Consider the following 72,089-nt stretch of genomic DNA (forward strand, 5'->3'; position numbering starts at 1 on the left):
TGCATACTTTGCACTTAATGGCCTTGATTTAAGGAATTGGAATGATTCCAATCACAGCTAAACTGAACTAGCACATAATGAAACATTGTGCAATGGCTGGTGATGATCTTACATTCTTCTGCTCAACTCACATCAACATTAGAGACCCATCACATTCTGACCTGATAACATTGAAACTTTAAAAGGGAAATTTTAAATTTTATTGCTTGTAAATTGCTTTGGAGACATGGAGTTATGCAGCAATAATCTTTTCCTGGGTGTTTGAAGTGAAAGAAAACTTGGTTTAACGAGAATCAATCATGTGCCCATAGCATATCTCTACAATTATCCTTCCAGATGCAGGATTATGGGACCACTGTAGGACTGTCAGAGAAATACCACCATTACAGGTTACGGTATACTGGGAAAGAGCAGAAAGCTTCAATTAAAAGAATGGTTTAGAAATAAGCAGGCAAGCTTGATATTTTAAATAAATATCCAAGACATCTCTTGAATTTAGGATGGCACTTCTTTCTTTGAGCCAACTCATTGTTTCCAATCTCACTGCCGAACCTTGAATTTACACACTTAGAAGCATAATCTTTTGGTTTCCCCTCTTTTAGATGCCATTTCACTATTTAAAGGAGGCTTCTTGTGATGTCCTGGCCTGCATTTATCCCTTAAAATAGCATCACTAAAATAGGTCATCTGATATTTTATGTAATTGCTGTCTGTGTTGTCTGAATTGGCCAATCCAATTCTCTAGATTGCAATTGTTGTTAAGCCCTGGAAAACAGATGTGAGCTCAGTTTAGGTGGCAAGTTAGTGCATCAATTTCTGTGCACATTGGCAAATGCTAGTGCAAACCAAATTCAGTTTAGGACTGCGTATTCATAGAGCTGGTCGATTACCAAGGGATAGCTAGTGAGCAATTTGGGTTACCTACAGCCCTATAATGTAACAGGGTAGGAAGAGCCTGAATGATTAATGACCGGCATTTGTGTAGAACCAGGAGAAATAAGAGCTCCTTAAAGCTCTTCAGAGAAAGAGGACCTAGTTTTGGGGCTGTTTAGATTGGCCTTTTATTCAGTGGATTTCAGAACTCCTCATTTGGATTAAAAATCAATCCAACAACCGCTTCATTATGGCAGTGAATAAACATTGAGTGCGGATTAAGAATCTGTCTTGATCTGGTAAATTTTCCTTATATGCTACTGTTGAAGGGAAACAACATTGAATTTTGATATGTTTATTTTTTAAAAAAGTCTTGATAGCCACAAGACATTGTCAATTTATGAAAGGTACTTTGGTTAAAGCAATTATGAGAGGTTAAAGAGATTCATTGTGAATATCTACGTCCTCCAATTGATAGAAACCAGATGATATTAATTCCAGACCGCCAAAAGAACAATTGAAGAGGTTGGGAAGAAGTTTGTTCTTCAAGCAATGAGATGTTTAGAGGCAAAATTCTCAAAAAGGACTTGTGGATGCTGAATAACTTTTTAAAAAATGTAGTTGATAAATATTTGAGTTTTAGGAAGTAAAGTAAATATTTGAGGAACTGAGCAAAATGGACAGCTCCTTCTGAGATCAAACGTGTGATTTTTTTTGTCAAACCTTCCATATGCTGTAAACTTCAATAATTCTATGATTTTGGTACCTCTATGAGCCACTGGAAGGATTGCGTAGAATGCCTTGATATTGAATGTCTCCAGGATCAATTGTGAAATAACCTAGTTAGTAATGCAAATTAAATCAAAATACTGCTGATGTTGAAAATCTGAAACAAACAGAAAATTCTAGAGAAACCCAGCAGGTTATACAGTACCTATGGAGAGAGAAATGGAATTAACAAGCCTGAAATGACATTTCTTCAGACCTGATAAGGTTTGGAAAATGGCATTGTTATACTTTTGATGGAGGAACAAGAGAAACAGCTGGTGTCAAGGCCAGTGCAAATGGTAAAGGAATTGACAATTGAGGTGAAAGAGAAATAGTGATGCAAAATATGTGTAAATTAAGGTGTGGAAGCACATAGGATTTCTTGGCTGAGGTAGACAAGCCCATGGTCAGAGGGTGGGATGTTGGTACTGGCACAGAGTGTGCAAAAAAAATGGAGGATAGATGCCTCTGAAATATTGGACTCAAAATCTTCATTCCATTTGTCCGCCCACAGATGTGGCTGGAGTTTTGAACTGCTGAGTTTCTTCAGATTTTCAACTTGTTAGTCATTCAATTAAGTTCATTGACAGCAGATATTCCATTACCAGCTCCCTAAGTCTTGGTAAGTATACCTGACTATGTGTCTTTGTGGCTACCATGCAATAAACTATCTTGTTATCACCGAATGACAGTTACTTTTATGATGTTGGATCCTCTATCACTAATCACTAGGTATGCTAAGTTAAAGCAAAGATTTGGTCATAGTGAACTACTTCAAACACTCCTTTATCCAATATATCATACAGGCTGAAGTGGTAAATGCCACAAGGCACCAGCCATGGACAGAGATAATGGGAACTGCAGATGCTGGAGAATCCAAGATAACAAAGTGTGAAGCTGGATGAACACAGCAGGCCAAGCAGCATCTCAGGAGCAGAAAAGCTGACATTTCAGGCCTAGGCCTTCTCTGATGAAGGGCCTAGGCCCGAAACATCTGCTTTTGTGCTCTTGAGATGCTGCTTGGCCTGCTGTGTTCATCCAGCTTCACACTTTGTTACCAGCCATGGCCATCTGGGAAAACACCACATGATACAGATATATCGTTCATTATGGCTCAGTGGTTAGCACTGCTGCCTCACAGCACCAGGGACCCAGGTTCAATTCCACCGTTGGGCAACTGTCTGTGTGAAGTTTGCATATTTTCCCAATATCAATGTGGGTTTTCTCCAGGTGCTCTGGTTTCCTCCCACAGTCCAAAGATGTGCAGGTTAGGTGGATTGGCCATGCTAAATTGCCCGTGGTGCTTAAGGATGTATAGATTAGGTGGGTTATAGGTGGATGGGTCTGGGTGGGATGCTCTGTGGACGTGTTGGGCCAAAAGGGTCTGTTTCCACGCTGTTGGGATTTTATTATACTAAGCACAAATTAAACTCACTGAGGCACTAGGGAAAGACACTGCCAGAACAATGCTCTTTTTCAAAAGTCCAAGCTTTAAAAGAAGGAGTGTGCAGTCTTTATCCTGGTAAAATGCATTATATTGAGTTAACAAGGTGTAGAGCTGGATGAACACAACAAGCCATGCAGCATCTTAGGAGCACAAAAGCTGCCGTTTCGGGCCCAGGCCCTTCCTTGGCCTGCTGTGTCCATCCAGCCTCACACTTTGTTATGTAGGATTCTCCAGCATCTGCAGTTCGCATTATCTCTTATACTGAGTTAAGTCAGGGTTTCTATTAAAGCAGTCAGTTGACGAAAGGGTTAACAGAGCAAATCTGTTCACTTGCAGTTGTAAATAAGAATCTAATTTTTGTTATAATTGCTGAAAATGACTAATTACAGATTCATGCTGTGATTATTTAATAACATTTCTGACAGTATTTAGTCTGAATTAGCAATTAGATTAGTTGCACATGAATTTCCTTATATAGAAAAACCTCTGGTGAATTAAGTCACATAGCAGGATAAGTTGTTAGCATAAACAGTTCGTATTCCTGGATTGGTATAAACAACCTGTTTGGGTGTTTGCGTTTGCTTCATTTGGAGCTTCACTGCAGCGGGCTGGGTGTACCGATAGAAAACACAGCATGTTCAGTCAGGTAAGTAAAGGCAGATGTTAGACTATTTATAGCGGTGTTCACAACACAGGCTGGTCATTCATTGCTCTTTAATTCATCCACAGACTCTCATGTACTCTGGACATAAACATGTATACATTCGGCTTGTTTTACAGTCAGGTCTACGTTGAAAGTTGACCTCTGAGCTGGCAGGCTCACTTGGATTCACCTTGTTGCAGCACAACTCTTGAGTGAGAAAACTGACAATTTTGCATTTGTTGTTCACCCTTTGGGGCCTCTTGTTAAACCAGGCAAATGTGTTAGATTAATAACAGAAAATGTTGGATAGAACTTCCCTTTACTCAAAGTGACAAGAACCATTTTCTTTAAAAGAAAATGTCTTCACACCTTATCTTTTCTTTAAATAGACAAAGCTCACCTAGCTGAGATAATAGGAGCTGCAGACGCTGGAGAATCCGAGGTGACAAGGTGTGGAGCTGGATGAACACAGCAGGCCAAGCAGCATCAGAGGAGGAGGAAGGCTGACGTTTCGGGCCTAGACCCTTCATCAGAAAGCTCACCTAGCTGCTCTTTTTGCCTTACCCTCACTACCCTTCTTCTCACCAGTAATGCATTGGGGGAGCTTTTAACCGGTGGGTAGTTGGCCATTTTGTAAATCACACCAGATTATTATTGTAAAAATAAAATATTGTGAATGCTAGAAATCTGAAATAAAATAGGAAGTGCTGAAGAAACTCAATATGTCTGGTACCATCCGTGAGTTAACATTTCAAGTCCAATATAACTTTCTCAGAAAGAAGAGGTACATTAGATTTGAAACATTAACCAATGGAATTGTATGATATTCTCCCTTGTTTTCTCTAAGTTCCTTCATTAGCCACAGATGGTACATCTTTCTCACTAGAATATATCTTTGCTGAATGTTATAAAGTATCTCCAGTCTGGAACTTGACTGTGTCTACTGACTTATTCTTGATGCTAATTTCCTAATTCACTTTAAACAACCCTATCTTTACACTCTCATAATTACTAATCTATAAATTTAAAACATACTCCCTCAAAATAGTTGCAAAATTCATCATATTATGGTTACTGATGCCTGGGGACACCTTAACGATGATGTTATTAATTCATCCTGTATCATTGGACATTGCTGGGTATAGAATAGCAAGCTCTCCAGTTCACTGTAGTACTTGCTGCTTTAAGACATCGATTTTTGGGTCAACAATGAAGTAATTTTCTAGTTGTCAATCTAATTTATAAAGCCAAAATCATCTATCATTATCACCATACCTTCCTCATAAGATACCACTATTTCTTCTTGTATATCTCATCCTTTAACATCGTTACTAATGGAGCCCTATAAATTGCACTCACGTTTGATTTCTTGTTTTTACTAAATTTTTGGGGTTTGATTAAAATTTGCTAAATAGGATTGTTGATTCAAAATTACTCCTGGTCTATCCCATTCAATAAGTCTGTGTGAGGCATAAGGACAGAAGTAGGCCATTCAGCAGCCAAGCCTACTCCACCATTCAATGAGATCATGGCTGGTCCCCAATTCCACTTTGCTGCCTTTTCCCCATACCCTTGAATCCCTCACTGACTAAAAATGTGTCAATCCCAAAGTACTTGAATATACTTAATGACACAAACTCAGCAATCCCCTGCAGTAAAGAATTCATTACCCTGTGAGAGAAGAAATTCCTCCCCATTTTTTTCCTCTCTGGCTGATACCTTGCTCTGAGAATATACCTTCTTGGCCAACTGGGGAAACAATGTCTCCGCATCTACCAAATCAGAGGAATCTTATGTTTTCCAATTAGATTACCTGCCATTCTTCTAAACTCAACTGAGAACAGGCCCAAACAATTCAACCTCTCCTCATAAAGCACTTCTTTTTTATTCAGGGTCAACTGAGTTGACCATCTCTGAATTGCCTAAGTACATTGTTGTTTATGTAAAGGGAACAAAACTGTTCACAGTAGTTTTGTTTCATTTGTTTATGGAATGTACACATCACAGGCTGAACCACTATTTATTGCCTACCCTTAATTACCAGAGGGTAACCACATTGCTGTGAGTCAAGAGTCACAAGGAGGCCACTTCAAATAAGGATAGCAGATTTCCTTCCCTAAAGGGCTCAGTGAACCAGATTGGTCTCTAGGAAAATTGACAGTGATTACATGGTCATCATTTAGCTAGAATTTTTAACAATCCAGATTTTCTCTTAATTTAAGTGTGAGATTTGATCTCACTTGTATTATCCTGTAATTCTGGATTACTATCCTGGGATGCTACCACTACTTATTGCTACCACCTCCTCTCAAATATTTAAAAGCTCCTGAAACTCTCCTTGGATCTTAACTTTCAATTTAGTCTTATTAATAACATATTTTTCAAATTCCACAATACCAACCCATAAAAATCCTCAGTGTACATCATGAAGTCATAAGGAAGTTTCTCTTTTCAAAAAAGCATTGTGAGATCTGCTTTTAATTGAATGCAGCCCATCTTTAGCAAAACACATCTCACTGAAATGTACCATTCCCTTGAGGCTTCATTCATACCATAAACACGTTTGTTCGGTTTTGAGAATTTCCATTCTCACTTAGGCAATATCAGAACACCCTTTCTCAGTATCCTTACAGATAGAAAACTTATTAATTACATACAAGTGTACAGGTGGCTAAGATCAACTTTCGGGGATTCTTTTCCCATTGTTGGAGATTCAACTCAAACATCCATATTTTCAAATCCTGAGAAGCTTTCCTTGCATTAGCCTTTAATCTTTAGCCTTTATCCTTTTCCATCATAAACTGTTTTGATGAAGCAATTATAATGCCCTTGGATGAGGGCCATAACTGCAGGTAAAAAAATAACACATTCCTAAACACATTCCAAAAACCACTAACCTTTGACCTTGGTTTACACTTGATGTATTGTGACATACAGCAGAGTGTTGAGCTACGTCATGTTGGGCAAATGTGTTTGCTAAATGTCTGAGCAATAACGTTAATTATGTGGAGAAAAGTATCCAGAATGCTTTTATCATTGTTATAACTATTAGTTCTGTTATAGGTGGTGCAGTATAGTTGCAGTTGCCATAGCTACAGCATTGATTGAACAGAGTGCAACGTAGATGCAGATTTGGTGTAAAATGAAAGTGATGCTGTCAAATTAGCAAAATTGCTGCTTTAACAACCAACTGGAAGAGGATTTTCCATATTTACAAGCAAATGGAGAAGAAACATTCTCCTGTATTACGTTAAATATGCCAGTCAATCATTTTCCATTCTGAGTGGAAGGTGGACATCTGTAGAGGAACACAAATGTATGACAGAGCATACAGCTCCTCATATTGTGTGAGCTCATTTAAATTCCATTGCCAATACATTTATAAATAATATCTAACACAAACTTAGCTGTGTGGACAATCGGTCTAAAAAAATTGATATTTCTGAACAGTATTACCATTTTGTTTATAAATTGTGTCTGAATGCATGTTAATAATGTGAGTCACATCCATGGTAACAATAAGTACACTTGATTTGTGTTTGTCATCAGTATGAGAAATGTTTAAAACATAGACTCTGATGACGAAATCCAGCCTTGCTAAGGTAGCAGGAAATCCAAAATAGAAGAAGACTCTTGTACGAAGAATATGTGTTGGGAATCATTTACAGAGCAAAGTGATAGAAGCAGGAAGTGCTCAGAATGCAGTTAAATGCAATAATCTAAGAGTTATTGCCAGGAGATTGATTTTTTTTTCATTTATATCCTGGATTTTCTGGCGCTCTTAACAGTGAACTCACTGCTACTATTGCTACCATCTGAGTTATACATTATTCATCTTAAGGCTTTCTGAGACGGTTCATAGTCCTGTCACTCTGCCTGTGATGCCTTGTGTTCTGAAGTAAATTTATGGGAATGAAACATGTGGCAAACTGAATTTCCAGTATAACAAGAATTCAACAATGAACAAATGTGATAGTTTTGATGTGTCAAAGGAAGAATCAGGGTCTTACATCTCTTGAGTTCAATCTCTACTGGTTGACAATATTATCATTAGATCTTGTATAGTGTCACTGATGAATCAACATAACTGACCTTAACTTTTTAACTTATTCAGATGATTCTGTTAAGTTCCACTTGTTTTAATGGCTGTTGCTTGTTAAAAGATGAGCTAAGAATTGATTTTAATTGGTGTTGGGAAGACAGTAAGTATTGCCCATTTCAAGTTATTCTAGGGGAAGTAAGAGCTGAGCCCACTGTGTGTCATCGATGTTACATGTGAGCATGTTACATGGTAGGGATGACAGGTTTATTCTCCTGAGGAACATTAACAAACTAGTTGTGTTTATGTATAAGTCCAGCAATTTTTATGGTCATCTCATTCAGATGCCAGTGCACAGAAAACAGGACTTCAACAAATTCACTTTCACACATTCCAAGAACAAAGAGAGAATCCCTGTGATGTTAAATGCAAAGTTCAGAAAACAGTACATCCTAAGTTTATTGAAATTGAATTCAAACAGTTCTAACTGGCTTCTTGTACTTTTTGCATTCACACTACACTCGTGTTAACTCAATCCTTATTTTAAGCTGCTTACGTGTGAGTTTTTGATGCTGTTTACATTTCTGTTGAAAATAGCCACCAAGGGAGAGGTTTCCTCCTTTGATTGTCAAATCTGCTGTTTGTTTTTCCCTAGTCCACCTGTGTCATGGAGGTGCTAACTCATACAAAGATCCAGGAACCCTGACTGCATGACTATTCTATAGGTGTGGCCCTAGACAATGAATACTGACAGGGATGAAGAAGAGCTCTGAAGAAGAGTCAAACAGACTTGGAATGTTAGCTCTGTTTTTCCCTCCAATGATGCTGCCAACTTGCTGAGTTTCTCCAGCTCTTTGTGTCGGTTTCAGATTTCCATAATTCCTAGCTTTATTAGCATAATGAAGTAGTGCGTGTAGAATCATGTAACTGGATAACTGTATCAGTCCTAGGAATGCCTGGACATGGCATATCCATAATTCAATGCATGTGATTAGGGAAATTGGACACTATCTTCCGAAGTGTGCAGTCCCCTTACATATGCTCGAATAAAATCCATTAAAAAGGAAATCTAGCCTGATCTCTGAGGGTACAGGAGACAGGAAAGCTTTTCAACTTTGAATGAGGATGAAATTTTATTTTGAATGCTTTCAAGACTATAGGGGCTATGTGCATCCCTGGCTGCTGATTTTCTATTTCTTCTGCGCTTCAGCCAAGAAAGAATTCCACCAAAGCCCCTCCTCCCTGACCTCAAAAGAGCACCACTTACTCCACTATTTGCTGCATCAAACAGTTTGTCTGATTGACATTGTCAAATGAATGCCAGAAAAAGAGATTAATGGGAACTGCAGATGCTGGATAATCTGAGATAAAAAAAAGTGTGGAGCTGGATGAACACAGCAGGCCAAGCAGCATCTTAGGAGCACAAAAGCTGACGCTTCGGGCCTAGATCTGCCTCCGCCTCTCTCCCTATTTATTTCAGAACCCTCTCCCCATCCCCCTTTTCTGATGAAGGTCTACGCCCGAAACGTCAGCTTTCCTGCTCCTAAGATGCTGCTTGGCCTGCTGTGTTCATCCAGCTCCACACTTTGTTATCCCAGAAAAGGAGATCACTTAGTCGACTGCACTTCCACAGGCTATTTGAAAGAGCTGCCCAATTTGAGCAGTTATCTATTCCTATCCCAAATGTTACTACTATTTTCTTTCTTTCAAATTTTTGTACAGTTTCCATTTGATACTTACTGCGGAATCAATTTTTATCACGCATTTTGACAATGTAATTTAGGGTCAAATTTGTAACCATTTTGAACTGTAGACACATGGACAGTCAGAATCAAATACTCACCAAACTCATTTTATGAAGATCATCCACCACCAGCTGATCATAGGTACACTTTCCTGGATTGGATTTGAAACCCAGTAGTAAGTTTGTTAAATCAATGACACCATCCCATTTCTCCAGATTTTGTTTGGTTGCTTCAGTTTACAAAACAAAATTTATATCTTTATTTTCAGTTAATTTTGCCAATTTTCTGTCATTGCTTTTTCTTGTGTTGAAGATGAAAAATCCTTCCACTTTCTAATTTCTTGGATGCTGTCACCTCTGGGACCGTGGCCAATCTTGATCTGTGAATCAGAGCAGTATTTGTCAGACCAGAGAGCCGCAAAGCCAATCCCGATCTGTAAGTCGTTTCTAACATCTAACACTGGATAATGAACAGACACTCAGTTAATCATCTCCTCTTCAGTGTGTAGACACAGAGGTTGACAAAACAAGCAAGTAACCAGGACTTGAACCGAAAGTTTTTATGGTCCATATGGAGGCAGTTCAGACAGGTTCACTAGGCTCATTCTGGATGCAAAGGGCTTTTCTTACAAAGTTCAGTTTGCTAGTTTAGGCTCATTTAGAAGATTGGGAAAGAACCTTATAGAAACATATTATTCTCAGGGGAAATGAAAGCTTGTTTCCCCATGAGAGATTCTAAGACTCAGATGCATAATCTCAATAAGGGGTTGCCCATTTAAGATAGATGAAAAATTTTGCTGTCAGAGGGTAGTGAATCTGTGGAATTCTTTACTGCAGAGGGCTACAGATATTCGGTCATTTCAAGGCTGAGACAAACATATTTTTAATCTGCAAAGGAATCACGGGTTATGGAGAAAAGACAGAAAGGTGAAGTTGAAGAATTGGCCTCATTGAATGGCAGAACAGATTCAATGGGTCAAATGACCTAGCCCTGCTCCTATGTCTTATGATGTAGATTAAAGAATGTTTGCGTCACTTTATATGGGACCTCACTATGCGCAAATTGTCATATTTCTGACATTAAAACAAAAACTACTTTTAAATACTGTATTTGCTATTAAGTCATTTTGGACGTCCTGCAAGATCCTATATAAATGCAGCTTCTTACTTTTCACTGTGTATCACCTGAATCAGCTACATCACCAAGGCTATTGGGCAGGAAAAATATACTTTTTGATTTGCTTGATTTGACCCAGTTGTCTGACTGTTTTATATGGCAACATTAACTGTAATGGTTTGCTTTTCACATAATCCCTCATGTTATGCTTTCTGAATCTCATCTGACACTTGGCCAAAAGCTTGATCCATTTGGCAGCCTGAGACCATAACAAAACATCAAGTAGAATGCTGTTGTTGCGACATGGTGACAGTTTGAATCATGTCAATGTTTCCATACTGTTACATCTAAGGTTCTAAATATAGGGACAGATTCAACATTTTTTCTCAAATTCACAAAAGCCAAATGGATGCAGTGAGTTTAAATGAAGAAAGAAAATCATTGCAATAATTTGTATATAAAGCTGACTACACTTGATGACAGTGGAAGATCAATTTCAGCTATTTTAGATTGTAAAACATTCTGAAATGTAGAAACAAGGTGTGCAGCTGGATGAATGCAGCAGGCCAAGCAGCATCATAGGAGCAAGAAGGTTGACATTCTGATGAAGGGTCTAGGCCTGAAACATCAGCCTTCCTGCTCCTCAGATGTTGCTTGGCCTGCTGCGTTCATCCAGCTCTTCACCTTGTTATCTCGGATTCCCCAGCATCTGCAGTTCCAATTATCTCTTAAATGAGGAACCTGCTTTTAGTCTCTGTGTCCTAGTTTTGGAACTAACTGATGGCACTCTTTGAACTATATGAATTTAAATTGGGAACTTAAAGCTAGTATTGAGTGGATACTGGATGAAGTAATCACATTCTTCCCAACAATTAACACTTTTCATGAGGAACTTTTCACTACTGAGTCAAGAAGCTTTTTGGCCTGGATTTCTAACATAAGGGAGAGCAGCTTGTTGGGAAAATAGTAGTTGAGACTGTAAATTGCAAGACATGGCACATCCCATTTTTGAGAGGTGAGATAAAGCTCAGGCTGGGATTTGTGTATGTCTGGTTAGGGAGGAAGCTGCCTTCATTAGTGAGATTATGTTGCCAGAAATTTGAAATCCTGAATGTGAAGAGGAAACATGATAACAGTGGATCTGAACTTTGTGGACTTCTTTGGATAACCAAGGTATTCTTTTGGAGAGTTTGCAACATAATTATAAGCTCATAGACAGCTACAACACAGAAGGAGATCACTTAGCCTGTCATGTTTGCACCAGTCAACAAAGATCCAAAAGCACTAAGCATATTTTCCAACCCTTGGTGAATAGCCCTACATATAAAGTGCTGTTTATGTCAAAGGAGCTTCTGATTTAATCATCCTTTCATGCAGTGAATTCCAGATTCTCGCCAACTTGCAGGTGAAAAAGATTTTGCTCAACCTCCCTTCTAACGTTCTACCACTTTCCTTAAATCTGTGCCTGCTGGTTGTTGGGCACCTTTGTAAATGGGGCCGGTCCAAGTTTTTCATAGTCTTTCAGTCCTGCTCTCAAACTCGCCTGCTCCAGTGAAAACAACTCCAGCCAATCCAATCATTCCTCAGCTCAGAAGCTCCAACCCAGGCAACATTGAGGTAAATCTTCTCTGCACTTCTCTAGTGTGATCAGGTCTTTCCTATAACGTGTTAAGCAGAATTGCATACAAAACTCCAGTCATGCTCGAGCCAGTGTTTTGTACGGTTCCAGTATAAGCTCCCTGCTCTTGTATTCTGTACCTTGGTAAAGAAAAGCAAGTATCCGTAATGCCTTCCTATCCACCTTATCAATGTAATCTCTTACATTGAGGGATTTGTGGATATGCACATCAAGATCCTTCTGATTTTCGTGCAATCATTCACAGTGTAAACCCTTGCCTTGTTAGCCCTCTCCAAGTGCAATGCCTCACACTTTAATGAGTGGACTCCGTTAGCCATTGCTCTGCCCACCTTCCCAGTCCGTTGATAACCCCTGTAGGTTATGGCTAACCTCCTCACAGTTTACCACCCTACCCAATATTCAGGACATCCATTAGCTTCTTGATCAGACCATAGAATGTAGGAGCAGAAGTATGCCATTTGTCTCCACCATTTAATGAGATCATGGCTCATTTAATAATCCTCAACTTCAGTTTTCTGCCTTTTCCCGTCAACCCTAACTGATTAAATATCTGTCTATCTCAGGCTTGAATCTGGCAAACAGAACCATATGAAAATGTTTTTCAATGTTTATTCTGAAATATTTCAGTGCTTTTAAAATTAATGTCTCAGCCTATCAGCAAAACAATTCACTCTGGGCATGAACGGTTTTATGCCAAAACTTTATTTTCAGTTTTTATGTACTATTCATGCACCATTTTTGTATAAATCAGCATTGTTTTAATGCAATGAGCCACAATTAAAGGGCTTTCATTGCTATGGTGGCTCGGTGGTTAGTGCTGCTGTCTCACAGCACCAGGAACCTGGGTTCGATCCCACCCTCGGGCAACTGTGTGGTGTTTACACGTTCTCCCTGTGTCTGCGTGGGTTTCCTTTGAATGGCCCAGTTTCATCCCACAGTCCAAAGATGTACAGGCTAGGTGGATTGGCCATGCTAAGTTGCCCATAGTGTTCAGGGAAATGTAGATTAGGTAGGTTATGGGGGAATGGGCCTGGGCAGGATTCTCTGAGGGTCAGTCATTGTGGGGCAGAAGGGCCTGTTTCCACACTGTAGAGATTCTATGATCATTGGCAATACAGAATCTCAATATACTTTTTGTGATTTAAGTTAGTTGTTTTTCTTTTCTAAAATGTTCTGCTTGAGGCTACCGCAGGCCCCAGGTTTGGAAAACTCTCTAAAATCAGCAAAGGGATGTTCTACCCAGCAGAGGAAAAAAAACATTGTCAAGTAACCTCAGGGCTTATAGATTTGTGCTGGAAAGGTAGTTCAAGTTCGTAATCAGGTTTGCGCAGCTCAATGTGGAGTCGGTTCTAAACTCATAAATGATTAAAACAGCAACTGAATCTGAAAAAAAACCAGTTTAAAACAATGTCAATCTCCTGTGGTAAACAGCCAGAATCAACTGCAATTCCACACTTTACCTTAAACCAGTACCCCCTACACTTAAGTCAAAATCATTAATGCACACCTCAAATAGGAAAGACTCCAGCCTCAAGTCCTAAGGAAACCCACTGGAAACAAGCTACCTATCACAGAAACATACCTCTACCAGTACCCTCTGCTTCATGCTTCTAGGAAAACTTTAGATCCAATGCTCCACTTTGCCTTTGTAGTGCATGAAAGGAGAGTGCGGATTGATTGATAAGCAGACTCTGACTGATAGAGGCACTCTCATGCACGATCCTACTTTCAAAATGTATCAATGCATGGAGAGACACCCTCTGCCCAGCTCACGTTGAGAGGCTTAATAACATCTGCACTTGTCATGGAATTGCCAGTCCTAGTTCCAATGTAGACTACCACCCCTACTCCCCACCACTTTATTTTGTTCCCTTCTCTGTACTTCTTTTCTTCAATAGTCTGAAATAAATGGTGTATAAATGATTTTCAACATCACTAATGAAGGACAAATTACATTAAAAAAATTTTAATGAAATTTTGGGTTAAATCTGCATTGCATGTATTTTAATTTAAATAAAGGATCTACAAAATGATGGATTCTTGAACTGTAGCTGCACAGCCTTCTTCATCTGTATCTATTGTGATTGTGTGAACAGCTTTCAAGGCCAGTCAGATATGAAGCTTTGACTAGGACGTGGGATTGTTTTGACTGGTCACTCAAAACTGTCAAAAATTAGAGCAAGTATTAAAAAGATATTAATGATCTGTAGGAATGGCACAAATTTATGAATCTAGTTAATGGCTCTTTCTTGTTAGGAGAGACACACATCAAAAAGGAGTGACTTTTCAATATAAAATTAAAGCAAGGTCTAAACTCTGGCTTTGATTAGCAACAAAGCAAAGCGACTTAATAGAGCCAGCTGAGTTCCTGGCACGGAGCCTTGGCAATGAAATACTGTTTGCTAAGTGTGGTGGCTGCAAGCGTCTGGCAGATTATTGAGCCAAAGGTTATCAGGCTAAAGGAAATTGGAAAACAATTAGAAAGAGAAAAAGATGCGCATATGTCTTTACAAGCTGGAACATTCCAAGGGGTAGATAGGAAAAAGTGTAATCAGCATCTTCAGCAATAGTGTGAACTGGGACGCAGTTAATTGGCTGAGTCTGTTAATGACCCAGGCTTTTTATTTTAATTAAAATTATTAGACAAGTAACTCGCCTGTGGAAATGAAATTCTGATTTTCTCACACTTGATTTGTATTACTTTTCAAAATGGGACTAATCATTTGAGGGGTGGGGGATAATAAGGTATGCGTTAGGGGTGGTGGGGAGTTGAGATTGTGCAGTTCAGGAAAGGAAAAATAAATATTTCGGGAAATGAGTCTTGGAGAGAAAAGAAGTCCGTTTTCATCTAGTGTCCCATTCTTTGCTTTTCCTGTAACCTGTCACTGCAACAAAAATATCAATACAGTTTAATTTTGGACTTCTGGCATTTAGGATTTTTATTCAAGTCAGTGATGAACAATGAAAACTCACAGCAATAATTTCATTTAGTTAGGTTTTAACAAAATAGGAAGAAGCAACACATTCCTAGGCCTCAAATTGCGTGCTTTGTTTTTTGCTTTTTATAATTCTAAAGTCACTCCATTTGATGTGTGTCACTTCATCTAATTAACACAACATTGAAAGAGGTTCATACTATTTTGTTCCTGAGAACATTACTATCCTTCCCAATACTTCCTCCACTTTTTGACAATTTTGAGTGTCTGTCAAAATAATCTAATGTACCAGTGAAAGCTTCATGTCTGACTGGTCACAATAGCTGTTCACAAGATCACAAAATAGATAGAAATGAAGAAGGACATTCCGTTGATTTTGGCTCATCGGTCCACAAAGAACAACACACCACCTAGCCCCACAACAAACTTTGCTCAATAGCTTCAAGATGTTTTTCTGTCTAGAACTCTGCTTGGAAATCCCTTGCATTTGGTAAGCACAGTTAAACATGAAGTATATCTGAGATCTTTCAGCAGAAGAATTAATAAAGGAAAATGTTCAATGTTCATATAACTAGAATGATTTTGTGAGTAAATAAGCAGATTAATTAATGCCACATTGATATTTTGGACTTCAGAGGTAAAGCAGGATATTAAAACGAGTTCCGCAGCCTCAGACTTTACAGTTCTTAAATAGCAAGGCTACTGGATCATATCTAATTGTTGCAATATAATTGTTTGATAGGTTAAGCTGGAGTTCAAATAGCTCGGTGATGAATATCAGTGACCATATTGTTCATAACTAGTTTTCTTGACTTTTGATGGTACTTTCTTTCTTTCTGGGGCTAACATTATCAGATATACATAAATGTTGCTTAGAATCATTTGAGATATTGAAAATCTTTAGGCCCAGAGTGATTCCAGCTGACTTTAGCAAATCTAGTGAGAACAATTGTATAATAAATTCTGGATGTAAGCTTCAGATGGTGATTTTATTCTAGGAGTATAGGAAAGCTATAGTTAGCTGTGAAGTATATTGCACAAAGTTGGAGTACCTGCATGGACATCTAAAATAAAGGCACCTTAATGAGACATAAATTTATGGGCTGAAAATCATGCTGTATGGGAGTGCAGTGATGTTAACAATGGGTGGACATTGCTGAAAATAGGTAAGGAAACACAGGTGTAGTATATAAATTAGTCAAGTTTCTCAATCTATTGAAAAGTCAGAATTAAAACCATAGTTGTGGTACTACTACACTGAGGATGGTGAAGAAATCTGGGGCCATGGTTTTTTTTAAATATTCTGTTCTAAGCAAGATAACACACTACTGGACCACCAAAAAGCTGTGAAAATTATATTAAAATTTATTGTTGATCAGAAATTATTGAGGTATGAGTGATATAAACCTGACATATCTTTCAACCCTACTGTCACTTAACATTTAAGTATGAAAAGTATATTACAGTGAGGACATTGTTTAATCACGCTGGGATATTCAAACCTAATCAGATTTTTAATTGCAACTTAGTCTTTATAGAAAGATATTCCTGGCTAGTGGTGAATTTTTCTTTCATTTCCTCAGCGTTTGGAGCACACTAGGCCTTCAGGAATGTGAATAGAATATCTTGAAAGGACCAAATTTTAGAATACAGAGGCTGTATCTAGATTTACACCGACATAGAATCAGTTCTTGAATTGTATTATTTGCCTTCATTTGCATGATACATTCTGACAGTATCATTACAATTTTTTTCAGCTTAGCACTGGAGCACAGCAGGAAAAAGTCTTTCATGCTTCATAAATTCCATTTATGCGGTTAGATAACAGCATATTTCTCAAGTGCTATACTTTACTTAAAGAGATTCCCTGGTGGATATTCCATGCTGTTTCCTTCAGCTGTGTTTAAATACCCTAACATGCGAGTCACCGATACTGATTTCAGTGTTAAACCCTTACCAGATTAGTTGTCAAAGATACTACAGTATTTCTTGTATCAGAGATAATGGGAACTGCAGATGCTGGAGAATTCCAAGATAATAAAATGTGAGGCTGGATGAACACAGCAGGCCAAGCAGCATCTCAGGAGCACAAAAGCTGACGTTTCGGGCCTAGGCCCGAAACGTCAGCTTTTGTGCTCCTGAGATGCTGCTTGGCCTGCTGTGTTCATCCAGCCTCACATTTTATTATCACAGTATTTCTTGTGTTTTTTTTGGTTTATGGTTATCAGTAACCTTGAGTAAAAGTACAAAATGTTCATATGAATATTAACATTGCCACATTTGTAAGTTTAGATGGTTCATTTAAATTTATTTATGGCATATCATCAAAACTCATGTCACACATTTTAAATATGTGTCATGCACTATAACTCCCCTAAACATTGAGGAGATTGAGGTTGGTATTCACTCATACAAACTGATAGACCCTGCCTTGCAGTTGATAGCTGTGTGGCATCAGAAGATAACCTCCCATAAATACTGAATGGAAACATTTGTAACTTCACTGACATATGTCGCACATACCAGAGAGGTGACCTCACTATGAGGAAGAACAAAAACTGAGCAAGTTTGGCACCAACAACTTTGTCTCTGTCTTTCAAGTTCTATCCCATAGAATGCTAGCCAACATTAAATTGGGCCATCTAATCTTACAAATATGGCAATGTAAATGTTTCTTGTTAAACGGCTTAAAACTGTTGGACCGTAGTCCTCTTTTAAAATTGACACTTTTATGGTAATAAAATGTGAGGCTGGATGAACACAGCAGGCCAAGCAGCATCTCAGGAGCACAAAAGCTGATGTTTCGGGCCTAGACCCTTCATCAGAGAGGGGGATGGGGAGAGGGAACTGGAATAAATAGGGAGAGAGGGGGAGGCGGACTGAAGATGGAGAGTAAAGAAGATAGGTGGAGAGAGTATAGGTGGGGAGGTAGGGAGGGGATAGGTCAGTCCAGGGAAGACGGACAGGTCAAGGAGGTGGGATGAGGTTAGTAGGTAGGTGGGGGTGCGGCTTGGGGTGGGAGGAGGGGATGGGTGAGAGGAAGAACCGGTTAGGGAGGCAGAGACAGGTTGGACTGGTTTTGGGATGCAGTGGGTGGGGGGGAAGAGCTGGGCTGGTTGTGTGGTGCAGTGGGGGGAGGGGACGAACTGGGCTGGTTTAGGGATGCAGTAGGGGAAGGGGAGATTTTGAAACTGGTGAAGTCCACATTGATACCATTAGGCTGCAGGGTTCCCAGGTGGAATATGAGTTGCTGTTCCTGCAGCCTTCGGGTGGCATCATTGTGGCAGTGCAGGAGGCCCATGATGTAATTACTTCTTGAATCTCTAGCTGCTTTCGACTCCCAGGCTTCAGATATGACTTTCTTCTCTCTGTACACTTTTAAGTATTTATTTTCCAGCCATCACCTTAGAATTTAGCACACCTACTTTTGTTTGTCTGCCTTCCCTTCCATAATCTACAGATTTTTAAATGGAACCTTGCTTAGTTGGTGTATAGATGGCATCTGAGAAGTGTGAAGGTAGCAGTTGAAGTGGTCATCCCATGATGATAAAAACCAACCTGATGCAATTTTTTGGACTGTTCTTAAGAGGCCAAATAATCCCTTTGCTAGTTTATGACAAGTGACTGTTTAAACCTGCAAACTGAGTTTCCTCATCAACTCCAAAGTGTGCTTGTAATTTCAGGCTCAAGTAGGTCGAAGATGCAACATATTTGCTCTGCTCATTTATACTGCCTTATGAGTAGCCTAACCAGTGCTAGTTCAAAAAAAGACTGTGGATTTGGACCAGAAAAAAATACCCAAAGAAATGCTTTATTTGTGTTACTGTGGAGCCAGGAAGAACAAAAATATTCCCACTGGATTGACCAGCCATCCCAAGAAACTCCTTTACCCCTATCAACTAATATTTAAATTGAATATTGATAAGGTGTTTTGATGCTTGCTGTATGATCATTTTGGATAGAAACTGAAGATTGACCCTCTAACAAGATCATGTTCACATCAAAAGAGTGAACATTAACCAACTTTACTGAACATAATTTTACACAAGGAATGGTCAGAAGGCCTCTTCTGGAAACTGACAGACATGGGTTCCAGTTCCACGTGACCTGGCAACATGATAATGTTCCATATACATCTGCTTCTTGTTATCCTTAGCTAATGGGAACAAGAAGAGTCAGATCTGTGAGGCAGCTTGCATCTGGGGACGCAGATGAAGAGGGGGTGAAGTCTGGGACCTTGCACTTATCTTCTGGGAGCAAGAGGACTGGCTTCTGCAAGGAGCAATCCCTTGTCCCATGAGTGAATTATAAAAAAAACTCATTGAATTCCCTGACTATCAACATCCTGGGGGTTACCATTGATCAGAAACTCAACTGAAATGGCCATTTAAATACTATGGCTACAAGAGCAGGTCAGAAGCTAGGAATCCTGCAGTGAATAATTTACCTCCCGACACTTAAAAACCTGTCTACCAACTATAAGGCACAAGTCAGGAATGTGATGGAATGCTGCCCACTTGCCTAGATAGGTGCAGCTCCAACATCACTCAAGAAGCTTGACACCATCCAGTACAAAGCAACGCACTTAATTGACATCACATCCACAATTACCCACCCTCTTGACCACTGCGTGCATTCAGTAGCAACAGGGTGTGCCATCTGCAAGATGCACCACAGAAGTTCATCAAAGAATCTTAAGCAGCACTTTCAAAACATACAATGACTTCTACCTAGAAGGGCCAGGGCAGCAGATACATGGGAGCAAGACAATCTGCTTGTCCCACTTCAACTCGACTTGCAAATAGCATCCTTCACTGTTGCTGGGTCGAAATCCTGGAATTCCCTCTCCAATGGCACTGTGGGTCAATCTGCTGCATATGTACTACAGCAGCTCAAGAAGACAGTTCACAATCTTCTCAAGGGCAGCGCGGAATATAAACACTGACACAACCAGTGATACCCACATCCTACGAGTGAATAAAAAGCATTTATCCTGAGAGTCAGGCTGAGTTTGAAGTAACATCTGAGTGACAAGTAATTTGTGAGTTGATTGTTAATTACACATCTGCTGCTGTGGATTGTTTTTCTATTCTAGTAATTATGGAAAACGTTCATTTATAAATAACACAGACAAAGTATGGATGTCTAGGCTAGAGAGAGTACAGATTTGCAAGTAAAGGCAAATAATCTCTACTTTCTATTAGTCTATAATTTATTGTTAATAGTATTGCTTTTTTTTATTCCAGCTTTGCATCCAAGATCTTTATCTAAGTACTTGTGCCTCAGATGGCTCCATTCGAAGCAGCCATTGTAAAAACTTTTCACTGTATTCCTGTATTCCTGTACTGGACTACACATGACAATAATCCTTTTCATATCCTACCCTACCCTACCCTATCTTGCCCTGCCCTACCCCGCCCTGCCCTACCCTCTAAAAAAGCGCGAATAAATGTTACTAAAGTAAAAGTAAGTAAAGTAACTTCAAAGTTTAAGTTAAGTCTTGACAGGAAAGCTCATCCACCAAAATTCCCATGTCGTAGCCCATGGGGAGTTAGTAATACAGGCAAGCTTTTGTTAGAAGGAGAAGATGTTGGTCCATTCAGAGTAAGAACAATCAGCTGACAGAGATCAGACTCAAATGGAGCAAGAATTGCTGGGCTGGATAGGTCAGGTCCAAAACCCAAAATTTGGTGAAGAAAACAATAACTGAAAAAATGGGCTATCTTCAAAGAAGAGATGGTTTGTATCCAGTCAAGGCATATTCTCTCAAAACAGAAAGGTAAAAAAATCCAGAGCTCTCTGCATGACACATGAGGTAGAAATTAAGTTTTAAAAAATGAGCTTATGATAGGTGTCAGGTAGGAAATACAATGAGGACCAACCTGGATAGAGAACTTTCAGAAGGCATGTGATAAAACAAATACGTGAAACTAAGAGGAATTATGAGAAAAGACCAATGGCTAACACAAAGGGAATTCCCAAAATGCATCAAATAATAAAAGAGTTTTAAAAAGAGGAGTTGGGTCAATCAGGAGTCAGAAAGTGCTTTTCATATCAGAGGCAAAAGTCATGGCTGGGGGTTTTAATGGATACTTTTCATCTGTCTTTAGTCATGAAGTGGATACTGTCCAAGTAATGGAAATGCAGTTGTTAGAAAGGTTCAAAATTGAAAGGAGGTAAGCTGATGGTACTTAAAGTTGATAAAACATGGGACTGAATGAGGTGCATTCAAAGATATTGAAGGAAGTGCCAATGAACATTGCATAGGTGTTGACAATAATTTTTCAATCTTTCCTGGATTTGGAGATGGTGACAGATGATTAGGGAACTGCAAATATAGCATAACTGTTCAGAGGTCTGAAAGATCAGCCCAATAATTACAGACCAGTCAGTTTAACTTTGGTGGGAAAAACTCTAGAAACAATACCTTCCCATAGAATTATAAGCCACATGGAAAATATTGGTTGATTTGGAAGAGTCTTTGTAGAGTTTTTCAAGGAGATAAAAGTGAGGGTTAATGAGGGCAAAGCTGTGATTTGATGTACATGGGTTTATAAAAGAGGTTTGATACAGTGCCGCACAGCAGACTTGTGAGGTCAGTGAGAGGTCGTGGAACAAAAAGGACAGTAGCAACATTGGTACAAACTTGGCTGTGGGATCAGGAACGGAGAATAATGGTTTGTTTTTAAGGTGGAGGAAGGTTTGTGGTGGAGTTCCCCAGAGGTTAGAATTCAGACTGTTGCTTTTCCTGATGAACATAAATGATATAGTGTGCAAGGGACACTTTCAAAGCCATGAGAATTACAGTGCAGAACTTCAAAAAGACATGGATGCAGTGGATGGATTGGTAGTAGATCAGATTTATTGCAGAGAAGTGTGGGAGGAAACATTTTGGTTCAAAGAACAAGCAAAGACAGTGTAAAATAAAGGGTACATATCTAAAGGATATGCAAGAGCAGAGACACACCATTGGTGTTGATGTACACAAATTAATAAAGGTGGCAGAGCAGATAGAAAGAGCTGTTAATGAAATAAACAGCATTTTGGTTTCGTAGTGTACAGTAGTAAGGAGGTTATAATGAACTTAAATAATATATTTGTTTGACCTCAGCTGAATTTTTGGTACAGTTTTAGGTGCCACACTATATGAAAGACATGAATACACTGGAGAAAGTGTAGTAAACTTTAACACAAATGGTTCCAGGAATGAGACTGTTCACTTTTGAGGAAAGACTGGAGATGTTGGAACTCTTTTCTTTGCCGAGGAGAAGGCGAAGAAGAAATTTGAAATCATGAGAAATCTGCACAGAATAGACAGGGTGAATTATTTCCCCCTCCAAAATGGATCAAGTCCTGAAGGCACAGTTTGAAAGCATTTTTCAAAAGAAGCAAATGTGAAATGAGATTTATTTTCATAGACAAAGTATTTAGGGGAAGGCACTGCCAGGAAATGTGGTAGAGGAATGTTTAACTGAGGCATTCGAAGGGCATGGGATGACTATTTAAGTAGAAGCAAAGTGCAGAGCTATGGGGAAATGCCATGGGATTATCATTAAATGAAAACACTCGGAGAGCTGGAGCAAGCACAATGGGTTGAATGGCCTTCTTCAGCATTGTAAATTTCTGAAATTGATTCTGAAATGTGTTGTTAATTCAATAAATTGTTAGCTCTACAGGTCTTATGTTGTCTTCAATGCTCCTGAATCAGCCTTGGTGGTGCCCTATACTTTGTGCCTTGAGTTTTCCTAAATTCCTCAATTCCTAATTGGTATTGATACAGTTGCAGAAAATCATTAAATATAGTATTTAGACTCTCCTTGCTGAGCCTGTGATGTTTGTATTCTTTCTTCACTGCGCCAGTCTTCTTTCATTGCCAGCTGTACACCTGCGAGGTCTACTTTTCAGATTATTTTGTTTAAAGATTGTATCTCAAACTAACCATCAAATCAGACATAGTACACATATTAGCTAAAGTAACAGATGTTTGGAACTATAACATTGAGAGTCATGTTGGTCCCTCATTGGCTTTAGACTACATCCTTTGTAACACATCAATGGGCTTTAATTGCTGTGTATAACATGCACAGGAGAGAGCAAAAACATTTGTTTGCAATCAGGGTATCACAGTAGAATGATTATGTGACAAAACTTGTAACTCAGAGGCCTGGACTAATGGGACATGAGTTCAGGTTCTGTCATAGCAGCTAAGGAATTTAAATTCAGCGAATAAATACATTTGGAAACATTAAGAACCTGTCTGTTTCACCAATGTCCTTGAGGGGAGGAAATCAGTTGGCCTTATCTGACCTGGCCTATATGTGGTTCTAGAGTCATACAATCCTACATTGCAGAGACAGGCCCTTTGGCTCAAACTGGTCTGTGCAAACCAAAATGTCCATTCACGCTAAGCCCACTTTCATGCACTTGACCAATAAACTTCTAAACTTTTCCCATCCATGTATTTGTCCAAAAATGCCTTTTAAATGTTGTTAATGTACTCGCCTCAACCACGTCTGCTGGAAGCTCATTCCATGTGCTTACCACCCTGTGTGTAAAAAAAGTTGCCCCTCAGGTCCCCATGTATTCTTTTCTATCTTACCTTAAACTGATACCCTCTAGTTCTCTATTCCTCAACCCTGGGGAAAAGATTGATTGCGTTCACCCGATCTATGCTTTCATGACCTGATACACTTCTATAAGATTCCTCCCTCAGTCTCCCACACTCTTAAAGAAAAAAGTCCTAGTCTGTCCAACCTCTCCCTGTAACTCATTAAATGCTGATCTAGCCAATGAAACCCCTTCCAATACTTTCTAAATATTTTTTATTTACTCATGGCCTAGTTGCACTGAGAAAGTGGTGGTGAGTTGCCTTCTTCAACTGCTACAGTCCATTCTTTCCTTGGCCTCCAATAAAAACAATGGAAAAAAATATCCTAAGTACTGAAATGTTTTCCTTAATACTTCTGAAGTAAATAAACAAAATCATTATACTAATAAACCAAATAAATCATAATATTCTGACCCCCAACTGATGTTAGTATTAGTCACATCAGATTCCAGAATGAAATCTGGTCTGATCGAACATTTTCTTGTTGGTTTAGTAGGTTGTGGTCAGCCACCAAAACATATTCATACAAGGCTGCAGATTTTGTTTCGTAACAGAACTGAAGTTTATTCCATAGAACTAAAATAGGAACAGCAAACCAAGCTAGCTAAATGTAAAAGATTTTTAGCAAGTTTTAAACACATCAAAATCAAAATGTAAAACTTACAGCAAAGCAAAGACTGGAATTTTCCCAACCCCTTGAGCAATGTAGACAATGGTGAGCCATTTGAGTAGGTATGGCAAGAGCAGATGAATGAAATCCTTGATATTGAGAATAAGCATTTGATTTTCTGTTCAAGGTTTTAACGGCAAATTGGAAAACTTGCTAGTGAGCAATGAGGGGCCTATCTGCATGCATGAACGTGGAAGAGCGAGGGGGGATCAGATAGAAACATTTAAAATTATGAAGGAAATAGATGAGATAGAAGCAGGGATGTTGTTTCCACTGGTGGGTGAAACTAGAAGTAAAGGGCATAAGCCTTAAAATAAGTGGGAGCAAAATTAGGACTGAGTTGAGGAGGAACTTCTTCGCGCAAAGGGCTGTGAATCTATCAAATTCCCTGCTCAATGATGCAGTTGAGTCTACCTCGTTGAACATTTCTAAGGTAAAGATAAATAGATTTTTGAACAGTAAAGGAATTAAGCGTCATAGTGTGTGCTGAGATAAGTGGTGCTGAGCCTACAAAAAAAAACCCATCATTTTATTGAATGGCAGAGCAGGTTCGAAGGCCCAGATGGCCTATGCATTAATATCTCATTATTACCTGTTCTTGACACATTTAGATGCCACTTGCTGGGTTGTCAAAGGGACAGGTCCCCATCTCATGCATTGGAGCAGGATACAGCTCAGGGCTAAGATAATAAAATGTGAGGCTGGATGAACACAGCAGGCCAAGCAGCATCTCAGAAGCACAAAAGCTGACGTTTCGGGCCTAGACCCTTCATCAGAGAGGGGGATGGGGTGAGGGTTCTGGAATAAATAGGGAGAGAGGGGGAGGCGGACCGAAGATGGAGACAAAAGAAGATAGGTTGAGAGAGTATAGGTGGGGAGGTAGGGAGGGGATAGGTCAGTCCAGGGAAGACGGACAGGTCAAGGATTTGGGATGAGGTTAGTAGGTAGATGGGGGTGCGGCTTGGGGTGGGAAGAAGGGATGGGTGAGAGGAAGAACAGGTTAGGGAGGCAGAGACAGGTTGGACTGGTTTTGGGATGCAGTGGGTGGGGGGGAAGAGCTGGGCCGGTTGTGTGGTGCAGTGGGGGGAGGGGACGAACTGGGCTGGCTATCTTCTTTTGTCTCCATCTTCAGTCCGCCTCCCCCTCTCTCCCTATTTATTTCGGAACCCTCACCCCATCCCCCTCTCTGATGAAGGGTCTAGGCCCGAAACGTCAGCTTTTGTGCTCCTGAGATGCTGCTTGGCCTGCTGTGTTCATCCAGCCTCACATTTTGTTATCTTGGATTCTCCAGCATCTGCAGTTCCTATTATCTCTGATACTACAGCTCAGGGCTCTTTGCTTGCTGTCATAGCATTCACTAACTTTATTCCTCAACACTGCATCTCTATCTTTTTTTTGTATTGTTGCCTCAGTCATAAATTGCAGGCTTACAGTAGCTGAGCTGCCTTACCTTCTGGCACATGACACACAGCCAGACATCTTGCCAATTTTACCAGCAGTAATTGGGGATTATGCGTTGGGATCCACCAGAAGGCTTCCTCCTTATTTCTGTCAATACATAGGCAGGAAGAGGGATGATCTCCTGAAAGCAGACGTTAGGGTTTTAAGAAGAAAATTTATAAACACCACATCAGGACCAGCAATCTCAGGATTACTCTCAGTGCTAGTAAGGAGAAGGACAGAAGGATTGTTTGATTGAATGTGTGGTTGGGGAATTGGTATAAGAGCAAAGGCATTAAAATTCTGAGGAATAGGGTTTGTGTCTGGGCAGCTGAGACTTGTACAAACTGAATAGTTTATGCTTTAACAGGGCTAATGTACTCACAGAGAGATTTAACAATGCTGTTTGGGTGGGTTTAAAGTAAATTGTTGAGAGGATGGGAACTTGACCAAAATTGGAAGGGAGTAAATTTGGTGATAGCATAGTAACAGGAGTAGACCATCAAAACTGATCTGTCACTTAACATGATCTTTTTTGATTCACTTGTCGGACATTGATATTGCTGTCTTGGCCAGCATTTGTTGCCTGTTCCTGGTTGCCCTTGAGAAGGTGATGATGAGCTGTCTTCTTTAACCGCTGCAATCCATGTGCTTAGAACTACACGTCTTTTAGGGAGGCAGTGCAGAATTTTGACAAGTGAGAATGAAGGAACGGTTATACATCTGGATGGTGTTGCGGGGTGGGATTTGGGTGTCGGGATATTGCAAGTGGTAGTGTTTCTATGTCTCTGCTCTCCTTGTTTTTCTAGAAGGAAGTAATTATGGATTTGAAAAGTGGTATCTAAGGATTTGTGGTAAATTTCTTCACTGCATCTTGAAGGTAGTACACACTGCTGCTATGAAGTGTTGATGGTTGAGGGAGTGGATAGTTGAAGACTAGATGCCAATCAAGTGGGTTGCTATGTCCGGGACCGTGCCAAGTGTTTTGAGTGTTGTTGGATCTGCACCCATCCAGACAATTGGGAAGTATTCCACCTCACGCTTAACTTGAGAATTGTAGATATTGGACAGGTTGTAGGAGTCTGGAGGTGAGTTACTCACTGCAGGTTTCCTAGCTCCTGACCTGGTCTTGTGGCCACTGTGCGTATATGGTTGAGTTTCATTACTTCGATGACAAGAATATCTTCCCTGACTTAAGGAGACCTACACTGCAGATATGATATCAGGCACAATCTAACCAGTTCCTGTACTGTTAAAGAAAGACTCCACTATTTCAGTGCTCATTTCCCCTTGCAATAAAAGTTAACATTCCGTGACTTCCTAAGAGTTTGCTGCGCCTACATGTCACCTTCAATGCCTTATTGACAATGGTACCCAATTCCTTTGCACATGTACACATTGCAGCTTCTCACTATTTAAGAAATACTTTGCACATTTGTTCTCCCTACCAAAGTTGGTAACCGCATGCTTTTCCTGCATTATCTCCATCTGCCATATTCTTGATCAATTACTAAGGCCAAGCCTGTAGGTGAGGGTTGAGCAGTTGATGTAGGTTTATAAGAATTTCAGCAAAGCCTTTGACAACGTCCTACACAGGAGACAGATAAAGAATGTAAAAAGCTCATGAAATCCAGGGTACTTTAGCAAGTTAGAACAAGAAGAAGAGGGTGGTTGTAATTGGCTGTTTGTGTGACTGGAAGCTGGTGTCCAGTGGCTTGTGATATTTATATAATTTGAGAAGAAAATGTTGAGGGGGACAGGGAACAATAAGAGAATTTGAAGATGACATGAAGTTTGGGCAGGTGGTTGACAGTGAGGAAAAATATCTTCAGTTACAAAAATTGGTCAGATGTGTTGATCAGTGGCAGGTGGCATTTAACCCTGATAAATATGAGGTGATGCATTTTGGAAGAAGTAACAAAAGGGAGTATTCAAAGAATGGCAGGACAATAGGAAGCTCAGAGAAACACAGGGACTAGACATCCCCCTCAGAACCATTGTTTCCCTACCAGGCACACATAAACTGGCCGAGAACCTACAAAAGACATTGAAACAGCTAGTCGATGGATCACCCTACTCTATCGTCTCGACCTAAGAATTCCTCAAAACCCTCAAGAATGTAAAAATCAGCAACGGCGAGATTATGGTATCCTTTGGTGTCACAGCTTTATTTGCATCAATCGACATCCCACCACCCAAAGAAACAACAGCCACAATACTAGGGGAAGCAGCAACACAGACCAGCCGCTCTATCAGCAATGATAACATACTTAAACTACTAGACCTGTATCTCACCACACACTTTGTCTTTCATGGTCAAGTATACAAACAGATCAACAGTACAATGTGGTCACCCATCTCAAGACTCATTGCAGAAGCTGTCATGCAAAGACTAGAATACACCACCCTCCCCCACATTCAACCTAAATGGTGGATCTGGTATGAGACCACACATCTGGCAATATGAGTGCTAAAATCTTGGTGTCTTCATCCACAGATCCCTGAAAGCAGCAATGTAAGTTAATAGAGTCATTAAGAAGGCATTCAGGGCACTTGCCTTTGTGATATACATTATAAGAGCAGGGAGGTTATGTTGTTTAAACCACAGCTGGAGGCTATGTGCAGTTCTGGATACAGCGTTATAGAAATGATGTAATTGCATTGGAGAGGGTGCAAAAGAAATTTACCAGGATGTTCCCAGGGATGGAGCAGTTTAGCTATGAATCTTGAAATCTTAGAAGATGACCATCAATGCATTCACCATATCTAGGGCCACTTCCTTAAATACTCCGTGATGTGGATTATCAGGGCCTGGGGTTTTATTAGCCTTCAATCCCATCACTTACTCCAATTCTTTTTCTCTGCTTATACAGGTTTATTTCAGTCCCTCTGTCTTGCAAAATCTCTGTTCCCCATCATTTCTAGTATGTTGTTCATGTCCTTCTTTGTGATGATAGAAGCAAAGTATGAATTTAGTTTGTCTACTCTTCCATTGTTCCCCCTTTAGAAAATCCCCCATTTCTGACTTTATGGGACTTATGTGATTTTTTCACTCATCTTTTTCTCTTTACATTTAGAAACTTCAACAGTCAGTTCTTATGTTCCCTTTAAGCTTACTTTCACGCTCTATTTTTCCCTTCTTAATCAATCCTTTTGCCCTCCTTTGCTGAATTGTAAACTGTTCCAAATCCTCTGGTATTTTGTTTTCTTTCTCTCAGCAATTTGAAAGTCTCTCCCTTGCATTTAAAACTATCACTAACTTCCCTTGTAACCCATGATTTGACCACTGTTCTCTTTGTTTTCTTGCTGAAGACAGGAATAAATATACTTGCAGTTCCCCCAATCATTCTGAATGTTTGTCACTGCCTATTCACTGTTATTCCTTTCAGTAACACTTCCCGATCCATCAGAACCAACTCACACCTCATACCATCATAGTTTCCCTTGTTAAGACTGAGGATCCTCATCTCAATAACCTTCCTCATGGTTTGTCTGTGGAATGAACTAGCAGAAGAAGTGGTAGGTGCAGTTCAGTTACAAAATTTAAAAGGCACTTGGATAGATATATGAATAGGAAAGGTTTAGAGGGATAGGAGCCAAGCGCAGGCAAGTGGGTCTAATTTAGTTTGGGTAACTCAGTCAGCATGGACAAGTTGAACCAAGGGGTCTGTTTCAGTACTGTGTGACTCTATGGTTCTATGACTAGGCCTGTCTAAATCCTCCTGAAACCTTTGCTGCCTTCCTCATAAAACACATTCCTGTTTAGCTTTGCACCATTTGCAACTTCAGGAATATTGCATTTAGCTCCAAATCTACATACACTTGGGCCCAAACACATATCCTTGTGGTACATCATTATTCACAATTTGTCAATGTAAGAATGGCCCATTTATTTCTACTCTTTCCTTTATGTCTGTTAGCCATGTCTTAATCCATGTCAGTACATTACACGCTGTACCACGAGCTTTAATATTGACATCTTGTGGAGGACTTTATGAAAAGCCTTCTGAAATAAAAGGCATCTGTCCAATCAGATCATTTTTATCCAAGTGTCCATTTATCACAGCCTTTGCAACAGTTTCTAGCATTTTCCCTATGTCACCCTGATGATAACTCCTTTATATGACTCCTGACTGAGGCCAAGTTTAGATATAATGTAATTTTTGCACCAGTGCCTTGGTAGAGCAGATGGTTGGCTTTGTGAAGATGAGGTTCAGATGTTTGGGTTGGCCTGACGTAGTGTTGGTATATTTTAGACAGAGTGCAGCCCATCATCATTTCATGCTATCCATACACCAATGGAGCAGGGAAAGAGGGGATGTGTTAGATACTGAAGAGCTGGGAGAGTGGGAGCATGAGGAGGAAGATGAAGACATTGAGTGAGAGGAACCTTTCTATAAGAATGGTAACGTTGTGCTCAGCATTCCCCTTAAGCTGCACGTGTTGCTACAGAGGCTCTGTGCACAGCGATCAGCATCAGCACACGTTAGAAGTCACTGGTTCCAGAAGTGACTGCTGCATGTGGACTTTAGATGCCCATGCAATAGAAAATAAAATTAGAAATAATGCTGGCGATGCTGTATTAGGCACTAGAGCCACACATGATTTAGTGTATACTCACTTTCAATCAATCTGTCTTTGGTGAAGTCATCATTCGTTGACTATAAATTTGTTGTTGGTTGGAAGGCAAGGAATCCTGTTTAATCACATGTGCAAAGGCAGCTTTTTCCCCTTGATCTTTCTTTGTTTTTCCTGTTGTTAATAAAAGTTAAAATTGTCAGTTGTTTGAAGGTTTTATTACGTATGCTTGTCCCACATTTAACAATGACAAAATGCTACCATGAACCTGAAGGAAAGTATAAGATGGCATTGGGCTAGGAAGGAGTAACCTATCTAGCTGTATTTTTGTAACTGCAATTACACTGATGGTCCAACAGCCCATTGTCATCTAAAGTGTTTCTTCAATTCATTTTTTAAATATCTGTGCTAAAAGGCATGGCAAGAGAAGGCAAGGCAGAGAAATTGTGAGCATTGAAGCCAATGCAAGGAAGGTGAGTGCCCTGATGTTGTGGTGAGATGATTTGCTAAAATCTGTGAATGAAGCATGCCTGCGGTGTTAGAGAATCCTGGCTAAAGATGGCGGCCCAGAGAAGTGGCTGGTGAGTTGAGGGGACCTGATGTCGACTCAGACTTCCATTCAGGAAATTGACACTATCTAGTTTCTCTCAACCGCCTGAGAAAATATCAACCTACATATAAATGAGATAAGGTAAAGTGATAACCAATTATTATTGCATGCACCAGCCACTTGCCAATATCTAGTGAGATTTTTATTTCGTCATTAAAACCTTGGATGTAAAATTGGACTTGCTTTTCTCATAAACAAAAAATAGAAATTGTTGGAAAAGCTCAACAGATCTGGCAGCATCTGTCAGTTAATGTTTTGCGTTGAATGACCCTTCCTCAAAACTCGTGCTTTCCTCTTGCTGACAATCTCATTTTTGTGTTCATGGCATATTTTACCAACTGTATCACCAGTATCCACACTGTTCAGGGGCTGGGCAGATTCTGCCTATAGATAAGTGAGTGATTGATCCATACTGACCTGTAATGCTGTGATCTTGACCCCAAATCCATGCTATGCTATTCAATTTTAAGTGGAACAGAGTTTGATGTGTTAGATTTTGGTTCTAGATTGGGAAGGTGGTATATTTCCCATTATTCCTGTTTTTGATTGCTACCTAATGATTGTTTGGCAGAAGGTCACATTGCTGGACATTTCCTGGATAGGAAATAATTGTCTTGGCAGTTATGTGCTCAAATGCCTAGGAATGGGTAGTCTGTGTCCATTCAGTTGGGCACTTTTACAAAGACAACAACTTCAACATGAGAAAAGCACCAGGAAAATAAATATCATGACAAGATCAAAGTGTTGCAGATGGTAGTCTCTCATTACTTATTAGGTAACTTCATGTGCCAACAAATGATATGTTCCAAAATACTTCGTGAAAGAAGAATGAATATTTAAACAAAAAAAATGTGATAACAACACTTTCCATTTCAGCCTTGCAGTCTCAGAATAAACAGAGCAGACAATTAATTATCTTAATCCTAATATTACTGCATATGACTGTTTTAGATGTTGCTCTTAACTGGCATCTATACCTAGCTGTAGAGGCTAAACCAACTTCTTCCCCTGTGTTTGACAATGAATGTCGCAAGAAGCTCATTCATGTCAGCAAAGTCTCTTGAGTGTGAAAGAGCAATTCTGAGAAAAATGTCAGGGCTGAGATTCCTTTGAGCTTGCATCTGGTGCCCAGCATTTTCAGGCGTTCTTGTAGACTGGCCAGGTAAAATTTAAAACTTGCAGGAGAAGGGTTTGTGTCAAGAGTACAGGTTTCTAATGTCAGGAGTTAACTGGCCTTGCATGTGTAATGGCTGAAAAGTGATGGGAGCATGATATACAATGACCTTGAATTCCGACACATGTCAATTTCACTGGGGAAAAGCAAGAGGGTGAGCGTGCTCTGCTCAGCATCGCCAAACATTCGCATTGTGGTCTTTTCTTCTCCAGCAAGAATGGTTCCTTGACAAAGGGTGAAGGTCTGTCAGAAGCTTTTCCTTTTTGATGAGGCTTGAAAACAGTTTTTATTCAGCCAGAAATGTACAGAGCACAGTGTAGCCTCTTTAATTGAGAGGGGGACAGAACGTACTGTTCAAGTGCTAAAGGTCTGCATTTTGTGGCTCTGTTCCTTCTTTCTACAGGCTGACAGGAGGCTCTTCTAAGAGATGAGACCACCCAGCCATTTTCACTATATTCTGTCACTTTCAATGAAGATTACTCTTTAACACTTCAGTGCACCAAAAAATTGTAGTCCAGCCAGTGGTTTACGTTAGACAAAGACTGATATCTTTACACTGTATTGAACAAAAAAGCCAGCCAAGCACCTCAAATCTTAAAATCTTTATTGAGAGAATTACATTACTGTGATTTTTTTTAAAGAAAAGGATTTTGTTGGAATGTTGAGTGGTGTGTGATTTAGGGAGTTTTTTTTTACTTCTGTGACTTCAGTTCAAATGAAGACCAGAAATGCCTTCTCTCTGTAAGGATCCAAGTGAGGCTTGGTGTCCTTGTTTATGTTTCTGGTGGTTTTTAGCACAGCGTGCAAAATGGTACCTAAGTCGGCAACTTCGTACACATGCTGCAGCAAGGTTGGTATGAGAAAGAAGGTGGCACATGAAAAGGTCTCTTCCAAAACTAGGACTGAAAGGAAGAGAGTAGAGTGATTATCAGTGTGCACTTTGCAATTCAAGGCACTTCAATATTAAAAGTAGTTGAGAACTATTCTGACAAAGAGCCACTGGACTTTCATGTTAAAATAGTATCAGAGATAATGGGAACTGCAGATGCTGGAGATTCCAAGATAATAAAATGCGAGGCTGGATGAACACAGCAGGCCAAGCAGCATCTCAGGAGCACAAAAGCTGACGTTTCGGGCCTAGACCCTTCATCAGAGAGGGGGATGGGGGGAGGGAACTGGAATAAATAGGGAGAGAGGGGGAGGCGGACCGAAGATGGAGAGCAAAGAAGATAGGTGGAGAGAGTGTAGGTGGGGAGGTAGGGAGGGGATAGGTCAGTCCAGGGAAGACGGACAGGTCAAGGAGGTGGGATGAGGTTAGTAGGTAGTGGGGGGTGCGGCTTGGGGTGGGAGGAAGGGATGGGTGAGAGGAAGAACCGGTTAGGGAGGCAGAGACAGGTTGGACTGGTTTTGGGATGTAGTGGGTGGGGGGGAAGAGCTGGGCTGGTTGTGTGGTGCAGTGGGGGGAGGGGATGAACTGGGCTGGTTTAGGGATGCAGTAGGGGAAGGGGAGATTTTGAAACTGGCGAAGTCCACATTGATACCATATGGCTGCAGGGTTCCCAGGCGGAATATGAGTTGCTGTTCCTGCAACCTTCAGGTGGCATCATTGTGGCAGTGCAGGAGGCCCATGATGGACATGTCATCAAGAGAATGGGAGGGGGAGTGGAAATGGTTTGCGACTGGGAGGTGCAGTTGTTTGTTGCGAACTGAGCGGAGGTGTTCTGCAAAGCGGTCCCCAAGCCTCCGCTTGGTTTCCCCAATGTAGAGGAAGCCGCACCGGGTACAGTGGATGCAGTATACCACATTGGCAGATGTGCAGGTGAACCTCTGCTTGATGTGGAATGTCATCTTGGGGCCTGGGATGGGGGTGAGGGAGGAGGTGTGGGGACAAGTGTAGCATTTCCTGCGGTTGCAGGGGAAGGTGCCGGGTGTGGTGGGGTTGGAGGGCAGTGTGGAGCGAACAAGGGAGTCACGGAGAGAGTGGTCTCTCCGGAAAGCAGGCAGGGGCGGGGATGGAAAAATGTCTTGGGTGGTGGGGTCGGATTGTAAATGGCGGAAGTGTCGGAGGATAATACGTTGTATCCGGAGGTTGGTAGGGTGGTGTGTGAGAACGAGGGGGATCCTCTTGGGGCGGTTGTGGCGGGGGCGGGGTGTGAGGGATGTGTCGCGGGAGACGCGGTCAAGGGCGTTCTCGATCACCGTGGGGGGAAAGTTGCGGTCCTTAAAGAACTTGGACATCTGGGATGTGCGGGAGTGGAATGTCTTATCGTGGGAGCAGATGCGGCGGAGGCGGAGGAATTGGGAATAGGGGATGGAATTTTTGCAGGAGGGTGGGTGGGAGGAGGTGTATTCTAGGTAGCTGTGGGAGTCGGTGGGCTTGAAATGGACATCAGTTACAAGCTGGTTGCCTGAGATGGAGACTGAGAGGTCCAGGAAGGTGAGGGATGTGCTGGAGATGGCCCAGGTGAACTGAAGGTTGGGGTGGAAGGTGTTGGTGAAGTGGATGAACTGTTCGAGCTCCTCTGGGGAGCAAGAGGCGGCGCCGATACAGTCATCAATGTACCGGAGGAAGAGGTGGGGTTTGGGGCCTGTGTAGGTGCGGAAGAGGGACTGTTCCACGTAACCTACAAAGAGGCAGGCATAGCTGGGGCCCATGCGGGTGCCCATGGCCACCGCCTTAGTCTGTAGGAAGTGGGAGGAGTCAAAAGAGAAGTTGTTGAGTGTGAGGACAAGTTCAGCTAGGCGGATGAGAGTGTCGGTGGAGGGGGACTGGTCGGGCCTGCGGGACAGGAAGAAGCGGAGGGCCTTGAGGCCATCTCCATGCGGAATGCAGGTGTACAGGGACTGGACGTCCATGGTGAATATGAGGTGTTGGGGGCCAGGGAATTGGAAGTCCTGGAGGAGGTGGAGGGCGTGGGTGGTGTCACGGACGTAGGTGGGGAGTTCCTGGACCAAAGGGGAGAAAATGGAGTCCAGATAGGTGGAGATGCGTTCGGTGGGGCAGGAGCAGGCTGAGACGATGGGTCGACCAGGGCAGGCAGGTTTGTGGATTTTGGGAAGGAGATAGAAACGGGCCGTGCGGGGTTGGGGAACAATGAGGTTGGAGGCTGTGGGTGGGAGGTCCCCTGAGGTGATGAGGTTGTGAATGGTGTTGGAGATGATGGTTTGGTGCTCGGGTGTGGGGTCATGATCGAGGAGGCGGTAGGAGGTGGTATCGGAGAGTTGGCGTCTGGCCTCGGCGATGTAGAGGTCAGTGCGCCATACTACCACTGCGCCACCCTTGTCTGCGGGTTTGATGGTGAGGTTGGGGTTGGAGCGGAGGGAGCAGAGGGCTGCCCGTTCTGCGGGGGAGAGGTTGGAGTGGGTGAGAGGGGTGGAGAGGTTGAGGCGGTTGATGTCTCGACGGCAGTTGGAGATGAAGAGGTCGAGGGAGGGTAGGAGGCCTGGGGGTGGTGTCCAGGAGGAGGACTTGTGTTGGAAGCGGGTGAAGGGGTCAGTGGAAGGAGGGTTGGGTTCCGGTTGAAGAAGTAGGCATGGAGGCGAAGACGGCGGAAAAACTGCTCTATGTCCGACCGTGACTGGTATTCGTTGACGTGTGGTTGTCGGGGGACAAAGGTGAGCCCCTTGCTAAGGACTGACCGTTCGTCCTCAGTCAGTGGGAGGTCTGGGGGGATGGTGAAGATGCGGCAGGGCTCAGTGTGGCTGTCTCCTCTGGGGTTGCAGGCTGAGGAGGTTGTGGGCGGAGCGATGAGGTCGTCGGTCGTGGGCGGGGTTCCGTCGGCCGTGGGCGGGGTTCTGTCGGTCATGGGCGGGGTTCCGTCGGCGTCGGCCGTGGGCGGGGTTTCGCCGGCGTCGACCGTGGGCGGGGTTCCGTCGGCGGTGGGAGGATCGGGGTGGGCGGCAGCAGCTGAGGTGAGGGTGGTGTGTGGGCTGTAGTACCTGGACGTGGAGGTGGTGACTGCAGCAGCGGTTCCGGAAGTTCTGTGGCCGGCGGAGGCGGATGTGACGTCATCGGTGGGGTCTCCGGCCGTGTCCTCATGGTCAATGGCGGCGGGTGCATGGTGGGGGAGGGGCATGGACAGAGTCGGGATTTGCGAGGCGCAGGAATCCTCTTGTGGGGGGCAGGGGCCAGTGAGTTTGTTGTACTTACGATTTTTGGCGTCCAGTAAAGCTGAGTGGAACTGGGTGTTCAGTCTGTGGATCCTGCGGAGGATAAAAAACAGCAGAGGTCCTTTGCAGGTCTGGGAGAGGGAGGCTCTGAGCTGGGGCAGGCTGGATTGCAGTGCCTGGAGGTGCCGGCGCATGGCTGCGAGTGTCTGTTTCAGGACTCGCAGGGAGAAACGCTTCTGAAGGGTCTGAATATTCTGGGGGTAGAGGTGGTCACGGTTGGGGCAAAATTGGGAAGGCTGAAATGTGGACTGTAGTCCCTTTGGGATGATCTGGTTCCGTAGGCAGGTGCTGAGGAAGGTGATGTGGCTGTGGTACCTGGTTTGCTTCAGGACATGGTCGAGCAGTTTCAAGGCCGAAGAGATTGCACGAGAGTTGCAATGGGAGAGAGATTCCCTGAGGTTGGTCCGGAGGGAGGAGGGTAACTTCTTCAGGTTAGGCATCCCTGGAAGAGGCTTCGCAGTGAGGTTAAAATAGTATCAGAGATAATGGGAACTGCAGATGCTGGAGATTCCAAGATAATAAAATGCGAGGCTGGATGAACACAGCAGGCCAAGCAGCATCTCAGGAGCACAAAAGCTGACGTTTCGGGCCTAGACCCTTCATCAGAGAGGGGGATGGGGGGAGGGAACTGGAATAAATAGGGAGAGAGGGGGAGGCGGACCGAAGATGGAGAGTAAAGAAGATAGGTGGAGAGAGTGTAGGTGGGGAGGTAGGGAGGGGATAGGTCAGTCCAGGGAAGACGGACAGGTCAAGGAGGTGGGATGAGGTTAGTAGGTAGTGGGGGGTGCGGCTTGGGGTGGGAGGAAGGGATGGGTGAGAGGAAGAACCGGTTAGGGAGGCAGAGACAGGTTGGACTGGTTTTGGGATGTAGTGGGTGGGGGGGAAGAGCTGGGCTGGTTGTGTGGTGCAGTGGGGGGAGGGGATGAACTGGGCTGGTTTAGGGATGCAGTAGGGGAAGGGGAGATTTTGAAACTGGTGAAGTCCACATTGATACCATATGGCTGCAGGGTTCCCAGGCGGAATATGAGTTGCTGTTCCTGAAACCTTCGGGTGGCAACCTTCGGGGTCCTCACACTCAACAACTTCTCCAACCTCTCCCCCGCAGAACGGGCAGCCCTCCGCTCCCTCCGCTCCAACCCCAACCTCACCATCAAACCCGCAGACAAGGGTGGCGCAGTGGTAGTATGGCGCACTGACCTCTACATCGCCGAGGCCAGACGCCAACTCTCCGATACCACCTCCTACCGCCTCCTCGATCATGACCCCACACCCGAGCACCAAACCATCATCTCCAACACCATTCACGACCTCATCACCTCAGGGGACCTCCCACCCACAGCCTCCAACCTCATTGTTCCCCAACCCCGCACGGCCCGTTTCTATCTCCTTCCCAAAATCCACAAACCTGCCTGCCCTGGTCGACCCATCGTCTCAGCCTGCTCCTGCCCCACCGAACGCATCTCCACCTATCTGGACTCCATTTTCTCCCCTTTGGTCCAGGAACTCCCCACCTACGTCCGTGACACCACCCACGCCCTCCACCTCCTCCAGGACTTCCAATTCCCTGGCCCCCAACACCTCATATTCACCATGGACGTCCAGTCCCTGTACACCTGCATTCCGCATGGAGATGGCCTCAAGGCCCTCCGCTTCTTCCTGTCCCGCAGGCCCGACCAGTCCCCCTCCACCGACACTCTCATCCGCCTAGCTGAACTTGTCCTCACACTCAACAACTTCTCTTTTGACTCCTCCCACTTCCTACAGACTAAGGCGGTGGCCATGGGCACCCGCATGGGCCCCAGCTATGCCTGCCTCTTTGTAGGTTATGTGGAACAGTCCCTCTTCCGCACCTACACAGGCCCCAAACCCCACCTCTTCCTCCGGTACATTGATGACTGTATCGGCGCCGCCTCTTGCTCCCCAGAGGAGCTCGAACAGTTCATCCACTTCACCAACACCTTCCACCCCAACCTTCAGTTCACCTGGGCCATCTCCAGCACATCCCTCACCTTCCTGGACCTCTCAGTCTCCATCTCAGGCAACCAGCTTGTAACTGATGTCCATTTCAAGCCCACCGACTCCCACAGCTACCTAGAATACACCTCCTCCCACCCACCCTCCTGCAAAAATTCCATCCCCTATTCCCAATTCCTCCGCCTCCGCCGCATCTGCTCCCACGATAAGACATTCCACTCCCGCACATCCCAGATGTCCAAGTTCTTTAAGGACCGCAACTTTCCCCCCACGGTGATCGAGAACGCCCTTGACCGCGTCTCCCGCGACACATCCCTCACACCCCGCCCCCGCCACAACCGCCCCAAGAGGATCCCCCTCGTTCTCACACACCACCCTACCAACCTCCGGATACAACGTATTATCCTCCGACACTTCCGCCATTTACAATCCGACCCCACCACCCAAGACATTTTTCCATCCCCGCCCCTGCCTGCTTTCCGGAGAGACCACTCTCTCCGTGACTCCCTTGTTCGCTCCACACTGCCCTCCAACCCCACCACACCCGGCACCTTCCCCTGCAACCGCAGGAAATGCTACACTTGTCCCCACACCTCCTCCCTCACCCCCATCCCAGGCCCCAAGATGACATTCCACATCAAGCAGAGGTTCACCTGCACATCTGCCAATGTGGTATACTGCATCCACTGTACCCGGTGCGGCTTCCTCTACATTGGGGAAACCAAGCGGAGGCTTGGGGACCGCTTTGCAGAACACCTCCGCTCAGTTCGCAACAAACAACTGCACCTCCCAGTCGCAAACCATTTCCACTCCCCCTCCCATTCTCTTGATGACATGTCCATCATGGGCCTCCTGCACTGCCACAATGATGCCACCTGAAGGTTGCAGGAACAGCAACTCATATTCCGCCTGGGAACCCTGCAGCCATATGGTATCAATGTGGACTTCGCCAGTTTCAAAATCTCCCCTTCCCCTACTGCATCCCTAAACCAGCCCAGTTCATCCCCTCCCCCCACTGCACCACACAACCAGCCCAGCTCTTCCCCCCCACCCACTACATCCCAAAACCAGTCCAACCTGTCTCTGCCTCCCTAACCAGTTCTTCCTCTCACCCATCCCTTCCTCCCACTCCAAGCCGCACCCCCCGCTACCTACTAACCTCATCCCACCTCCTTGACCTGTCCGTCTTCCCTGGACTGACCTATCCCCTCCCTACCTCCCCACCTACACTCTCTCCACCTATCTTCTTTACTCTCCATCTTCGGTCCGCCTCCCCCCTCTCCCTATTTATTCCAGTTCCCTCCCCCCATCCCCCTCTCTGATGAAGGGTCTAGGCCCGAAACGTCAGCTTTTGTGCTTCTGAGATGCTGCTTGGCCTGCTGTGTTCATCCAGCCTCACATTTTATTATCTTGGACTTTCATGTTAACCCTGCTTTCTTCCCACAGTTGCTGTTAAACCTGCTGAGTTTCACCTGCAATTTCTGTTCTTGTTTTATTTTAGTTTGTAGAGGACCATTCTGATTGTCACTCAATATCCTAACTTTGGAGATTGCATCCCAGCAGTTTCAGAGGGCAGGGGTGGAATGTGATAGTAGTGAACAATGAAAGCTAAAGGCTGAGGGGTCAGGGTAAAAAGATATTTTTGTATACTTAGTACATCAATATACCTCCTTAAGTGCTCAAAGTTTATGGACAAGATTAAACCTCTTCAAAACATGTAAAGGTGATTTTGCTTGACCCTAACATTTTCTTATTTTAAAGGCAAGTGCCAGATGTTGCGTTCCAAATGCAATTCAATTGGCCAAACTATCAGGCATGAGGCAAAACACACTTTATTCATATACTATGGTTAAAATACAAACAAAATAAAGAATTGGAAATAACAACTGTGTTGGAAAACCTAACAGAATAATAGATTATTTACTAATAATTAAATAGCAACTGTTCCAATATAGTAACATCCCGCAAACATTCCCTTGTCAGAGGCAAATTCAATAGAAGAGATTGCCTCACATACAATTCTAGCATCAAGAAATAAACACATGCTTTTAGCTGTGGCAAAGAGACAAAGAGATGTAACATCTTCCACAACCGAAACAGTTACTGAAAGTTAAAACTAAAATCCTAACTCTATGGGAGCTTGACCCCACCCATTCAGGCTGCTTCTATTGTTCCAACTTTTGATTTTATTGGCTTGAAGCAGGTCTCTCTGCACTTCTAACTCAACCTCTCTCAATAAAAATAAAGACAAAATAATCCACTTATAGCTGTAGAATTGTCACAAGGAAGTATGAGCAAAATGAAATGAGGTTCCCTTAACAAGGGACTTCTCTGAAGGTAGTTAGTTAGTCAATTTAACCCTATATGTGATAAATTACATCCTTAACAGCTGAATGACATTTTTAAAGTCAGAATTCACATGACACCAGGTTATAGCTCAACAGGTTTATTTGACATCACACAAGAGTTTGGAGTCTATCTCGTTCATCAGGTGCAGGGATGATGGGGTGAAGAGGCTGTGCTCTGAAATCTTGTGTGATTCCAACTAAAACTGTCGTGCTAAAACCTGTGACTTCTGTTTTTGTCTAACCCAGTCCACCACTAGCACCTCCACATCATAACATTTTTAAGGTTAATGTGTAAGATATAAAAGTATGCTTCCATGCCCTCTGGTAATAGACCGCATAAAATTATCACTCATTTACATTAATATGTAAAGATTAGTTTTGCTTTGCTTCTGCTGTGCAATTACATTGGTTTTATAAACTCATTAACTTCTCAGTCATAGCAGGATGGTGGAGGAGAGCAGAGGCAAATATTTACTGTGAAGGTGGCTTATGTGAGCATACTATGAGCCAGCCATTGCATTCTGATTGTGCAAAGACCTATAAATATACAAATTGAAGAAAGGTGGAAGTCAAATGGCAAAGATAAATGCTGATACTGGTTAGCCCCGTGTGCAGAGACAGCTCACAATATACAGGCTAGATTGCTGTGATGTGCTAATTTAGCTGATGCAGGCTCTGGAAGTATTAGCTTTGCTATATATGGGTTCAATGTTTTGAAATGAGGAAGGGGTAATTTTACATAGTTTACAGAACTCATGTCTGGTGAAATTAGCTTACCATAATTTATTCACTTAATTTATTTGGTACTGTACAATGAGAAAGGATTAATTAATGATCTTCTTGTGAAAGGTCCGTTGGGAGTGAATGACCAGATCAAGATGGAATTCTTAGTTAGGATAGAAAGTGAAATAGCCCAATCTAAAGCTAGTATCCTGAACCCAAATAAGGGAAATTATAAAGATTTGGTGTATGAGTTGGCTGTGCTAAATCGGGTAACTTAATTAAAAAGCATGACAATTAAACAATACTTCAGTTCTGTCTTTACGGACGAAGACATGAATAACTTCCCAGAAATTATAGGGAAGCAACAGTCTATTGAGAAAAAAAAATCAATGTCGGCATCAGAAATAATGCTCCAATTATCCCTGTCAGCTCTGCGAAGCCCTTCTTTTAAAAGTCTGTGTTAAAATTGGGACAGCTGTCCTAATGATGTAGTCATACTGAAGAATCAGAAATTACAGAAAGTCCCAGACAGTGCCACCATCATCACCTGTCTACTCCTGTTCCTTTTACTTAATGTATTATTTGCATGGCCTCAGGCTGTTTCAAAATGCTTTACAGCAACTGAAGAACTTTTGAAATGTAATCACTGTTGCATTATAGGAAAGGTGGTAACTAATCTCTTCCAAGGGAAGTCATGCAAACAGCAAAGTGATCATCTGTGTTTGGTATTGGCTGAGTTACAAGCATTAACTGGGACTTTGGAAGGATCTCAGACAACAAAGTGTGGAGCTGGATGAACACAGCAGGCCAAGCAGCATCTTAGGAGCACAAAAGCTGACATTTCGGGCCTAGACCCTTCATCAGAAAAAGGGGATGGGGAGAGGGTTCTGAAATAAATAGGGAGAGAGGGGGAGGCGGACCGAAGATGGATAGAGGAGAAGGTAGGTGGAGAGGAGAGTATGGGTGCGGAGGTAGGGACGGGATAGGTAAGTCCGGCGAGGATGGACAGGTCTGGGGGGAGGATGAGGTTGGCAATGGAGGTGCGGCTTGAGGTGGGAGGAGGGGATAGGTGAGGGGAAGAACAGGTTAAGCAGGCGGGGATGAGCTGGGCTGGTTTTGGGATGCAGTAAGGGGGAGTGGAGATTTTGAAGCTGGTGAAATCTACATTGATACCATCGGGCTGCAGGGTTCCCAAGTGTAATATGAGTTGCTGTTCCTGCAATCTATGGATGGCATCATTATGGCACTGCAGGAGGCCCAGGATGGATATGTTGTCTAAGGAATGGGAAGGGGAGTTTGAATTGTTCACGACTGGGAAGTGCAGTTGTTTATTGCGAATTGAGTGTAGGAGTTCTGCAAAGCGGTCACCAAGCCTTCGCTTGGTTTTCCCAATGCAGAGGAAGCCACACCAGGTACAGTGGATGCAGTATACCACATTGGCGGATGTGCAGGTGAACATCTGCTTGATGTGGAAGGTCTTCTTAGGGGCAGGGATGGAGGTGAGGTGGGCAGATATAGGGGCAGGTGTAGCACTTCCTGAGGTTGCAGCGGAAAGTGCCGAATGTGGTGAAGTTGGAGGGGAGTGTGGAGCGGACAAGGGAGTCGCAGAGAGAGTTTCTCTGGAAGGCAGGCAAAGATGGGTATGGAAAAATTTCTTTAATGGTGGGGTCAGATTGTAGATGGCGGAAGTGCTGGAGGATGATGCGTTGTATCCGGAGGTTGGTGGGGTGGTATGTGAGGACTAGGGGGATTCTCTTTTGGCAGTCATTTTTTGTGGGGGCCGCTGCCAGGGGGGAAGTTGCGGTCCTTGAAGAATGAGGACATCTGGTATGTATGGGAGTGCAATGCCTCATCCTGGGAGCAGATGCGGCGGAGGCGAAGGAATTGGGAATAGTGGATGGAATTTTTGCAGGAAGGTGTGTGGGAGGAGATGTATTCTAGGTAGCTGTGGGAGTCGGTGGGCCTGAAATGGACATCGGTTTTTCGGTGGTTGCCTGAGATGGAGACAGAAAGGTCCAGGAAGGTGAGGGATGTGTTGGAGATGGTCCAGGTGAACTTAAGGTTGGGATGGAAGGTGTTGGTGAAATGGATGAACTGTTCGAGTTCCACTTGGGAGTAAGAGGCGGCGTCGATACAATCATCAATGTACTGGAGGAAGAGGTGGGGTTTAGCGCCTGTGTAGGTGCAAAAGAGGGGCTGTTCCATATAACCTACAAAGAGGCAGGCAAAGCTTGGGCCCATTCGGTACCCATAGCCACCCCCTTAGTCTGTAGGAAGTGGGAGGAATTGAAACAGAAGTTGTTAAGGGTGAGGATGAGTTCAGCTATGCAGATGAGGGTGTCAATGGAGGGGGACTGATCAGGTCTGTGGGACCCGGAAGAAGTGAAGGGCCTTTTGGCCATCTGCATGTGGAATGCAGGTGTATAGGGACTGGATGCCCATGGTGAAAATGAGGTGCTGGGGGCCAGGGAATTGGAAGTTCTGGAGGAGGTGGAGGGTGTGGGTGATGTCATGGATGTAGGTAGGGAGCTCCTGGGCTAAGGAGGAGAAGATAGAATCCAGATAAGTGGAGATGAGTTCGGTGGAGCAGGAGCAGGCGGAGACAATAGGTCGACCAGGGCAGGCGGGTTTGTGGATTTTGGGAAGGAGGTAGAAGCGGGTGGTGCGGGGTTAGGGAACAATGAGGTTGGAAGCTGTGGGTGGGAAGTCACCTGAGGTGATGATGTCATGGATGGTTTGGGATCTCTCCTCCTTTATCATATCACGGGATCTTTTATATCATTTGACAGTGTACCTGCAGTGTGGCCCTCCTTCAGTACTGCTCTGGAGATTCAACCTTGTTTTGGTGATGCAGTTCCTCTCGCAAGACTTGAACACACTCAGAGATGATATAACTAGCACATTATTATCCAGCATAAAACCGTGACTTTCTCCAGTTGCAAAAAATGGACCTGTTATCTATAGCTGGGGCCAATATTTCAGTTAGTTTTGTTAATAAAGGTGCCAGAGTCTGGAATTAATGTGGAAAAAGACCACACAGCTGATTGCTAAAGTGAGATCTGCATGCGCAGAAAGAAAAATGTCGACTATCAGTGATGGCAGATCAGTGATGTAAGAATGAAGTAAATGAGAAGATCTTTTGGTGGAATGGAATGTAATGAACGAAATTTAACTGGTCAAATAAAATGACAAACTGAAGTTAATGCATGGGTACAGGACAAGTGGACATAGGCACTACCTGATAAAATCAACATTCAATGTGTGTCACATGAGGAGTGATTAACCATATCACCGCAACAACTTTGTACAATGGCAACTTAAAATGAAAGCTTTCCAAGGCATTTCAAGAAATTGGAAATAAATAAAGAAATGGATCTGGAGGTAGGAAATGGGAGAATAGAAGATTTTCTAAGTAGTGAATTAGAGATAAAGTTCCTGTGCTCATTCAAGAGGCAAGCAATAGACCCCATGTCAGGGCGGCACAGTGGCTCAGTGATTAGCACTACAGCCTCACAGCACCAGGGGCCCGGGTTTGATTCCAGCCTCAGGCAACTGTCTGTGTGGAGTTTGCACCTTCTCCCTGCGTGTGCGTGGGTTTCCTCTGGGTGCTCCAGTTTCCTCCCACAGTCCAAAGATGTGCAGGCTAGGTGGTTTGGCCATGCTAAATTGCCCATAGTGTTCAGGGGTGTGTGGGTTATAGGGGATGAGTCTGGGTGGAATGTTTCAAGGGGCGGTGTGGACTTGTTGGGCCGAAGGGCCTGTTTCCACACTGTGGGTAATCTAATATAATCTAATCAATATACGCCCCTCTACCTATTCCCAAAGTCTCCTCTTATCTTTCATATTGACATATGTCCTTCTATTTACCTCCCCATGGCCCCTCACGCCCTCATGTTAAACTATATCCCCCTATCCACCTTATGGCCCATCTAACCATAATGCAATTTACTGAAAACGTATTCCAATCCATGTCTCCTACCCACTAACTATTGCCCTTACACTCTCCATGTCATTTCAGCCACTATCATCTTGGCACATCTTAGGAATCAAGCTGTGATGATCTAAAATAAAGTTATAAGTATGTATTGCAGACTTGTATATTAAGATAAAACAAAATCTTTAATGTTAAAAAAAACCTAATACTCCTGGAGAAATAATATTGTACAAAAATAATTATTTGTGTTCATAGCCCCGGATTAAAGATAACTAATTTGTTAATAGCCACTTGGATGTATCAATCAAACTATAAACTTCCAGATCTCTTCCTCCCTTGCCCCTGAGATAAGGATAGGACATAAAAGCACATAGTATAATGCTATTATAATGCTAGCCTTCAAACTTTATGCACAATCAATTATTGAAATGCAAGCTCAGATTCTTTTCAAATCAGAGCCTTTTTGTTTTCTAAAGTTTAAGAAGCAGGAGATTTAAATAATTTGATGATTTGACTGTTCAGAAGACTCAATCCACTTTTAACTGCATACATGCCTATTCTAAAAAAAAGTCACCCAATAAATAAAATGCATCTCGCACCATCAAAAATAGGGTCTGTTCGAGTTTAACACTGAGTTCAGCTGGGTTTGAGTTTGTCCCAGATGGTAATGACATCCTGCGCCTTTCAGTCCTTGGCAGAAATATGATCTGTTAGAAACACAAATTAGAATTTTGGCTAAGGTGCATGTTCTCCAGAAAGCTGTGAAAATGTGATTAGAACTATTTTTGGAGCATATTGAGATAGACACTTTCTATATCTCCAACTCCAACTTAAGTAAGTTTGCTTTCACTGTAATTTTCCGCACTTTACTATAATTACTATCATTAGCACCCATTTACTCGGGTCAAGTGATGTTTTTCTCCACACTAATGCTCTGTATTTACATAACTTATTCTATTATCTGGCTGAATGAGAGGAATGCCACGACAACAGATGAGTGGACATCATGCAACATTCGCCAAACAGGAATGTTCCCTCCCAATGGGGAAAAACTTCAGCAGTCAAGTGCTTTAAGCCTTCAATCTTCAGGTAAATGTCCTCCAAGGCAGGCTTAGAGATGCGTAATAACACAGGATCACCAAGCAGAAATGGATAGCCAATTTCTGTACCCATGAAGACAGCCTCAACCATAATCTTGGGTTCATGTCACGTTGCAGGTGACCCCACCTCACTGTTCTGTAAAAGCTTCTTATTGTCCTGTTTGGATAGCATCACCTTGATAATTTTTTATGGCCTCTCCACCTTAATTAGTTTGTACAGTTTTGAAATTAACATGTGATTCCAGTCATTTAGTTTGTCTCCAGCACCACCTTACTTCAATTGTTTTGTAATTATATCTCTGCCTCACTTCATCAGATTATAGGTAATCCCTTCACTGGTTATTCAGCTGTTGACACTTTATTCTCAATCTAACACTCTTGGTCACCTGCAGAGACATCATCTGACACTCCACTCACACCAGTTGTATGAACTTTTGATCTCTCTGCCCTGGATCTCTCTGCCTGTAAACTCTGTGTATATGTGCTCTGCTCTCTCACTGTTCCTGATGAAGGGACTGTGCTCCAAAAGCTTGTGTGTGGTTTCAAAAACACCTGTTGGACTATAATCTGCTGTTGCATGACTTTTGACTTTGTCTATCACTGTCCATCACCAGCACCTTCACTTTATCTCTGTTTCACTGGCTTTGAGCTCCTGATTGCATTAGATATCACCCCAATGTACTGAATTCTTTCTTTCACTTTCACTTTAATACAGTAAAACTTTGATTGATCAACCAAATTCCCTTTACTCGTTGCCTCCAATGGTAGTCACTTCAGTATTTCTTGATGTACAAATTTGCGAGTGTATCATTTATTTTTCATGAACCCATGAAACTGTATTCCCTTTGAAAGAAAACAAAATGTGGAGCTGGATGAACACAGCAGGCCCAGCAGCGTCTCAGGAGCACAAAAGCTGACATTTCGGGCCTAGACCCTTCATGAGAGAGGGGAATGGGGAGAGGGTACTGGAATAAATAGGGAGAGAGGGGGAGGCGGACCGAACATGGAGAGAAAAGAAGATAGGTGGAGAGGAGAGTATAGGTGAGGAGGTAGGGAGGGGATAGGTCAGTCCAGGGAAGACGGACAGGTCAAGGAGGTGGGATGAGGTTAGTAGCTAGGAGATGGAGGTGCGGCTTGAGGAGGGAGGAAGGAATGGGTGAGAGGAAGAACAGGTTAGGGAGGCGGAGACAGGCTGGGCTGGTTTTGGGATGCAGTGGGTGGAGGGGAAGAGTTCGGCTGGTTGTGTGATGCAGTGGGGGGAGGGGATGAACTGGGCTGGTTTTGGGATGCGGTGGGGAAAGGGGAGATTTTGAAGCTTGTGAAGTCCACATAGATACCATTGGGCTGCAGAGTTCCCAAGCGGAATATGAGTTGCTGTTCCTGCAACATTCGGGTGGCATCATTGTGGCACTGCAGGAGGCCCATGATGGACATGTTGTCTGAGGAATGGGAGGGGGAGCCCAGTTCGTCCCCTCCTCCCACTGCATCACACAACCAGCCCAGCTCATCCCCTCCCCCCACTGCATCCCAAAACCAGCCCAGCCTGTCTCCGCCTCCGTAACCTGTTCTTCCTCTCACCCATCCCTTCCTCCCATCTCAAGCCACACCTCCATTTCCTACCTACTAACCTCATCCCACCTCCTTGACCTGTCCGTCTTCCCTGGGCTGACCTATCCCCTCCCTACCTCCCCGCCTATATTCTCCTCTCCACCTATCTTCTTTTCTCTCCATCTTCGGTCCGCCTCCCCCTCTCTCCCTATTTATTCCAGAACCCTCACCCCTTCCCCCTCTCTGATGAAGGCCCGAAACGTCAGCTTTTGTGCTCCTGAGACGCTGCTTGGCCTGCTGTGTTCATTCAGCTCCACACTTTGTTATCTTGGATTCTCCAGCATCTGCAGTTCCCATTATCCCTTAGAAAGAAAGACTTGCATCAATAGACTGCCTTTCACAACTCTGGGTGAGCTTAAGTTCTTCACAGCCTATAGAGGCTTTTATGAAAAATAACCACAATTTTAATGTAGGATACCCACCTGTCAATTTCCATACTCCTAGCTCTTGCAAACAGCAGTGAAATAATAGCCAGATCACCTATCTTAGATTTTGGTTAAAAGTTGGCCAGGACATCATGCGAGAATTGTCGTGCTTTTCATCAATTAGGACTATAGCACGTTCTGACAGGCAGGCAGGGTACAGTTTAATGTCTTAACTAAAAACTGTCTCTTTTAATGGTGTGCCCTGAATGTACTACACTGGAATGTCAGACTTAATTTGTTGCTTAAGTGGGACTTAAACCCATAGTCTTCTGACTCAGTAGTGAGCCAGGGCTGACACTTTTTGCATACTGAGATTTGAAGGTCTTTGTCTTATTTCCTATTTGATCTTCTCCATTTTTATTTTCTGAACATGGCAATTTGTGCTGTTATTCTTAGTCAGTAACCGAGGTCAAACACTGGGGCCTATAGAAACACCATTGTTGATGGAAGGAATAGAAAGTGGGAATAATGAATTGTAATCTTAAATTGTTTTTCATGTGGTGGTAAGACCAGCTTGTTGTTTTGCTATTACAGTTGAATGATTTTATCGCCTCTTGTTGTTTACATAAATGTGCTTTCCAGAACATTGGGTTCCATTGGGTTCATGATCAAGAACAATGATCCTATCTGTTGTTTTTCTATCTCTGACGTGTACCTGTTAATGCCAATTGTAGTATTCAGCCTCTAGATTAAAAGATCTAACTCTCTCACAAGTTTATAATTTCCAAACTGCTTAGTTTCAAATGTTTATCTGCTCCAGCATGAAAGATACCTTTCTCAATAACCTTCTGTGATAAAATATTTCAAAGCAATTCCAGATATAAAGATATTATTTTCACTCCCTGGTGACAAATTCAAGTTATTGATAGCCTTTTGTCATCAACTTTCATGAACAGAACAAGCTGTTGTTAAGCGACCTTCACAGAATCTCATTAACCTTCGCTGCTCTCATGTTGTTTGTAGTCTGGGTGCAATGCATAATGTTTGACTCTCACCAGAGCTGGGTTCACATATAGATGGGGGTGGGGGGGGTCACAAAAATTATACTTGCTATTGACTTGTCAGATCCACGGGTCATCTGTCCCTACACAATTCTTGTGTAAGTGGATTGGGTCCAATAGACTACATGCCCTTAAACAATGGATAAGCAATTAACTAAGTAAGAAACCAATGAAATCAAATCAATGAAGATCGATTGCAATTTTCCAGTCTTCTGTACCAACCATAAGCTGTATCACATAGAGTTCCTCCTCAACAACCACTTCCCCATCCGCCCATAGTAATGGCCTACTTTTAAATTAAACATGTAAATATGTTGAACAAAAACAAAGTTGCTGGAAAAACTCACTTCCCAGTTCTGAGGAAGGGTCACCGGACCCGAAACGTTAACTCTGTTTTCTCCTCCGCAGATGCTGCCAGAACCACTGAGCTTTTCCAGCAACTTTGTTTTTCTTCCTGATTTACAGCATCCGCAGTTCTTTTGTTTTTTTTTAAATACGTTGTGACTAAAACTTTGTTTGTAAACGTTTTTTTTGTGCTGCAGAAGCCTGCGAGTTTGTAACATTTAGGGCATACATGGTTTCAAAAGGATGTAACATTTGTCTGTTCCAAACTATGAGCTACATGCAATTTTATCTAGAAATAAAGACAGGCTTACTTGACAGATTTCAATTGTTCCCTCCGGATAGCTCACAGCTCGCCGAAGAGGAATTCAAAGGTAGTAAGGAATTCAGTGAAACTGTCAGATGGACAGAAATAAGTCGATGCTATGTTAGAGTAGAATAGTACATTTACTACCACATGCACTTTTATATGAAAGATGCAGTGTAATTTTTTATAAGTTTCCCCAACCTAGCACCTGATTCCAATAGAAGTCATACATAATAATGAAAAAAAGGTAAAATTAAGACAAAGTTCATCACAGATTAGTTTACGGCACCTGGGCTTGGGGAAGGCTGAGTTAAGAATGATGGAATGCCCTGAAGACACGGCTGGGATGAGATCATCACACTGGACCACTGGATATTAGGTCAGAAGCACATGCTGAAGAAGACTGCCACATCAGGCCAAGACCACCAACCCTGGATGAGACTGTTTGATTGGCTGCTGGGATACCCGAATGCCAAAGATTCAGAAATCCTCAACATGGGGACAAAATGTCCACACCAGGACAAGACCTCCACACAGGGACAAGACCGCTATGATGGGAGACCAACACAGGGAGACCACCGTGCCAGGACAAGACCACATTTCTCCTCCTCCAGGTGCTCTGTCCTAGCTGTAGGACCTGGAGCCTTGGCCTAGCCTGTGAATCTGTGCCAGGGGAAACAGCCCAGGACCTGCTCCTTGCTCATTGGTGGAGCTGTGTCCATCTCATCCAGGCATTGCTATCACTGCCACCAGTGACTTAAAAGATGAACTAAAGAAGAAAAATGTAGGAAAAACAGAAAAAAGAAAAGAGCAAAAGGGAAAAGAGGGGAAAAAAAAGAGAAAGAAGGCCGACAGGAGCAGACAAATTCCGGACTCAGCCTCCCCACTCCATCGCCATCTTGCTGCTTTTAGCTACATTGCAGAGAAATGTTTTTTCTGTAAGGTCACGCTGCGAACTCACTCGAGAGCAGCTGGACACCTCTGTGTTTTCAGAACTCAGAAAGTGGATTTAGGAGTTGGTGGATAGTTAAGCGTTAGAGTTAGGGGTCTTGAAAAGCCCTGGTGGCTTAAGAAGCTACACTTCTGTGTAGTTGAGAGTGGCCAGTGAAGGGCCCATAAACAGCATTTGCTCTGTGCAAGATTGGAGGTTAGTGAAAATGCCATGAATTATTCCAGTTTGGTCAATCTAGAGCTGTGCCTGTAATTATGTACTGGAATACAATTTGGGAGTCTCAGAGATTGTAGACCCAGGAAAGTAGAGTGATTGACCAGCCTGGGAGAATTGATTAAAAAAGAAACCTTTCATTAAATCTTTTTATCTTGCTGTCATCAGACCAATTGATAAGGGATACCAATTTAAGGAGAAAAAAAATCTGTACTGTAGAAGAGGAGACTATTGATTTGTTGTCAAGTGGACTCTGATTGGTTAAGGCATTGCCATGGAAAATGCTCCAGTTATTGATGATTGACAGTTAACAGCCATACTGTGTTTCAATTTTAAATCATGCAGATTAACTCTGATTGTTCAAAGCATTGCAAGAGACAACACATACTCTTGCTATTCCTGATTTAACTCAGCAAAGCACATTCTCACCATTCAGTAGTTTAATTCTCAGACCTCTCCTCCTATACAGCATAAATCTTGATTTTCTTCTTAAGTGGGCATCCTTGTCAATTGCCCTAATGAGTAGAAGAAGAAAGCTTTTTACAAAATGTGTCCTTTTTCAATTTCTGTAATACAAATGACTAGATCAAGTGTACCTATTAAGGTGGTTTATAATGGAACAACACTTTTGAGTCAGTTTGAAGGCCACATTTGCAAAAAAATGAAGAATTATAATCACTTATGATGTATAATGAGATTTGATGACTCACAGTGTCACTATATCTGGGAAAAGTTTTTAAGAAATCTGTGGGATCTGCCTAGATCTAATTTGTTATGTGATGTGTGCTGGGGGTGATCAATCACATTCTGTACCCGATGCTAATTCTGGATGTTAGAATATAAATTGTATGTGTGTTGTAGATTGTATTGTAATTATAATTTGTGTAGTGAAATTTATCAGTGCTTATTCAAAACCTTGCAATCTTGTAGTATTATTCTCTCACTTAAGGCCTCTGGATTTCACTTTGTTGACTTTAAAATTTTTTTTTTCACTCCCTTGACAGATTATACCATAAATGTAGTTGTCTGGCCTGGTATTGTAAGAAGAGTGATTCTAAGTTGAAGAGATCCCATTACTACTCAAATTCAATCATACGGTGCTACTTCTGTTTACAATTATGAATTAAAACCTTACTGGCACAGATAACTTTGACTAATACTTACACATTTATGACACATTTGTTGTAAGAAGTCTTAATTAAATAAAAGATAACAAAAAATAATATTCATCACCTACTCTCCAGCTCCTTATTTTCAATTCTTCATATTTTTACTGTTCTTAAAACTGTCAGTTGTAGTCAGTCAATCTAACAGTAATACTCACCAGTCAATCAATCCCTGACTTTCCACTGAGACCACAAGTTGATTTCTGCTCTGACTGCCTCAAACCAGGCAGCAGTCACACTTTGTCCAAAGTTCATTAATCTCTTACACCAGCTGGTCAATATCCTCAAATCCTGCTTTCTCATATCAGACTATTCGTACTCACAAGATTCTCCAACATCTCACTCTCTTATGTGTTGGATTTCTTTTTTAAGGCTTCTGAATTTCTTTAATTTTTCCTTTCTCTCACACTGGATTTTTCATAGACATAGATTCTCTGACGTCTTGTTCTCTCGTTGATTTAGAGCTCCAAAATTTTCCAAACCAGATTCTTTTGTATTCCAAAGTTCTCCAATCACCTACTTTCTCACACATTGGATTTTTAAAGCCACGAAGTTTTCTTGTTCTTTCTTGTGCTGGATATTTAATAGTCACAAAGTTCTCCAAATTCTTGAGCTCTTCCACACTGAATGATTATATTCAGGAGCATTCTGATGTTCCGGTTGTAGAATCATGGAATCATAGAATCCCTAGAGTGTGACAACAGGCCATTCGGGCCATTGAGTTTGCACCAACTTTGCAAAGAGTGCCCCCCTCAGACCCACAACTTACCCTATCCCTGTAACCCTGCACTTTCCATGGCTAATCTATCTAACCTAGATATCCTTGGACACTATGAGCAATTTAGCGTGGCCAATCCATCTAACCTGTACATCTTTAGACTGTGGGAGGAAACCAGAGCACCCGAAGTAAGTTCATGGAGCACAGGGAGAATGTACAAACTCTGCACTGGCAGCTGCCCGAGGGTGGAATTAAAGCCAAAATGTCACCCCACATTAGTTTCTTACAACTGTAAAGCTCTCCATTTGCTCCCTCCCTCTCACTCTCTTTCCTTCTTTCTCACTCATTCTTGTTTTATAGCCCCGATGTTCTCCAAACTTTTGTTCCTCTTGCACTGAATTTTTGAGCCCCACATTTCTCTAATCATGTATAGCTGCAACTAATGCCAACAACTTGCCTGAAGTTTGAAACAAGGTTTGAGGCTGTACTTGGGGTGACCATGGATTCCACTAAACCAGACAGTTGCTGTTTTCTTTTGGTCATGCAGCCTGGGCACGCGAGGTAAGAATTCCACAGAGACAAATGCAAGAGTCATTGGGTGTATGAGTTAATTGAAACAACATGGAGGTGAATGAGTAGAGAGTCTGATTTTAACATTACTGCCTGGTGAAGAATAATGGCTCGGACACTGGTAAACTTCACATTCTCCTTCTTAGAGTAATGCCGTGAGATCTTTATTATTCATCAAACAAGTCCCTTGGCTTAAAATCTCATCTAAAGAATTGTCTCTCAGCACTACTGGATCAGTGTGCTGGAGTACCAGACTAGATTGAAGAGAATAAAAGAAGTTTTAGATTTTGTAGTTAGAGCAAATAATCTCCTCTGGGGGAGAAAAAGCACTCATCACAAAGCTGTCATAGAGAATTAGTTATAATGGGAACTGCAGATGTTGGAGAATCCAAGATAACAAAGTGTGAAGCTAGATGAACACAGCAGGCCAAGCGGCATCTCAGGAGCACAAAAGCTGACGTTTCAGGCCTAGACCCTTCATCAGAAAGGGGGATGGGGAGAGGGTTCTGGAATAAATAGGGAGAGAGGGGGAGGCGGACCGAAGATGGAGAGAAAAGAAGATAGGTGGAGAGGAGAGTACAGGTGGGGAGGTAGGGAGGGGATAGGTCAGTCCAGGGAAGGCGGACAGGTCAAGGAGGTGGGATGAGGTAGTAGGTAGGAAATGGAGGTGCGGCTTGAGGTGGGAGGAAGGGATGAGTGAGAGGAAGAACAGGTTAGGGAGGCAGAGACAGGCTGGGCTGGTTTTGGGATGCAGTGGGGGAAGGGGAGATTTTGAAGCTTGTGAAGTCCACATTGATATCATTGGGCTGCAGGGTTCCCAAGCGGAATATGAGTTGCTGTTCCTGCAACCTTTGGTTGGCATCATTGTGGCACTGCAGGAGGCCCATGATGGACATGTCGTCTAAGGAATGGGAGAGTGAGTTAAAATGGTTCGCGACTGGGAGGTGCAGTTGTTTATTGCAAACCGAGTGGAGGTGTTCTGCAAAGCGATCCCCAAGCCTCCGCTTGGTTTCCCCAATGTAGAGGAAGCCACACCGGTTACAATGGATACAGTATAACACATTGCCAGATGTGCAGGTGAACATCCGCTTAATATGGAAAGTCATCTTGGGGCTTGGGATGGGGGTGAGGAAGGAGGTGTGGGGGCAAGTGTAGTACTTCCTGCAGTTGCAAGGGAAGGTGCTGGGTGTGGTGGGGTTGGAGGGGAGCGTGGAGTGGACAAGGGAGTCAGGGAGAGAGTGGTCTCTCCGGAAGGCAGTCAACGGTAGGGATAGAAAAATGTCTTGGGTGGTGGGGTCAGATTGTAGATGACGGAAGTGTCGGAGGATGATGCGTTGTATCCGGAGGTTGGTGGGGTGATATGTGAGAATGAGGGGGATCCTCTTGGGGCGGTTATGGCGGGGGCGGAGTGTGAGGGATGTGTGGCCGGAAATGCGGGAGACGCGGTCAAGGGCGTTCTCGACCGCTGTGGGGGGCAAGTTGTGTCCCTTGAAGAACTTGGACATTTGGGATGTGCTGGAGTGGAATGCCTCATCCTGGGAGCAGAAGCGGCGGAGGCGGAGGAATTGGGAATAGGGGATGGAATCTTGCTCCCTGGAGGAGCTCGAACAGTTCATCCACTTCACCAACATCTTCCACCACAACCTCAAGTTCACCTGGGCCATCTCCAACACATCCCTCACCTTCCTGGACCTCTCAGTCTCCATCTCAGGTAACCAGCTAGAAACTGATGTTGATTTCAAGCCCACTGACTCCCACAGCTACCTAGAGACACCTCCTCCCACCCACCCTCCTGCAAAAATTCCATCGCCTATTCCTAATTCCTCCGCTTCTGCCACATCTGCTCCCAGGACGAGGCATTCCACTCCAGCACGTCCCAAATGTCCAAGTTCTTCAAGGGACACAACTTGCCCCCCACAGAGGTCGAGAACGCCCTTGACCGCGTCTCCCGCATTTCCCGCAACACAGCCCTCACACCCCGCCCCCGCCACAACCGCCCCAAGAGGATCCCCCTCGTTCTCACATACCACCCCACCAACCTCCGGATACAACGCATCTTCCTCCGACACTTCCGTCATCTACAATCTGACCCCACCACCCAAGCTATTTTCCATCCCCACCCCTGTCTGCCTTCCGGAGAGACCACTCTCTCCATGACTCCCTTGTTCGCTCCACACTGCCCTCCAACCCCACCATACCCGGCACCTTCCCCTGCAACAGCAGGAAATGCTACACTTGCCCCCACACCTCCTCCCTCACCCCCATCCCAGGCCCCAGGATGACCTTCCATATCAAACAGATGTTCACCTGCACATCTGCCAATGTGGTATACTGCATCCACCGTATCCGGTGTGGCTTCATCTACATTAGGGAAACCAAGTGGAGGCTTGGGGACCGCTTTGCAGAACACCTCCACTCGGTTTGCAATAAACAACTGCACCTCCCAGTCGTGAACCATTTTAACTCACCCTCCCATTCCTCAGACGACATGTCCATCATGAGCCTCCTGCAGTGCCACAATGATGCCACCTGAAGGTTGCAGGAACAGCAACTCATATTCCGCTTGGGAAACCTGCAGCCCAATGATATCAATGAGGACTTCACAAGCTTCAAAATCTCCCCTTCCCCCACTGCATCCCAAAACCAGGCCAGTTCTCCCCCCCCCCCCCCCACTGCATCACAAAACCAGCCCAGCTCGTCCCCTCCCCCACTGCATCCCATAACCAGCCCAGCCTGTCTCCGCTTCCCTAACCTGTTCTTCCTCTCACTCATCCCTTCCTCCCACCTCAAGCCGCACCTCCATTTCCTACCTACTACCTCATCCTGCCCCCTTGACCTGTCCGCCTTCCCTGGACTGACCTATCCCCTCCCTACCTCCCCACCTGTACTCTCCTCTCCACCTATCTTCTTTTCTCTCCATCTTTGGACCGCCTCCCCCTCTCTCCCTATTTATTCCAGAACCCTCTCCCCATCCCCCTCTCTGATGAAGGGTCTAGGCCTGAAACATCAGCTTTTGTGCTCCTGAGGTGCTGCTTGGCCTGCTGTGTTCATCCAGCTTCACACTTTGTTATCTATAGAGAATTAGTTCTTCCTTGCTGGCCAACTGAGGAGTAGGATTCTCGTAAAGTATCTACTAATGGAGCTTAATCACCACAGTGTAGTTCCAAGCATTTCTGAAGATTGAGGAGGATGGAGACAGGCACATAATATCATGCTCCACTGTTAGAGGTGAAGATTTGAACAACTTATTGATTACATGTTACCTTTAATCAGGACGCGTGGCTTGTTCATCTGTATTATATTATTGGAGAAAGCATCATTTACCCTCCCCATTTATTCAAAACCTACAAGTCAATTATGCCCCAAAATGATAAGTCATTGCCTGTGAGGTTGCCCAAACTTTTAATGGCCCTGGATTTTCAGACTTCAAAAGCAATAATATCAATTAAGTCTGTGTTGCTAAGATTTCTCATGTCTAAGTTATTGTCTGTTTTATCATATTTTATCAGACGTTAAACCATCCTCACTTTCTTCTTATCAAATGGCTTTGCCCAGATTAAAGCTTCATCAATCTCAGCTAACAGCTGGGGATGTCAATAGATAGTATTTTGAAATTATTAGGTTTTGTGTAAAAATGACTTTAATACTCCCTTAAATGCTGAGTAGACGGTGGTGATACTATACTCTTCCTTATTTCTGTAAAGAGCAATGCTTCCAGTAGATGGCTGGGGTTAAAGATTCATTTCCCTTCTGTTTGGAATCAAAATGTCACTTTGTAAAAATCATTCCTCAGTATCATTTTCCTCGGCTATTTTGCTCATGTCATATGTGAAGCTTAAAATAAACATCAACAACTTCCTGCCTTAATAAAACACCTTTCATGGAGGAAGTTGTCCAAAGGGACTTTGTGGACATGTAACAGATGAAATTTGACATTGAGTCAATAAAGGCAATATCTAAAGTAACAGGTAACTAAAAACCTGAACAAAAACAAAATTGCTAGAAAAGCTCAGCAGGCCTGGGCAGCACCCATCAAGGAAAAAAAATCAGAGTTAATGTTTTGGGTCTGGTGACCCTTCCTCAGAACTGGAAGGTTCTAAGGAAGGGTTACTAGACCTGAAACATTAACTCTCTTTTTTTCCTTCACAGATGCTGCCAGACCTGCTGAGCTTTTCCACCAACTTTGTTTTTATTCCTGATTTACAGCATCTGCAGTTCTTCCGGTTTTTAACTAAAAAACCTGATCCATGTTGTGAAGGATGGGACCTTGGGGGAAATTTGGTTTGAGGAAAATCAAAGGAGATCAGAGAGATAGAGAAATGAAGAAAAGATTTAAAATAGGAATTCCAGAGGATTTGGAACAAGGTTGACCTTGTTACAATCTCTACACCTGCCACATGGTGAAATCACCAGTTAAACTAAGGCAGCCTCCCAGTCAATCTCCAGGTTGGGTGTTACAGTGGTGTGAGGGAGGTGTGGAAATGTTCAGGGAGGCTTTCATCAATGGCCTACTCATCACGAGACTGCATGGCCTATTAACAGGATTCTTAGCAGCAATGGCTGTGCCCATGGAATACCGCTGGAATGTCCAGCTCTCCTGATCACTCGACATTTGCTGCCTGACTAGGTGACAACAATGGCAAGAAACCAGCATGAAACTCAAACCTCCTTGGAAAAGTATAATGGCTGGAGCTGCAGCAGGCTAGTGCAATTTGCATAATATAACATTTCTATTCTATTTTAACACACTTCTTCCATCTCTGAGAGGAAGGCCTACTGCTTTATGAGAAATGTGAAAGTACAAAGAATAACAGAAAAGGGTGCCCAGGGCATTGAAGCTCGTTTCTTTTTTGTTGTATTAGCTTCAACATGCTGGTATCTATTGTATTTGGAATAGGTTCAGTGCTTTTCGTTTTGTACAACCTTGAGACCTATAGAGTTAGTAGCTCAGGTTCCTATCAGTATTCAGTTACTAATCTCAGGAGTCACAGTGAGAAGGGTGCTGCTGGTGATCTCAGTCCCTTTATGGTAAGAACAGGATAATACTGTTCAGGGTTTTTAGAATTCTTAAATATCCAGTGACCCCCTTTGAAGAGTATATGAAAACTAATTCGGAGTGAGCATTAGGTCAAGCGACAACCCAGCTGCTGAAATAATTTACAGCATTCATTGCTTCAACTCACTAATAAAGAATGTGCAAAGCATTCGTATCATAGAACCATAATAATCAGTGATTTCATTTAAAAAGAACCTTCAGGCCTCACTACAAATAAAATTCTTTATGCACAGGGAATAGATTTTCATGTACTCATAAAAAAAATATGAAAAGCTGACAAAATGTAAAGAGAACAATGCAGCTCTGGCCACTCAAGGGGGAATTGAGTATATCCATCAAGGCATTGTGATAGTGGATTTTAAAAAAAACATTGAAAATTCACTGTGTTGAAATAATATCTAACAGTCAATCAAGAGTTTAATACCAACAAAGCTGCAATCCCTGCAATAGTAATCTAAGATAATCCTGGAGGAACAGTGTGAGAGAGGTGCTGAGAATTAATGACCCTGTGCACTGTAATTTAGCAAAGACCAGCCTCTTGGGGACAGAATGAAAAAAAGAATATATTTCAGCCATTGACTAACCCTTCAAAATGGCAAAAATAATTCAGAACCAATGCAGAAAGGAATTATTGTGACTACAAATTATTAATACAGGTGAACATTTCTTGATGTAAAAGATTGCTTAGTTTCTGTTGCGAAATGAATCATAATCCCAAATTACTTATGGGTATATAGCTACAAAGTGTCTTTTATTTTAAAGAAAGGCATTGGAGCCAAAGGATTGCGGTGCATGTAAATTCTGCAGCATTCCAAAATTCCTACATGGATTATGTTGAGTCCTGCTAGGGATCATGGAACATTGCCCCTGAGGAGTATCAAGGAAAATTCGGACAGCAACACTTCAAAACAAAACACTGTTCAAAACAACGAAACTATGATCTCCTGGGAGTTGTGTCCCAGACTACAGGCAAGATTTGAGTTAAAAGAAAGCTGGGTCCAGGGTGAAGGACATGTTTATGTTTTGCCCTTTCAGATTGATAAAAAAGAGGAGGTTAAAGATATGCTAAAGCTATTGTCTCTATCTTTTAATAGGTTGGAAAATAGTATGCTATTATTCTAGTTTGTGGTTCAAGTTACACTGTTGCTAAAATGTGCTGTGAAGTTGGAAGCTTCTACACACATCTGTAAATGTGTGGGTAAAAATCAAGTCTCTGATTTCTGAAAATAAGTCAAGTCAGCAACATCACTATTAAAGGAAACTGAGCAAACTTCTTTTAGCTAAATGCAAAGCCAAGAATCTCCAAACAATAATTCACTGCCAATGTCAGTTTTACCTAAACCACCCATTTTTATAGTTGCATCATTTCGCAATCTATTCATCATGGATAAGCCAAAGATGGACATGTATATTACATTTTAACTTTTATCTTTTGAACTCAACCCTCACTTTTAGTGTTTCTGCTACGAGCCAATAATCACAGTTTCTCTATAAATTAAGATTAAATTGTCTCTTTTTAAAACATAAATACATTTGGGCTGGGTAAAGGCATCCATAAGGAAAGAGACCCTTTGTTAAACTAACCTTGTTGTAACTAATTAAGGAAGGGGATAAATAAAGACTTTGAAGGGCTCTTGTGGCACAATAGTAGTGCCCCTATCCCTATCTCTGAACGAGGAGGCCATAGTTCAAGCCCCAGCTTCCCCAAAGGTGTGTCATAATATTTGGAAAAGAATGATTAGAAAATATTAAAGAAGTGGAGCCAGTTCATCTCTTCTCATCCAGGGTCAACATAAATTATGAGTCTCATCGATGGACTAGTCATAACACTTTTGAACAAGAAGACTGCATGCTACATCCTAATTAAGAGATTGAACACATCTTTGAAAATGATACAACAGTGTTGTACAGAGCAAATGCTATGTATCTGGATGAAGATATAACCTACGGTTTGCAACACCGTCCACAGTAGACCAGAGTGCAGTTGTTTTGAATGACCTTTCATTTTGAAGTATTACTGTCTGAAGATGACCTTCCCAAAATCCCTTTATTTAGGACTATGAGAAAGCCAGCTTTTTCACTAGGGATTAATTTCAAACTCAGGAGGGAGGCAATGTCATACTGCCAACAATTCAGAGCAGTTGACAAATGTTCGGGGGACGTAGGTTCAAATCCACCATGGCAGATGATGAAATTTGAATTCTATGACAAGGCAGCTGATATTGATGAGGACATGACAACATGGTTTGTCTATATAACACATAAAGGAACACATTATCATTCAGGAAGAAACAAAATGAATGTTGAAGCAGCGAATAGGAGGAAGACGAAAGAACCATCAAAAACGTAGAAGGGTTTTTAAGGAAGCTTTATATGACTTGGAGATAGGAATTAAAGAGAAAGGTTTGGAAGAGCATTTAGAGTGTTGTAGCATTGTTCAGAATTTTAGAGTCAGTTTGGGTCTAGGTGACAGGCCATAAACTGGGTATTGGCACTGTGCTTCTTACCCAGGGCTGCTCATTCCCTCTTGTACCTCCTCCCACTAACTCCAGGATTTGATAGGGAAGACCAGTACCATGTGTTCAGCTCACCAAGTCAGAAATGTGAGTTCCCCACAGGTAAAACCATCCTATGATTCCCAATGCCTTTCCAGTGTTTCCTCACTTTTCTCGCTCTATCTATCTCAGTCTTTTCCTCCTTGCTGGCATCTGCCAACCTGAGCACAGCAAGACACCAGACCTACCCTTGTCTTAGATCAAAGAATTGACTTTTTTAGGGGACTGTTTGCAGTCCTAGCTGTGGCCATGGTACCAGGTGGTGCTGCTGAGTCAAGAAAGCTGACGGCCATTGGACTGGCATTTCTCAAAGGTAAAACATTCACAAACCAATGAAAGATTGCCTCTAATTAGTTGCAGAATATGGCAACTGAATGGGGTGGTCTTGCTCCTGATTCAGCCCACTGTGATTGAAGGAATAATTGTGGTTCAGAATTCAATCAGTGAGCAGGGCTAAGGGATCACTTTCAGGGAAGTGTGCTGTGGAGAACATCAGTCAACCAGGATAGTATGGAGCTGTGGAAAATGCGAAAAATATGCACCAGGATCACTTGGGTAAAAGAAACGTGTGGAATTTGGTCAATGCAAATCAGTTTCTAGGACATAGAAATCTAAATTAGCTGAAGTTTGTGAATGTTGAAGAAATTAAGGAATGAACACAAGGAAAATATGGTCACTGATAATTCAATAGAAATATTGATGGCTCTAATTATATCTTTTAATCCCTCCAACAACTGAAAACAGATGGAAGCAAATTTACTGGTCACACTCCTAATAAGGAGCCATGCTTGAAGAGAGTCTAAGGTAAAAATAAAGTTATAATATTGTAAAGCTGATTTTCCAAATGTTGCTTTATTCCTGAAATGTGGGTCCTCCATTGTGAGCACAATAGGAGCATGTGTGATATAAGGTTTTAATTCAGATACCCCAATTTATTATCAAAATTGTGATATTTAGGAGCCTACACACATGAAATCTCAACAGCAGCCAGGGGCCAATGGCTCCACTACCTAAACTGGAAAGGATATCGTGGCAGATGCTAAATGTGGCGCAACATAATTATTGTTAATATGACTGCAACTTGGTTATCTCCTCCCAGTTTTCTGCTTTGATTTCCTGAAGGTATTAAGTCTTTCAAGGGGAACAGTTAATCTGTCACTGCTGAGCTTTGATACAATGCCAATGGCCATTTTCTCTAGAAGAACTGGGCTCATGCTGGCATCTAGCCGTAGAGTTACCAGAAGCTCTCTCTCTGCTCAATTAACTGATAATTCTTCATGTGTGAATGAAGGCAGTGGGACAGGTCTTGTCTTTGAGCAATAGTGGAACATGGGCGTCAGCAAATCAGCAGTTTTTTTTTAAGTAGCACCTTTCCCAGTTTCTCTCTTTCCTAATTAGATCAGGCTTGCTCTGATAACTGCTTCTAGATGGACTAATCATTGTAAAATAACACAAAAACAATACACTTAAGCCAAAGTTCCTCAGAGTTCCTCCACATACAATTAAAAATCATTGCTTAACTGAAAAATTGTCACATAGCATTGTCACAGTACTCCACATGTTGAATGATTAAAATATATCTCCACTTAAAGGCTATTACTGTTGTAATGAAGAATGGCAAGTAAAAAATGAGATCACACTTGGCATTTTCTACTGCTTCATTCATTCTAATTGCAAAATTTTATAAAGATAGCAAAGATGATTCTCGATAGAAGGGTAGCAAAGATGATTCTTGATAGAAGGATAGCAAAGATGATTCTCAATAGGAGTGAGAGAGACAGGGTAGTTGTCATGGGGGACTTCAACTTTCCAAATATTGACTGGGAACACTATAGTTTGAGTACTATAAATGGGTCAGTTTTTGTCCAGAGTGTGCAGGAGGGCTTCCTGACACAGTATGTAGATAGGCCAACAAGGGGCGAAGCCACATTAGATTTGGTACTGGGTAATGAGCCCGGCCAGGTGTTAGATGTGGAAGTAGGTGAGCACTTTGGTGATAGCGATCACAATTCTGTTATGTTTACTTCAGTGATGGAAAGGGACAGGTGTTTACCACTGGGCAAGAGTTATAGCTGGGGGAAAGGCAATTACGATGAGATTAGGCAAGATTTAGGGAGCATAGGATGGGGAAGGAAACTGCAGGGGATGGGCACATTAGAAATGTGGTGCTTATTCAAGGAAAAGCTCCTGTGGTCCTAGATAAGTATGTACCTGTCAGGCAGGGAGGAAGCTGTAGAGTGCGGGAGCCGTGGTTTACGAAGGAGGTGGAATCTCTGGTCAAGAGGAAGAAGAAGGCTTATGTTAGGATGAGATGTGAAGGCTCAGTTAGGGTGCTTGAGGGCTACGAGGTAGCCAGGAAAGACCTAAAGAGAGAGCTCAGAAGAGCCAGAAGGAGACATGAGAAGTTGTTGGCAGATAAGATCAGGGTAAACCATAAGTCTTTCTATAGGTATTTAAAGAATAAAAGAATGACGAAAGTAAGATTAGGCCCAATCAAGGATAGTTGTGGTAAGTTGTGTGTGGAGTCAGATGAGATAGGGGAAGCGCTAAATGACTATTTTTCAACAGTATTCACTCGAGAAAACGACAATGTTGTTGAGGAGAATAGTGAGATATAGGCTACTAGACTAGGTGGGATTGAGGTTCACAAGGAAGGGGTATTAGAAATCCTACAGAGGGTGAAGATAAGTAAGTCCCCTGGGCCGGATGGGATTTATCCTAGGATCCTCTGGGAAGCCAGGGAGGAGATTGCCGAGCCTTTGGCATTGATCTTTAACTCATCATTGTCTGCAGGAATAGTGCCAGACGACTGGAGGATAGAAAATGTGGTTCCCCTGTTCAAGAAGGGGAGTACAGATGACACTGGTAATTATAGACCAGTGAGCCTTACCTCAGTTGTTGGTAAAGTGTTGGAAAAGGTTATAAGGGATAGGATTTATAATCATCTAGAAAAGAATAAATCGATTAGGGATAGTCAGCACGGTTTTGTGAAGGGAAGGTCGTGCCTCACAAACCTTATTGAGTTCTTTGAGAAGGTGACCAAACAGGTAGATGAGAGTAAACCGGTTGATGTGGTGTATATGGATTTCAGCAAGGCGTTCGATAAGGTTCCCCACAGTAGTCTATTGTACAAAATGTGGAGGAATGGGATTGTGGGAGATATAGCAGTTTGGATTGGAAATTGGCTTGCTGAAAGAAGACAGAGGGTGGTAGTTGATGGGAAATGTTCATCCTGGAGACCAGTTACTAGTGGTGTACCACAAGGGTCGGTGTTGGGTCACTGCTGTTCGTCATTTTTATAAATGACCTGGATGAGGGGGTAGAAGGATGGGTTAGTAAATTTGCAGACGACACTAAGGTCGGTGGAGTTGTGGATAGTGACGAAGGATGCTGTAGGTTGCAGAGAGACATAGATAAGCTGCAGAGCTGGGCTGAGAGGTGGCAAATGGAGGTTAATGCAGACAAGTGTGAGGTGATGCACTTTGGTAGGAGTAACCGGAAGGCAAAGTACTGGGCTAATGGTAAGATTCTTAGTAGTGCAGATGAGCAGAAAGATCTCGGTGTCCATGTACACAGATCCTTGAAAGTTGCCACCCAGGTTGACAGGGCAGTTAAGAAGGCATATAGTGTTTTAGCTTTTATTAATAGAGGGATCGAGTTCCGGAACCAAGCGGTTATGGTGAAGCTGTACAAAAGTCTGGTGCGGCCGCACTTGGAGTATTGTGTACAGTTCTGGTCACCGCATTATAAGAAGGATGTGGAAGCTTTGGAAAGGGCGCAGAGAAGATTTACTAGGATGTTGCCTGGTATGGAGGGAAGGTCTTACGATGAAAGGCTGAGGGAGTTGAGGCTGCTTTCGTTAGAGAGAAGAAGGTTGAGAGGTGACTTAATTGAGACATATAAAATAATCAGAGGGTTAGATAGGGTGGATAGGGAGAGCCTTTTTCCTAGGATGGTGATGGCAAGCACGAGGCGGCAAGCTTTAAATTGAGGGGTGAAAGATATAGGACAGATGTCAGAGGTAGTTCCTTTACTCAGAGTGTAGTAAGGGAATGGAATGCTTTGCCTGCAACGGTAGTAGATTCGCCAACTTTAAGTACATTTAAGTCGTCATTGGATAAGCATATGGACGTACATGGAATAGTGTAGGTTAGATGGGCTTGAGATTGGTATGACAAGTCGGCACAACATCGAGGGCCGAAGGGCCTGTACTGTGCTGTAATGTTCTATGTTCTATGTTCTGTGTAAAGGTTATATTGAACAGATTGACAATGGCTCTTTAACATATAGCTGATCAAGGGGGCTGTAGTCAGATCCCAGATCCCAGTTACACTGACCCAGGAATATGGACAATTGTACAGGTATGTCCTGTCCAGAAAAAAAGTAGCACAAATTCAACCCAGTCAACTACCACTCTGTGAGTCTACTCCTGATCACCAGCAAAATATTGGAAGGGGCTATCACCATTGTTATTAAGTGACACTTGCCTATCAATAACCTGCTTTTGGATAAATTGAATGATTTACTGAATTGAATGATTTATTATCACTTGATGTTTACAGTGAAATACGGTGAAAACCTTCAACCAGCTCCACAATCTGACACCATTTTGAATACAGTAAGAATAAAACAAATAAAACAGATATAGCTGAACAGAGAGCTTATCTTTATTCTGATCCCTCAGCTATGAGTGCTGAACCCTCAGCCAGCTCACCAATGATACTTGCACCTCTACCATTGCTGCCTTCACCAGACCCACCAAAACAGAGGAGTCACCATTCTTGAGGCACCATCTCTTTTGCTGCTGGGCCCACCTTGCTGATGCCAGGTCCCATGTTGAACCCATACTCACAACGCAACCAGGAGTCACTAGTTCTGCTGCACTGCTGACTCACCACTAACTAGGTTACCCCACTCTAGGCCTAGACCAACCGGGAGCTGCCGCTGCTCTTTGTCGATAACCATGATACTCAGTTGGGCCTTCACAGGAACAACACACTCATGACTCCAGTCCAACTTTGGTCCAAATGCAGACAAAACAGCTGAACTCCAGAGGTGAGGTAAGAGTGACTATGTTTGATATCAACACATTTGACTGAGTGCGGCATCAAAGAACCCTAATAAAACTAGAATCAACGTGCATTACAGGAAAAAACATACTCCCTGTTGGCTGGAGCCACACATAGCACAAATGAAGAAAATTGTGATTGTTGGAGGTCAATCGTCTCAGTCCCAGGACACCACTGCAGGATTTTACCATCATAATGTCGGAAGTGTGGATATTCAGTGATGATAGCATAATGTCAATGATACCTCAGACACTGAAGCAGCTCATACACATATGCAGCAAGCCAACAGTCACGTTCACCTGATAGGGTCAAGTAACATTAATGCTGCTCAAGTATCAGACAGTGACCATCCCAAACAAGAAAGAATCCAACCCTAACTTTTTGACGTTCAATAACATTGCTATTTGGAATCTCCCACAATCAACATCCTGAGTGTTACTGTTGGCCAAAAACTGAACTGGACCAATGGTAACTAAAAGAGGTAGTTCTATGGTGAATAACTCACCTCCAGACTCTCAGTGTCTGTCCGCCATCCACAAGGCACAGGTTAGAATTTGATTGGATATTTTGGTTGGATACACCTCCACAATACTCAAGTAGCTTAACATTATCCAAAACTTGATTGGCACTCTATCCGCCACCTTTCACATTCGTTCCCTTTCTGACCAATGGATGTGTTGGCACTGTTCGCATATGTACACCCAAAGGGCTGCAGTGGTTCAAGAAGTTTGCTCATCCATTCATTACCATTTCCAAGGCATTTAGCGATGTGGGCAGTAAATGCTGCCTTAGCTAATGATGCCTACAACCCATGGAAGATTCAAGAGAAAAGTACATTGGATTCTATTGGGAGTCGGCTTCTCCATTATTCCAGGTACAAAATCCTGAGGCCCACAGTGGTCACATAATGCAGTAATCAGTGGGGCTGAACACATTCACCTAAGCAGCCCTCACTGCCTCGTTTAATGTTGCTTTATTGCCCTCATTTAAATTTAGGCAGCTATCACATAACGTAACTTGATTTAGAAGAACATTTCATAATCTCAGTATGTCTGCAAGTGCTTTGCAACCAATTATGTGGTTTTCTTGGGGTGTAGATACCACTGTAATGTGGAGAATCTAATCAGAAGCAGAGCCATTGGTTGATCCTCCTTCACTGTCTAAATCAGAAGAATGCCTACTTTTACCACTTGTGCAACTGTCAACTCAATAAAAACAACTTGTATTTATACAGTGCCTGTACTATGATTATGTAAAACTTCCCAAGGAGCTTTACAAAAACAGAGAGAGACACACATCATGGTGTAAAATCTTGGAAAAGTTCCTGAAACTGACAAAATAAAAAGTATGGGTGGAAAACATACTTTGAAAAGACACTGCTCTTCTTACAAACTCATCAAAGTGTCAATCAAACATAAATGTTCATACTATCAACAGAAAAAGAAGCAATCGTTCACTTCACATTTCTCAGTCTTGTCCAAATGAGGAAATAGATGCTGAAACAAAAAGTAAATCTAAGGAACAATACTTAGCACAAACTTGTAAGAGTGCCAGTTACAAGGAGGTAGTTCTGAGATAAGGTCAATGGGCCCAAAACAGTAACTTTTGTTGCCAGACAAAAGTTGCCAGAACTGCTGACCTTTTCCAGCAATTTTGATTGTTGTTTCTGATTTGCAGCATCTGCAGTTCTTTCAGATTTTATTTATCACGGACAGAATGGGACAATCGAGGGGACCTTGAGAACCCATAGATGGTAGGGTTAAAGAGGTGAGATGTGAGGACCTAAAAATTATAAATTGAACAGGGCAAATTTCTCAGTAAAAAAACATGGGGTTTCAAACCTGTGAGCCTCACCATCCACCCTGTCTCCAATGCTAACTTGAGCCTCTCTTTTGAGGAAGGAGCCCACACTTGACACCTGGAGGCCAAAACAGGAGACAGACTTGGTTAGGCTAGCAAATAATCAGGAAACCTCCAGACATTACATAACAAGTTTTGCTTGTTAACATGTTACTCAATTGTAGGCAACAACTAATAAATAATTAATGTAACTGTTTCTCCTTACAGCTTTATGAACTAGTCTATGGAGTTAACTGATGGTTAAATGTTCTTTTCCAAAAGCGTTAAATGCAGTGACTTCATTAGAAATATGCTTCTTATTCTTCAAATAACACCATTTTACTCCATGAAAAATTCTTAGTTGGGTTTGGTTGAATGAAAAAAGATAAGAACGCTTATCTTTAATTAGGGTTTCAGCAAGTATAAAACATTTTATTTCACTGGCAATTGAAAGACAGTTTCTTCCCTTGTAATCTTTTCGTCACCATATCAATCTTCTCATCGAGTATGGAGAAAATAACCCTTGCCTCTGTACTTATTGAAAGACCCCATTTGGTCTTGATATTCAAAAGATAATTTGTTCTCTCGTATAGAATAATGGACAGCTGTCAGTCAGATAGGGATCTGAAAATCAGTTCAAGCTCTTTTCTGCTCTATCTCATTATCTTTAATCCATTAGCCAAGGTGTATTTACAGAAATAGAGTCACAAGTGCTGGTTGGCTGCTATTAGTTTATTCAAATGATCATTCTTTGTGTATAAACTGAATCTCACGGTGCATCACAAACACAGGCTGGGTTCCAATTTAGCCAATCCCCTCCCCATTCAACTCTTCCAGATCAGTGCCATATGGAGTTAGCTAGGCCAATCCCCTTTAATCATGCTTCTCTGCATCTCCCTCCAGAATGTCCAGCTCTTTGAAAACAAAGCCATCATCGCCCATGACTTTCCTCCTCCTGTTTGCGCAGCCTTGATGGAAACCTGGATGTGGATGTGATAGCTTTCCTCTAAGGGAAGACGCCCCACTTCAGTGACACCTTCCAACCAATATCACACAGATTGTCACAGTGGTCAAGAAATTCCTGTCTCCAAATCACAGCTAAGTCTGTGTCCCTGCAGTACTGGTAATAGGTCAGAGGAACACTCGGTGTCATTAGGTTGGCAATGGTCCATAAGCAGTTTGGAAAATCACCGAACTGTTTCATGCTGTGACAATCAGTTCCTACTATCTGAGATAACATGGTGTGAAGCTGAATGAACACAGCAGGTCAAGCAGCATCAGAGGGGCAGGAAAGCTTGACGTTTTGGATCGGGACCCTTCTTCAGAAATGGGGGAGGGGAAGGGGATTCTGAAATAAATAGGGAGACAGGGGGAGGCGGATAGAAGATGGATAAAGGAGAAGATAGGGTGAGAGGAGACAGACAGGTCAAAGAGGCGGGATTAGAGCCAGTGAAGGTGAATATAGGTGGGGAGTTAGGGAGGCAATAGTTCAGTCCAGGGAGGACGGACAGGTCAAGGGGGCAGGATGAGATTAGTAGGTAGGAGATGGGGGTGTGGCTTGAGGTGGGAGGAATGGTTAGGGAGGCGGGGACTAGCTGGGCTGGTCTTGGCATGTGGTCGGGGGAGGGGAGATTTTGAAGTTTGTGAAGTCCACCATTGATACCCTTGGGCTGCAGGGTTCCCAAGTGAAATATGAGATGCTGTTCCTGTAGCTGTCAGGTGGCGTCATTGTTGCAATTCAGGACGCCCAGGATGGACATGTTGTCCAAGGATTCGGGGTGGGGGGGCGGTGGTTGAAATGGTTCCCGACTGGGAGATGCAGTTGTTTGTTGCAAACTGAGCGCAGGTGTTCCACAAAGCGGTCCCTAAGCCTCCGTTTGCTTTCCCCAGTGAAGAGGAGGCCACCTCAGGAACAGCGGATACAGTATGCTACATTAACAGATGTGCGGGTGAACATCTCTTTGATGTGAAAAGTCTTCTTAGGGCCTGGGATGGGGGTGAGGGGGGAGGTGTGGGGACAGGTGTAGCACTTGCTTCGGTTGCAGGGAAAAGTGCCAGGCTGGTGGGGCTGGATGGGAGTGTGGAGCAGAGATTGCAGATGGCGGAAATATTGGAAGATGATGCGTTGGATTTGGAGGTTGGTGGTGTGGTACGTGAGGACGAGGAGGATTCTGCTTTGGTTTTTATTGTGGATAGGTGGTGTCAGCGATGAGTTGCAGGAAATGCGGGAGACACGGTCGAGGGCATTTTCCATCACTGTGGAGGGGAAGTTGCGGTTTTTGAAAAAAGAGGACATTTGGGATGTTTGGGAGTGGAATGCCTCATCTCAGGAGCAGATGCGGCGGAGGTGAAGGAATTGGGAATAACGGATGGCCTTTTTACTGGAAGGTGGGTGAGAGGAAGAATATTCTAGGTAGTTGTGGGAGTCGGTAGGCTTACAATGGATATCAGTTTGCAGGTGGATGCCAGAGATGGAGACAGAGAGGTCCAGGAAGGATTGAGAGGTATTAGAGATGGTCCAGGTAAACTTAAAGTTGGGGTGGCAGGTGTTGGTGAAGTGGATGAACTGTTTGAACTCCTCATGGAAACACGAGGCGGCGCCGAAACAGTCATCAATGTAATGGAGGGAGAGATGGGGAATAGAGCCAGTGTAGCTTTGGAAGAGGGATTGTTCCATGTACCCTACAAAGAGGCAGGCATAGCTTGGGCCCATGCGGGTACGCATGGCCTCCCCCTTTGTCTGTAGGAATTGGGAGGAATTAAACAATAAGTTGTTGAGGATGAGGACGAGTTCGAATAAGCGGGTGAGGGTGTCAGCGGAAGGGGACAGGTCGGGTCTGTGGCAGAGGAAGAAGTGGAGGGCCTTTAGGCCATCAGCATGGGGAATGCAGGTGTATAGGGACTGGATGTCCATGGCGAAAATGAGGTGCTGGGGACTGGGGAATTGGAAGTACTGGGGGAGGTGGAGACCGTGATTGGTGTCACGGACGTAGTAGGGAGTTCCTGGACCAAGGGGGAGAAAATGGAATCCAGATAGGTGGAGATAAGTTTGGTGGGGCAGTTCCTTCTATCTATTGGCTTTCCAAAGATCTAGGAACCCCAGTCAGCCAACATTAAAATTGGAGTGAAGAAAAATTCTGAGGCTTACATGAGTATTGAAGCCCCTCCATCAGAAAGGTGGTAAGGGGTCAAAAAAGAACAAGATAGGTGGAGGATTTGAGGTGAATTTAAAGTATTTACATGTTTATGTCTATTCTGACGCAATCAAAACTGTGTTTCAGTATTAAAATCCCTCCTTTTGCCTCTTTTTACCAAACCAAGAATCACGTCTATTTTAGCAGTTTTATCAACTTTCCTGCCATCTTCATAGATTTCTACATTTCAACCTCTGATCTCCCTGTCCCCTCTTTAGTCTATAGTACCTCTCCATAACCTTCCTTCTAAAGTGCATGTCTTTAATTTGTTACATTTCATGAAAAATGTTTCTGCCCATTTCACAACAGTCTTATGATCTCTTGAAAAGAAGAGTAGCAGTAAATTTTGGAAATGACTGACTTGGTCCACGCCTATTTACTTACAGTAATATGATGCTCCAGTTCCTATCAGTACCACCACATCCAAGTTTTTCTTCTAGATCAAGAGAGAAACTAAGCAGTAATTCAGTCAACCAGCTTGGAGGCTTCATGCTTTGAATAATGGACACCTGAGGTGCATTCAGCTTCAAATCTAATCA

This window comes from Stegostoma tigrinum, chromosome 5, assembly GCF_030684315.1.
Source record: "Stegostoma tigrinum isolate sSteTig4 chromosome 5, sSteTig4.hap1, whole genome shotgun sequence".
Taxonomy (NCBI): Eukaryota; Metazoa; Chordata; class Chondrichthyes; order Orectolobiformes; family Stegostomatidae; genus Stegostoma; species Stegostoma tigrinum.